A 72,089-nucleotide genomic window follows, 5' to 3' on the forward strand; every position below is an offset into this window, starting at 1 on the left:
CATTATTATTCTTGTTTGTCATGTTTTTTCTGTATTCTCTTTGTGTACGTTATTTATTTTAGCCGTAAGTCTCGCTATAATAATTTGTGTATTATATAAGATTTTGCTTTTCTTTTTGGAAATACATTACTCTTCCCAAGGATGGTATAAAAATATCTATACTGTAGTAGTACGGGCATTTATAACATGTGTAGGTTGACTTCAATATTAATGTATTTTTGCGGAGCTTCATACTAAACATGTTACTTACGAACATTCTACAGATTCTAAAGCAAAACGATAAGCCGTACAGAGCTGTTAGATTTTTATATTTTGTGATGTTAAACTCAAGATCATTTGAAATCAACTACATTGACTATTGCTGGACCAGTATATGGATATAAATTTTTTTATTTGGCGAGTTAACGACAATTTGATTTAGTTTTTAAATTTTTCTTTCTACATTAAATTCATTATGTAAATTAACATAATAATCATTTTTATAACAAAACGAGAAAAAATAGAGTTGACCTTGTCAATTCTGTGATACCCGTACGAATTTGTTATCCTATGTGGGAATAAAGATACCATAACTGACTATGAGACAGACTATGACTTTAAGTTGCCGTATTACCATATTAATTTATGCAAAATTTCAGTACTATGTTTTTTCAAAATACTGTGTGTGTCAAACTACTATTGAAGTTGTATGGCAGCTACCAGAAAGAGCCAAGAAATTTTAATGAATTTTATCAAGCACATCGGCCCTACTAATATATTTTATATTTGATATATTTGCTTGTGTGAAATTTCAATACCATAGCCTTAATAGTATCTAAAATGTAGTAAAATAACTCTTGAAGTTGTATGGTAGGTGCCAGAAGGAGCCAAGTAATTTCAACGAAAAGAAAATTTCCTTTTTTTCGGAATAAAATATTTTTTTTTTTTTTTTTTGCTAATATATTTCCTGCCCTACATACGCACTTTATCAAAGCTGATTTTCTTCTAATTAAGACAACAAACAATAAAAATTGAAATCTATTAAAATTAGGAATATTATGCCTGACTTAATATAATTATCTACCTGACTTAATCTAGAATTTGATTATTTATTTATTTTTTTTTTAAACCTTAAAGCTGTTCAAATAATTAATTTAAAGAGCCAAGTAGCCGCGTTACCTTCATCCGTGTTCAGTAGGCAGTCCTTGTTTTATTTGTATATCTGCATGGTTTCATGAACTTCTCTCCTGTGTTTTCCTTTTACCTCTTTCAATACCTTCCGCGATTGTGTGATCCGTTTCATAAATGTGTTTTGCAACCATAGAATCGAAAATCCGGTTAAATCTTACTCTCCTTGCATTTTTATTTCACTTAAATATCCCTTAAGTCTTGTTGTAACGGGTCTCTTCGCTTGTCCTATGTAAACTTTATCGCAATTATTACAATTGATTTTGTACACACCGCATCTTTCATGTATCTTCAATTTATCCTTAGCCGAATTTAACAAACTCCTAAGTTGATATTTACTATTGGTTTCCGATGTCCGAATATTGTGTTTCCTTAGTTGTTTATTTATCAAGTTTGTACAGTGATGATCTTAACTCAAAGATGCCGATGTTGTTCTTTGTTCTTCCAATATACTGTTCTGTTTAAACAATGTGATCATATTCTCCTGTTCAATTTTTCGTTTTTTCTTCCTAATGAGTTTGTTAATACGTTCAGTAGAATAACCGTTCTTCACAGCCGTGTCCAAAATGAAGTTTACTTCTGATCTATAGTCGTGTCTGTCCATCGGTGTGGTTAGCATTCTATGGATCATAGAGTTTAACGCCGCCATTTTATGTTTCGTTGAATGGTACGAATCTTTTGGAATGCATCTTTGTGTTGTTGTTTTCTTCCTTATATATCTTGAATCCAATTTTTTCAGATTTTCTTTTCACCAGTATGTCCAAATAAGGTAACACTCCATTTTCCTCAATTGGATCAATTACTTTTGAAGTTGTATGGCAGGTACCAGAAGAAGAATTAATTTCAACGATTTTTATCAGACACATTAACCCTACTAATATATTCGCTTGTGTGAAATTTCAGTACCTTAGCTTTTATAGTTTCTGAGATATAGCCAAATAAATTTTGAAGTTGTATGGCAGCTACCCGAACTGGTACCTCGATCATATCCAATTTAAATAGCGTTCTGGCACTTATTACAATAAATCATTTGTGAAAATTTTGTGAACTTAGCTCAATTAGTTTTTGAGTTATCGTTGGGCCGGACGGACAGACCCGTACGAACATACGTATAAAAAAATATGATGTGAACACAAATTTATATTTTTTGAACTCTTGCAAAATCGTAGAACTTGTGCACCTCATATATTACAGGAAAAAACATATATATCTACATCAATCGCGCACATGTTTAATAAACAATTCGTACGCATAATACAGAGGCTACATAACAAAACTATAAGGCAACATATATGGATATGACTTTTTATATTTTGGGAGTCAAAGACTTATTGCTTAAAGAAATTCAAAATTTGCCCTCCTTTATTGATGTATTTATTTATGTAGGTCTCATGTAAATTAAGTCTTAATTTGTTTAAATTAGGGTCACTAGTAATTATCTTATCTATTACAGAATTTTTCGAAGTGAGAGGTGGATAATACGAAATTAATTTTTAATATTAATTTCTAAAATAAGATTTCACTTTTCATTAAAACTGGATGTAGGAAACGTGTCTATACTAAAAACGTACCGTAATGTTTGAAATTATATTAACAACATTATGTGAACTTGCTTAAACCTTACATTACCATTTACCTAATTTTGTTACACGAACTTTCATCATTTTTTTGGAAATCTTCAAAATCCGTATAGAGATCCGCAAAACCTGGGGCATGAGTTATTTGAAGATAAAAGCTCAAAATTAGTTTTAAATCGAGTTGCTGTCTATGGTTTCTAAATATATTTGAATGTAGAAGTCGGACCCCAAAACATCGGGTTCATCCGAATTATGAATCAAAATTTAAAAATGCTTTAAATGAAATAAGTTAAATTTTACCATCTATTTAATATAGAAAAACTTAAACTAATTTATTTAATATTAAAAATTAATTTATCAAAATTCGTTGACTTAGCTATCGTTATACTGCACTACATAAAATTATTTTTTCATAAATTTTAAACCATAAACGACATTTAAAATATAGTTATTGATATAACTTTCATTTAAATAAATAAAATATTTAATTCAATAACTTTAATTAAGATACTTTTGCTTCATATGCACAAACTCAATGTTTCTCTTATTTCAGAATCCCGTAGCTCATTGTTGGTCAGAGCCATCACATTGCAAGAGGAAATTTTGTACTGTATGCCGGAAACGTTTAGATGAAAGCCCAGTAGTTCATTGTCTAAGTATATTTTAAATTTATTTGTTTGTTGATAATTAACTTATATTTATATATGTATGTGATTCAGAAAGGTTTGCAACCATATATACGATGCTAAAAATATTTTTCCATCAGTCAACGCACTTGTTTAATAAAATATTTCTTTTCAATATGTGTCATCAAGAAAGGTGCACCAAATCATTATATTAAATGATTTGTTAGACACTATTATTTACTTGTTTCCATTTCAGTATTCATTATTATATTACATATGTACGTTATAAATACGATTTAGTGTATATTTACGTATATCACACATTATATCACAAATTAATTTATTATTAGCTTAAGAAATTTGTGGTTTTTATATGTTTAAAATCTGGTCGAAGATTTTATAGGCACCTTATTAACTCAATTTTGACAAAGGAAAGGAACAAAATTGTACAGAATTTCATAATTAGCTAAATAACAAATGCTGACTATTCCGAAAACAAAAGGAGACTAGATTTGTTCATTCTTGAAGCCCTCAATAAGATCTTCGAAAAAAAAAATGTTGCTGAAGCCCCTTTTTTCTTAGATTCTAAACCATAAGTAAAATAATAAGAGCAAGTAAAAACTTAAAGTAGTTATATTTCAAAAATAATTGAGAATTGGCCTTTTTTCCGGAATAGAGGTTTTACACATTTTAGATCTTCTAAAGAATGATATATATAGTTGCATACCGTTTTTGAATCACCGAGCAGTTTGAAAGGGCAATGTTAAAGATGAGTGATTGTTCAGGCTGATAAGATAAAACGTTTTTGCGAGTAATGAAATCTTCCATTTCACACTTTATAACAATTAACAAAATATTATTATGATTGATTAGTTAACGATATTTAATGCAGTGAAATAAGCTGCCTTTTTTGTAATATATCTATAACAAAATGAAAATCAGTATATGTGTAAAAATAAATATATTGAGTTTCATAAAAATAAGCAATTATAATAAATAAAAATACATTTGATAATAAATAAGTGTGGCATTACGTTGAAATGTTTGCTAAATCATCTTTTAATATATTTATTCAACCTAACACATTTATATGCTTAGACTAAACTAATTTTTCTTGGTTATATTAGTAAACACGACTATCAGCATAACAGTGTAATTAACGTTGCGTCATATTTTGTCACGTGGCAGTAAATATGGCGGACAGTACAGAATAGGTATTAATGCAATAACATTTTGCTTCATTCTTATGATGCGTGAATATCTTATATGGTATAATCATAGACATATTTATAGAAAAAAATCTGATGTGGTCAGCACATAACCGACCGCATTGTGTATCGTCTAGTTAAATGAAAGTGTTACAGAATATTATAAAAATGTCTGTTAAATACTTTTTTCCAATTTTTAGGACAATAATAAGCTTATAGTTAACATACTTAGAAAAATGTAAATTTGGCTCTTAGTAGAGTTTCGCTTTCTGCTACCCGAATTCCCTGAAATGCTCGCCAGTTAGTTTCGGTAACAACCAGAACTCAAATATCAAATTTCAAGAAATTCCATCAATTTGTTCTGTAGATATGGTGAAAAATGTAAAGTCGGCCCGCAAATCAGTTCTCAAACCCTGATCTTTCCAAAAAAGTTATATGTTCATTGCTTTAATATGAGGAATTCATATATTAAATTTCAATGAAATCGGTTGATTATTTCTCTTTATATACACAAAAGTGTATGTTTGGTCCGTAGTAAACGTCTAATAGCCGATGCCTGATCTTTCCAAAAAATTTACATGTTCATTGTTTTAATACGGGGAATTCATATATTAAATTTCAATGAAATCGGTTGATTATTTCTCTTTATATACACAAAAATGTATATTTGGCCCGTAGTAAACGTCTAATTGCCGATGCCTGATTTCTTCCAAAACATACGAATTTTTGCGGACGGTCGAGCTGAGCTTATATATAAAATTTCAAGTAAATCGGTTGAATATTTTCTTCAAAATGTTCAAAAATATAAAACAGGCCCGCTAAAAAGTGCAGTTCCCGAGGCCTGATATATACCAAAATTTGATCGATCCGTGCCATGGTGGAAACAAACTTACATATAAAATTTCATCAAAATCGGTTCAGCCGAACTTGAGATACACGCGTGCACACACAGACCGACAGATCGACAGACGGACAGACCGACAGACCGACAGGTTGCTAAAAATAGTTTATTTACACTTCCCTACTATGGAGAAGCACGTTCCCACCGAAAATTCGATATGCAAAATTTGTTGCCATCACATAACCTACCTATTGTTTACACAATACGGTCGGTAAAAAATGTACTCTCAACATAAACAACCATAATGTTGGTACATCATAATATAGCCATCTTAATATTTATGCATTTGTTTATGTAGGAAGTTTTTACCAAAGTATATCTATTTCATAAGTAATTCGCTCTCCGCTTACATCACACTAATGCAATCACTCACCAACATTTGCATTGAAAAAATTTCCTTAGCTGAAGGAGTTAAGCAGTAAGTTTTTTTTTCATTTTTATACACACAGAAGTTTTTGGGAGAAAGAGTGCGCAAAAGATGTCTTATAATGTATTTTTTATAATCTTTATATAATGCATTTTTAAAGGCGTACGAAAGCATTTTTCTCGTATATAAAGTAAAGGAAAATATATTAAGCATTCTAAAGGCGCACAAAACCATTTGTGTAATTTATTCCAGTACAAGTTGACAAAACTGATATATGCATTTTCTAAAAGCGAAGAGATTAAAAAAAACCTGAAGTGGTCAGCACATAGCCGACCGCAATGTGTATTGTCTAGTTAAGTGAAAGTGTTACAGAATATTGTAAAAATATCTGTTAAATACTTCTTTCCAATTTTTTGGAAATTAGTAAGCTTATAGTTGACATACCTAGAAAAATGTAAATTTGGCTATAAGTAAAGTTTCGATTTGCACTACCCGAATTCCATAAAATTCTCGTCAGTTAGTTTCGGTAACAACCAGAACTCAAATATAGAATAACAAGAAATTGAATTAATTCGTTCCGTAAATGTGGTGAAAAATATAAAATCGGCCCGCAGATCAGTTTTCTAGCCCTGATATGTTCATTGATTTAATACGAGGAATTAAAATATTAAATTTCAATAAAATCGGTTGATTATTTCTCTTTATATACGCAAAAATGTATATTTGGCCCGCAGTAAACGTCCAGTTGCTGATGCCTGATTTCTTCCAAAAGTTAGGAGGTTTCGCGGACGATCGAGCGAAACTTATAAATGAAGTTTTAAGTAAATCGGTTGAATATTTTTTTCAAAATGGTCAAAAATGTAAAACAGGCTCGCTAACAAGTGCAGTTCTCGACAGACCGATTAGTTCCTAAAAATAGTTTATTTACACTTCCCTACCATGGACATATATATATATATATTCTTGCTCAGCGTAAAATTCTGCGTCGATTTAGACATGTCCTTCCGTTCCTCCCTCCGTCCGTCCCTCCCTCCGTCCGTCCCTCCGTCCGATAGCACGATAACTCAAAAACGAATAATGCAATTGTCACCAAACTTGCACAAGTTTTTTCTTTTGTGCCAAGGAAAAACCCTATTGTAATTGGTCGATTTAGACATGTCCTTCCGTCCGTCCCTCCGTCCGTCCCTCCGTCCGATAGCACGATAACTCAAAAACGAATAATGCAATTGTTACCAAACTTGCACAAGTTTTTTCTTTTGTGCCAAGGAAAAACCCTATTGTAATTGGACTAATTCCGACAACAGCTTCGTGTAGCTGCCATACAACTCAGAGGGTTTATTTTACATACTTCAAAAACTCTTAAAGCTATGAATATAAAATTTTGTATACGTGAGTCCAATTGTATTCTACACATGCTCCAAAAATTTCAATGGGATAACTGCACCGGTTCGGGTGGCTGCCATACAACTCCAAAAGCAAATTCTTTATATTCGGAAAAATAATAAAATCAGATTCATGAAACTTGGTAGTTGTGTGTCGAGTTATAGGTCAGATATATTTTTGAAGTTTTGGTTGAATTGCTTGACAGGTTCGTGTAGCTCCCATACAAGTCTAAAAGCTTTATATAAGGTATAAACCGAAAAATCGGTTTATACCGACTGAAATGTTTTTACTTGTTTTTAGCAACCTGTTGGTCTGTGGGTCTGTCTGTCTGTGTGTGCACGCGTGTATCTCAAGTTCGGCTGAACCGATTTTGATGAAATTTTATATGCGAATTTATTTCAGGTATGGCAGGAATTCATTTCCCCTATTTTTGGGATAGCGGGCCTATTTTACAGTTTTGATCATTATAAAGAAAACATTCAACAGATTTACTTGAAATTTCATATATGAGACTCGTTCGACTGTCCGCGGATCCACTTAACTTTTGGACGAAATCAGGCGTCAACAACTGGACACTTACTACGGGCCAAATATACATTTTTGCGTATATAAAGAAAAATAAACAACCGATTTGATTAAAATTTGATATTTAAATTCTTCGTATTAAAACAATGAACATATAAATTTTTTGGAAAGATCAGGGCTGGAAAACTGATCTGCTGGCCGATTTTACGTTTCTCACCATATCTGTGGAACTAACTGGATGAATTTTTTGAAATTTGATGTTTAAGTTTTGGTTATTACCCAAACTAACTGGCGAGCATTTCAGAGAATTCGGGTAGCACAAAGCGAAACTCTACTAAGAGTCAAATTTACATATATAAGCTTACTAATGTCCTAAAAACTGGAAAGAAGCATTTAACAGACGTTTTTATAATATTCTGTAACACTTTCGCTTAACTAGACAATAGACATTGCGTCGGTTATGTGCTGATCACATCAGATTTTTTTATGTATGTATTCACTATATTTGTTTTACCTTAAAAATTTTTTGTTGGCTGTAATTTATTATTCTAATTTGCAAGAACATCAAACTTCATTTTGTTATTATTCAAACGATATAAAATAATTTCTATATATATTATATTTAATTGTTTTTAATTTTTCGAAAATTTCAAATCTCTGATAAGGATTTCTATGTTTCTCTGTACAGAATCTACAGTAATAATTATACAGAACGTAATAATTATGTTCTATACATTATATTCGTAAAATCGTATCGTATAAAGTGTATGCCGGTTTTGGTCACAAATTTACGTTTTTGTAAAAGCCTTACGGTGGTCGGTTAGTAAGCGACAGGGTAGGTGCTGACCGTTTGTTCCTACGGAACATTCCAGCATTGCAACTGTGACAGCTACTATCAAGTACTCATTATACCTCCAAGTGGTGACCACCGGGCAACTGATAAGATTTCAGGCTAAATAATGAGTGCGAAAGTAGCGTCTGTCCTACAATACGCGGCTACGAACAGCGTCTGTTCCATAAAATGGCGGCTGAAATACAAAGTAGGAAAACTACCGAAAACCCTTCAGAAGGCAACGTGAAACCACTGAAGTATAATCATCCCTAGAAAAATCACTATGCAAGCACACGAAAATACACGGCCCTCAGTCTCCGGCAAAAAGAGGGTGCTAAGAATCGCCGGAGGTAAAACAAAACAACATCTCAAAATAGGTACTTGGAATGTTCGTAGTCTTTTCGAACCTGGAAAATTTGCCAACACAATCCACGAAATGAAACGACTACAGGTGGACATATTCGGTATTAGTGAAACTTTCTGGCCGAACTCTGGTCAATGTAGAACTGATGGAGCGACAATGTTTTATTCAGGTAATGACACTACACAACATAGAAAGGGCGTTGGAATAATTGTGTCGGAATGGTTTGTCGATTCAGTGTCAGACTTCATACCTTACTCTGACAGGATAATGCTTTTAAAATTTAACACGACCCCAATAAATTTAAATGTTATCCAAGTTTACGCCCCTATAGCCGATGCCGGTGACGAAGAAATCGAAAGTTTTTATTAAGAAATAACAAATCTACTTAAAAATACAAAACCACACGAGCTGAATGTTATAATGGGTGATTTCAACTCTAAAGTTGGCAAAGGAAAAACTGATGAAGTTGTAGGTTCATATGGTCTTGGAACTCGAAATGAAACAGGTAATCGACTGGTACAATTTTGCCAAGAAGAAAAGTACATAATTACCAATACTTGGTTCTGCCTACCACCTAGAAGACTATATACCTGGATTTCTCCGAAAGACACCAAGGAACACATTGTCAGGAATCAAATTGATTTTATACTTTTAAATAAAAGATTCAGCACATCAGTAAAGAAAGTCAGTACTTACCCAGCCGCTGACGTCCCATCAGATCATAATCTGCTTATTGCTAAAATAAAAATCAAACTGGCGGCAATTCGTAGAACACAAATACCACAAAGAATTGATCTGGATAAACTGAAAAATAATGATATATATGTTAACACCAGAATAGAAATAAACAACCAACTTCATTCTCTTAACCTTCATGAAAATAGCATAACATCTTTATGGCAAAAAACAACAGATGTTCTAAAAACTGTGGCAAAAAATAAATTAGGAACAAAAAAATATAAAGCAAAACAAAAATGGATGACAGATGAAATATTGGATCTTATGAATGAACGAAGAAAATATCGCAACATTAATCGGGTTGAGTACAACCGTCTTCAAAAATTAATTCGATCCAAAATTAGACAAGCAAAAATTAATTGGCTCGATCAAGAATGTTCCGAGATTGAAGGTCTGCAGCATCGCCACGATGATTTTAATGTACATAAAAAAATCAAGGAAGCTTCCGGTGTTTACCGGAAAACATGTCCATCTGTTTTGGTAAACAGGCAGAATGAAATTGTTACAGCCCAGGAAGAAAAACAAGAGATCTGGAAAGAGTACATAAGCCAGCTTTTCTCGGATACTACAAGATCCGACTTCATTCAGGAATCATCAAGACAATTAACAGGTCCTGCCATCACAAAGGATGAAATCATAAAGTCTATTGAATCATTAAAAAACAAGAAAGCGATTGGGCCGGATGAATTAGCAATTGAAATAATTAAGTTAATTGATGATAATAACATAAATATTCTGGAGAAAGTATTTAATAATATTTATGACAGTGGAGTTTATCCTGAAAGCTGGTTAGTATCAACTTTTATTGCTCTTCCAAAAAAGAACAACGCTAAGAGATGCAATGAGTACAGACTCATAAGCTTAATGAGTCACGCTTTAAAGATTTTTTTAAAAATTTTGCATAATCGATTGCACGAAAAATGCGAATCAGCAATGGGAGGCACACAATTCGGGTTCAAAGAAGGAATGGGAACACTTGAAGCTCTTTTTAGTATACAAGCTTTGGTGCAAAATTGCAAAGATGTGGAAAAAGATGTATTTATGTGCTTCATAGATTATGAAAAAGCGTTCGATCGAGTAAAACACGACATATTGATAAATATTTTAAGAAATATGTGCCTCGACGATAAGGACATACAGTGCATCAGAAATCTATACTGGAATCAAACTGCAGAGATTAAAATAGGACACCTCAAAACATCTAACCTGCAAATCAACAGAGGTGTTCGGCAGGGTTGTATTTTGTCACCATTATTATTCAACCTGTACTCTGAAAACATTTTCCAACAAGCAATTGGTTCAATAGATAAAGGGATTAAAGTAAATGGGATCTACATCAACAACATACGATATGCGGATGACACAACTCTGATAGCTGATAATTTGGGTGATTTGCAATATTTAGTTGACAGAGTCAATGATTACAGCAGTCGTTTCGGTCTTAATATGAATGTCAAAAAGACAAAGTTCATGATAGTCAGCAGGCGTAACAACCCAAGCATCAATTGTGATATAACAATAAATGATGTACCTATCGAGCGAGTTAACAATTATAAGTATTTGGGCTGTCACCTTGATGAAACTTGGACTTCAGATAAAGAAGTAAGATGTAGAATTGAAATGGCAAGAAGTTCCTTTATGAAGTATAAAAATGTGCTCTGTAACCGAGAAATAAACATTAAGCTAAGACTACGGTATCTAAAATGTTATGTATGGTCTATACTTTTATATGGAGTAGAATCATGGACGCTGAAGGTGATGGCTTTAAATAAGTTAAAAGCGTTTGAGATGTGGTGCTATCGAAAAATTTTGAAAATTTCTTATACGGATAGGGTCACAAATCTCGAAGTTCTGAGAAGATTAAATACGGATAGGCAAATGCTTCTAACAATTAAACGGAGAAAAATAAGTTATTTTGGTCACATAATAAGAGGTCCTTAATATGAGCTACTCCAATTAATTATTGAAGGAAAAATTGAAGGCAAAAGAAACATTGGAAGGAAACAAATGTCATGGCTCAGAAATATTCGAAACTGGACAGGTATAAGAACAATAGGAGAATTAGTCCACTGTGCCAGATGCAGAGAGGAGTATGCCAACATTATTGCAAGTCTAAGATAACGTGTGAAAGAAGAAAGAAAAAAAAAAAAAAAAGTGATCGCTTAACATCCAGTAGTGGATTAGCAGCACAAGAAGAAGAAAAGCCTTACATAATAATCATGGATCTAGTAATACATGAATATCTGACCATTGATGCAGTGTTTATGGCACCGGTCCTTTAACCGAAGGGTCTTGGGTTCAAAAACCCCGGTCAGGTCACTATAAAAATTATATTCAATATCATTATAACTTAATATACAATACTAATAAATATTATACAAGTAATTTTCAAATATTCGTAATATTCGATATTAAAAAACTAAGAAAAATAAACAGTAAATATTAATAACCTCAACTAATTAATATAAATAAAACTACGACAGGCTAGTCACCTACCTGGTTAAACTCTATGATGCTATGAAACTAGTGCATGAGGAATCATGCACTAGCCCTATGCTCCTTCTAGGAGTGAATAAGGAAAAAAAAAAAGAAAAAGTAATACATGAATAGCTAGCAATTAATAATTTTTGAAGCCAATATTAAGTTTTTGGTTTTTATTTTTTACAACATAAAAAATGTTGCTAAAAACGATTTGAAAATATGATTAGGAAATATGGATATAGTTAGAAAAATTTATGTGAGTTATTTTTTTAATAAAAAATTTATAATTTTTTAAAAAATATATACTGAATACTTTTATTTTAGATATAAATAATTCAAATAAAAATATTTATGTCTTTAATAATAAAGCAAATTATGTTTACTTAATGTTTCTGTATATTATTGCTAATTATATATTACGTGTACTACATTTAATTATTATAAAAACCAAAAGAGTTTTTGTGAGATGTTGGCGAGTATTTCCTTTTTATACCCGTACGACCGTATGTCCGAAGAGTACACTAAATTTGCCTCTCCGTTTGTAACGCTAAGAAATAATGGCATGAGATATAGACTCAAGTATATGTTTTTGTTAAGCATCGGATTCAGAGTCGATTTAGCTTTGTCTGTCCGTCGGTCCATCCGTTCGTCCGTCCGCCCTTCCGTTCGTCCCAACGATAATCTAAGTTCACCAAATTTTCACAAATTATTTATTACAGAAAATGCCAGAACCGTACTAATTTTAATAATATTAATAATATAAACTAATTTAATAATATTAAGTTTAGTTTTATCACTTGATTTTCTTAAGTTCTTTAATAGTTTATTTAACAGTTGTCACAGCGGCAGTTCACAATGTAATAATATTCTATGATATTTTGAAAACGAGGACAAATGCGCCTGCTAGTAATGGGAGAAAGGAACAAAGTCAATGTTATTATATGATAAAAGTTCCGCCAAAAAATACTATAATTTTTATATACAAGCTGATGTAATAAAACCATAAACCCCCATAATGTACAAGCCATGTTAATATTTTTGTATTTGTGTTTATAGGATAAGGTTTTACAAAAAATGAGACTATAGCATTTTTTTAGCCCATACATAATTTTCGTACGGGAACGCTGTGTCGCTGAGCGGTTAAATAATTTATTTGCTGTATAAAATTTAAATAATTTAAATTCAGTGAATACTTATATTAATTTTTGGTGTTAGTAAATAAAATGAATATTTATTAATGAATAATATTATTAATTCCACAAAGGTGGAATTTCAAAAAAAAATAACATTATTTTAAAAAAAAAAAAATTACTTAAAAAATCAGTAAGATTTGGTGCATTTTTTAAAGTTTTTATTGTAATCATATTTAAATAAAAAATATAATAGTATATATTTTATTAACTTCATATAAACATAAATGCCCCGAAAGTGAAATGCAGATATAATTCATAATCAATTACCTACTAATGTTAAGATATTAACAATTTATTTAAGTAATTTAATCTCAAATAAAAGAAAATTAAATAATTTCGTGTAATATACATAAGTCATAAAATTTTAAAGGTTTTCTTTTTTTTTAATTTTTTGCTTCGATTGTTTTTGATTTAAAAATTTCTACTTTTAACTGAGAAACATATGCAACGTATGTATTGAAAAAATTTTGGATACACAATTTGAAAAATATTTCAGTATAAACAACGTCGCAGACACAACATCAAATAAATTCTGAACATACTCGTAACTCATCGTCAAATTTTTTTGTTGATATTTCAGAAGATGATACAAATGTCCGATGCGCCGTAGAAGATACCCTATTTAAATGAAATAAAATTAATTCTGTATATAATCGTTTTTATTTTTCTAACATCCTAAAACACAATTAAAAATTCTAATTTATTCGAAAATATATAATATAAAAATATATTTTTTAGCAAAAAGTAAAATGATAAATTTTCAATACACCGTATATGCATGTATTAGTAAATTGTATATTTCGAAGGCTTATATAAAGATGCATGTGAATAAAACATACTCATTATACCCTGCACTTCTATATTAACTTTGGTATAGAGTTTCTAACTACTTGAAGGAGTTATCTGGGGTATGGACATAAACATATATATATTCTTGCTCAGCGTAAAATTCTGCGTCGATTTAGACATGTCCGTCCGTCCGTCCGATCGCACGATAACTCAAAAACGAATAATGCAATCGACACCAAACTTTCACAAGTTTTTCTTCTGTTCCAAGCACGAACCCTATTGTAATTGGACTAATTGGGACAACGGGTTCGGGTAGCTGCCATACAACTCAGAGGGTTTATTTTAAATATTTCAAAAACTGTTAAAGCTATAAATATAAAATTTTGTATACATGTGTCCAATTATATTCTACATATGCTCTAGAAATTTTAATGGGATAGCTGCACCGATTCGGGTGGCTGCCATACAACTCTAAAAGCAAGTTTTTTATATTCAGAAAAATAATGAAGTCAGATCAGAACTACTTCGCAGTTGTGTGTCCAATTATAGATCAGATATATTTGTGAAGTTTTAGTGGAATTGCTTGACCGGTTCGGGTACTTCCCATACAACTTCAAAAGCTAATTTTAAATATTTGGAAAAATTATAAAGTCAGATTCATGAAACTTGGCAGTTGTGCGTCCAGTTATAGGTCAGACATATCCGTGAAGTTTCTATAGAATAGTTTCACAAGGTTGAGTAATTGCTATACAACAACGAAAGACTGAAACGTTTTTACTTGTTTTTGTGTTATATTGTTTTGTGTTATATTGTGTTATGAGTTGAATAAGTCTGTTACGCTTCAAAAGTGATAACATTCATTTATGTATAATTTACTCTTAATGTTATTGTCTTGTTACACTTTTTTTTGCAAAATGAATAAAATTAGCAAAGAAATATAATGTGTCGTGCATTTTTGGTTTTACTCCTAAATTAAGTAGCCGAAATAGTTTTGCTTTAATTACATACATTAACATTAATAATTTTGCTTAAATTACATGCATTAGTAATAAGTTATAATAGAAAAAATAACATTTATATATGTATATGTAAATGTGTTCATATGCAGATATATAACAATCAATTCATTTACAGCCGAGATGATTGACACATCTGACATAATGCCAATATTTATATTATTTTTAGTAAATAAATATATTTATTTACTTTAATAATATTTATTTACTTTAGTAAATAAAACAAAACAATAGAAAACAACATTTACACTTTGCTAACAGATAAAGGACGCAGAAAGGTTACAAAGCTCTAGAACTTCACATACAGAGCCTTTACATTCCATAGAATTAGAGCCCTTACATTGCCCTGAATACATTCCTATATTGGTGGGACCTAGAACCTGGGTGGCAAGATTAGTGAGACCCGCGTGCCAAAGTTTTAAAGATTATATATTTTGTTATGCAAACGTGCCGAGAAGTTTTTATAAGGCAATTAAGCTGAAAAATAACTTTGTATAACAATTTCAAAAAATTAGCTATATAATCTACATTCTTGTATAAAAATTGAAATTTCAAGGATATACTACAAAAATATGGAGGGATTTCCTTGCAATTTCATATATAAGCTTCGTCTGATAGTGCTAAAAAGTGATGAGGAATCAGGTGTCGACAACAGACCTTTAATACGAGTCAAGTTCGCATTTTTGCGTATGTTAAGAGGAATAATTACCAAATTTCCATGAAATTAACTGTTTGTATTCAGGATATTATCGTTATGAACTTTTTGGAAATAAATTTTTTGAGAATTTCAGGGCTCGGAAACCGACCCAGAGGATGAAATTTGATTTGTTATATGTATGGAACTAATTGCTAGCAAAACTAAATGACTAACTTTTCAGACAAAAAAAAAAATTGGGTCATTGGTTTGCATTGTAGCACTTTTCCCTTCAACAAGTGAAAATATTGCTTTCGAAAACAGTCTATGTATACTTAACATACTATTAAAATTATTTTCATTTAAATGCGGAACTATTTATAGGATTGGATGAACGGCTTATGCAGTTTTTGAAATAAAGCAAAAATTAATTTAGCGAGGGCTTAACATATTGCTCGATTTTAAGGGTTAATTACGTGAGTTAAGAAAAATAATTATATTTTTTAATAGCATAGAATTTACCGTCATCTTTCTGCGTGTATAGAAATTTGAAAAAGTTTGTCGTTTTGCTAATCTAAGGTACTACATATTCACATTTTTCAAATTTCAAGAGGCGATAACTTGAGAGGAGGTGAAGATGGAAAAAAATTTTCTTCTGTTTATTGTTTCTCTCAATTAATGTCTGAAAGCTGTTAAAATTTCAAACTTTTACAACCTGGGGTAGAGGAGAAAAACCACATAAAAAATTTGTAAAAAACGGATTTTATATAATCGTAAATTTTAACGGCCATTTTGTTTTTTAAAGTGATAGAAGAAGCAACCAACTCTACTACAATAAAGTTGAAAAATGGCATTTTTAGATAGATGATTATTTCTCTTTATATACACAAAAATGTATATTTGGCCCGTAGTAAACGCCCAGTTGCTGATGCCTGATTTCTTCCAAAAGTTAGGAATTTTTGCGTATGATCGAGCAAAGCTTATATATGAAATTTCAAGTTAAACGGTTGAATACTTTCTTCAAAATGGTGAAAAATGTAAAATCGGCCCGCAAATCCGTTTTCGAGCCCTGATCTTTCCAAAAAAGTTATATGTTCATTATTTTAATACGAGGAGTTCATATATTAAATTTCAATGAAATCGGTTGATTATTTCTCTTTATACACACAAAAATGTATATTTGGCCCGTAGTAAATGTCTAGTTGCCGATGCCTGATTTCTTCCAAAACATACGAATTTTTGCGGACGGTCGAGCTGAGCTTATATATAAAATTTCAAGTAAATCGGTTGAATATTTTCTTCAAAATGTTCAAAAATGTAAAACAGGCCCGCTAAAAAGTGCAGTTCCCGACGCCTGATATATACCAAAAGTTGATCGATCCGTGCCATGGTGGAAACAAACTTACATATAAAATTTCATCAAAATCGGTTCAGCCGAATTGAGATACACGCGTGCACACACAGACCGACAGACCGACAGACCGACAGACCGACAGACGGACAGACCGACAGGTTGCTAAAAATAGTTTATTTACACTTCCCTACTATGGAGAAGTACGTTTGCACCGAAAACTCGATATGCAAAATTTGTTGCCATCACATAACCTACCTATTGTTTACACAATACGGTCGGTAAAAATCTGATGTGCTCAGCACATAATCAACCGCAATGTTTACTGCATAGTTAAGTGAAGTTTAGTGTTACAGAATATTATGAATTTATATTTTGAATACCTTCTTTTAATTTTAAGGAATTTAACAAGCTTCTAGTAAGCATACCAAGAAAAATGTAAATTTGACTTTTAGTAGACCTCCGCTTTTTTGCTACACGAGTTCCCTAAAAAGTTCACCAGTTATTTTCGGTAACCATCAAACTCAAATATGAAATTTCAGAAAATTCCATCAATCCGTTCCGCAAATATGGCAAAAAATATAAAATCGACTCTGAATCGCTTTCCGAATCCTGTTTTAACATCTCCATTTTTAGCACTTTTCCAAGAAATTTCTGAAAAAAGGACTTATTAGTTTCGCTCTGTTTACAAAACTTAAAAACCCTTGAAGATAGAAACTTGAAATTTTATATGAACATAGATCTTTACTAGAAACTAATTTTCGCAGAACATGATTTTGACCTATCTAAAAATGCCATTTTTCAATTTTATTGTAGTAGAATTGGTTGCTTCTTCTATCACGGCATCCTATACTTGAACTTTAAAAAACAAAATGGCCGTTAAAATTTACGATTATATAAAATCCGTTTGTTACATTAATTTTTTATGTGGTTTTTCTTCTCAACCCCAGGTTGTAAAAGTTTGAAATTTTAACAGCTTTCAGACATTAATTGAGAGAAACAATAAACAGAAGAAAATCTTCACCTCCTCTCAAGTTATCGCCACTCGAAATTTGAAAAATGTGAATATTTGGTACCTTATATTAACAAAACTACAAACTTTTTCAAATTTCTATGCACACACAAAGGTGACGGTAAATTCTATGAAAATTTACCTGAATTTCTAATTAAAATCGAGCATTATGTTAACCCCTCGTTAAATTAATTTTTGCTTTATTTCAAAAACTGCATAAACCGTTCATCCAATCCTATAAATAGTTCCGCATTTAAATGAAAATAATTTTAATAGTATGTTAAGTATACATAGACTGTTTTCGAAAGCAATATTTTCACTTGTTGAAGGGAAAAGTGCTACAATGCAAACCATTGACCCAACTTTTTTTTTGTTTGAAAAGTTCGTCATTTAGTTTTGCTAGCAAATATTAAATTTTTAATTTTAAGAAATCCCATCAATTAGTTCCATGCATATAACAAATCAAATTTCGTCCTCTGGTTCGGTTTCCGAGCCCTGAAATTCTCAAAAAATTTATTTCCAAAAAGTTCATAACGCTATTATCCTGAATATAAACAGTTAATTTCATGGAAATTTGGTAATTATTCCTCTTCACTTACGCAAAAATGTGAACTTGGCTCGTATTAAAGGTCTGTTGCCGGCACCTGATTCCTCAACACTTTCTGGCACTATCAGACGAAGCTTATATATGATATTGCAAGGAAATCCCTCCATATTTTTATAGTATATCCTTGAAATTTCAATTTTTATACAAGTATGTAGATTATATAGCTAATTTTCTGAAATTGTTATACAAAGTTATTTTTCAGCTTAATTGCCTTATAAAAACTTCTCGGCACGTTTGCATAACAAAATATATAATCTTTAAAACTTTGGCACGCAGGTCTCACTAATCTTGCCACCCAGGTTCTAGGTCCCACCAATATAGGAATGTATTCAGTGCAATGTAAGGGCTCTAATTCTATGGAATGTAAAGGCTCTGTATGTGAAGTTCTAGAGCTTCATAACCTTTCTGCGTCCTTTATCTGTTAGCAAAGTGTAAATGTTGTTTTTTATTGTTTTGTTTTATTTACTAAAGTAAATAAATATTATTAAAGTAAATAAATATATTTATTTACTAAAAATAATATAAATATTGGCATTATGTCAGATGTGTCAATCATCTCGGCTGTAAATGAATTGATTGTTATATATCTGCATATGAACACATTTACATATACATATATAAATGTTATTTTTTCTATTATAACTTATTACTAATGCATGTAATTTAAGCAAAATTATTAATGTTAATGCATGTAATTAAAGCAAAACTATTTCGGCTACTTAGTTTAGGAGTAAAACCAAATATGCACGACACATTATATTTCTTTGCTAATTTTATTCATTTTGCAAAAAAAAGTGTAACAAAACAATAACATTAAGAGTAAATTATACATAAATGAATGTTATCACTTTTGAAGCGTAACAGACTTATTCAACTCATAACACAATATAACACAAAAACAAGTAAAAACGTTTCAGTCTTTCGTTGTCGTTTAGCAATTACTCAACCTTGTGAAACTATTCTATAGAAACTTCACGGATATGTCTGACCTATAACTGGACGCACAACTGTCAAGTTTCATGAATATGACTTTATTATTTTTCCAAATATTTAAAACTGGCTTTTGGAGTTGTATGGTAGGTACCTGAATCTGTCAAGCAATTCCACTAAAATTTCATAAATATATCTGATCTATAATTGGACACACAATCGCCAAGTTGCTTGAATTATATATATTTAAAATAAGCTTTTGGACTTGTATGGGAGCTACTCGAACCTGTCAAGCAATTCCACCAAAACTTCAGAAATATATCTGATAACTGGACACACAACTTCCAAGTTTTATGAATCTGACTTTGTTATTTTTCCAAATATTTAAAATTAGCCTTTGGAGTTGTATGGCCGGTACCCGAACCTGTCAAGCAATTCAACTAAAACTTCGCAAATATATCTGATCTATAATTTCACACACAACTGCCAAGTTTCATGAATCTGACTTTATTATTTTTCCAAATATTTTAAAAAAGCTTTTAGACTTGTATAGGAGCTATTCGAACTTGTCAAGCAATTCAACCAAAACTTCAGAAATATATCTGACCTATAACTGGACACACAACTTCCAAGTTTCATGAATCTGACTTTGTTATTTTTCCAAATATTTAAAATTAGCCTTTGGAGTTGTATGGCCGGTACCCGAACCTGTCAAGCAATTCAACTAAAACTTTGCAAATATATCTGATCTATAATTTCACACACAACTGCCAAGTTTCATGAATCTGACATTATTACTTTTCCAAATTTTTAAAATAAGGTTTTAGACTTGTATAGGAGCTACTCGAACCTATCAAGCAATTCAACCAAAACTTCGGATATATATTTGACCTATAACTGGACACACAACTGCCAAGTTTCATGAATCTGACTTTATTATTTTTCCAAATATTTAAAATTAGCTTCTGGAGTTGTATGGCAGGTACGCGAACCTGTCAAGCCATTCCACTAAAACTTCAGAAATATATCTGGCCTATAATTGGACACATGACTGACAAGTTTCATGAATCTGACTTTATTATTTTTCCAAATATTTAAAATGAGCTTTTAGACTTGTATAAGAGCTACTTGAACCTGTCAAGCAATTCAACCAAAACTTCGGATATATATCTCACCTATAACTGGACACACAACTGCCAAGTAGTTTTGATCTGACTTTATTATTTTTCCGAATATAAAAAATTTGCTTTTGAAGTTGTATGGCAGCCACCCGAACCGGTGCATCTATCCCACTCAAATTTTTAGAACGTATGTAGAATATAATTGGACACTCGTATACAAAATTTTATATTGATACCTTTATCAGTTTTTGAAATATTTAAAATAAACTCTTTGAGTTGTATGGCAGCTACCCGAACCCGAATTAGTCCAATTACAAAAGGTTCGTCCTTGGCACAAAGGAAACAGCTTGTGAAAATTTGGTTCTGACTACATTATTCGTTTTTGAGTTATCGTGCCATCGGACGGACAGACATGGCTAAATCAAAGCAAAATTTTACGCTGAGCAAGAATATATTATATACGTGTTCATACCGAAGACGACTCATTCAAGTGGTTACAAACTCCATTCCAAAGTTAATATATCGTTCACGAAGGCGCAAGATATATTAACTTTGGTTCAAAAGGCTTCCACTATAATATGTATTTGAAAATTGAACTTTTAACTAAAGTGTCAGCTTTTAATGCAAAAAGTGATTGAAAATATACCGTACATCTGCCCATGGTAGGAAATTAAGTAGAGTATTTATATTTTTTTTTTAACATGATGCAGGTTTGCCAAACAAAACTTTTACCTCAGTTTCAACAAATTTTGGTATTCCAATAATGCCTTCTTTGTTTTTAAATACACATATTTTGAAAATTGGTTAATTTAAATATATTATATTTTTCATTTGAAAAGATTTAATTTTTATCGTGTTTCAGCTAACATCTCCCATAATAGTAATTCCTCTCCATGCGATGTTGTGATTTTCCCAACAAGTTTTGTTTCTACCAGTTAGTAATTTTTCCTTTTTTGCAACAGCACTCACTTTTTTCTAAAACTTCGTTAGTCGCATGGTGAGGAATTTCTTTTATAAATAGGAATTTCTTTTATTTAAATAGTTTTCAAATAAGAAAAGTAATATATTTACCTGTAACTAAAAAACTTTCATAAAATTTTTTACAATTTTCGAGTTCTTCTTCAACGCTGAAATCTGGATTCTTTTGTATATCGTTCAAATCAATCTCATCTTTAAGAAATGTTTTTTTGTTTAACAAAATGGAGCAATGGCTTTAATATATTCGTATTTATTGAATAATACTAACCATTAGATCTTTCTTCATTCAAAATTCCCTCACGGATTCTGGATAAAAGAATGCGAAACTGAAGTTAAATTGAACTTAGATCACTGTCATGTGTTGATGCCATAGCACAAAACAATTTTAAACACGTACATTGTTATTATTATAAGGTATACAATACTATTTCTATGCACGTACGCCACAATAAAATTTAAGAAATTTAATATTATTATGTTGTTTATCAACGTACGACAAAAAAATAAATGCTTAAATTTAAAACGCTATTTTTATATGAAATTTTTGTTGTACATCCCCAAATTTGGCATATAAAATATAATAATGCAAGTTCAATGTACTCATCTGATCTTTACGATAAAAAAACGCTAAAATATCTCAAGAACCAAAAGAGCTAGGGCCGCGAGAGTGACAGGGATGGATAGAGCTTCAAAAATTATTAAAGAGTGCATTTTTAACTAATTTTTTGTCATTTAGTATAATTGTATGACAGTATAATTGTACGACAGTATAATTATACGACAGTATAATTGCGGGGTGACGAAATTTAAAAATAATAAAACAGTTTTCAAAATACTGTTTTACATTTTTTGCAATTCAAATACTTTTGCTTAAACATCTTTGAAGTTGTCTATTGTTGCACACACATTTAAATTCTACTTTTAAAACTTTACCTAATAAAAGAATAAGTATACAAATATTTTAAGAATATTATTAACAACTACGATTTTATGAAAATGGAAACCTTATAATATGCTAGAATACTATGTACAGATAATTCATAACTGTACAGGTAGCCGTAAAAATAATTTCTAAAGGTAACTACTTCTTTGTTCAGTTTTGCAAAATAGGAAGTAATCGCAAAAACAATTCATTTAAAGCAGGTATGTTTTAAGCGTATTTTGATGTATGGTATTTCCAAGACGACCGTATCCAGATATAACTGTACTCAAAATATCGGTTTGATATGTTTGATTGACATTCTGAATAACCCAGCAATTCGTCTTTCTTTTTTTATGTGTCCATTAATTTGTTCTTTCCAATCTAGATTATCATCTAGTATAATACTTAAATAGTTGTACTTATTTATATTTTCAATTTTATGGCTATTATATTCAATGTTCACTTTCTCATTGTATTTATTTTTAAATAAAATGACATTGGTTTTATTAGTATTAATAGTTAATTTATGATATTCCATCCAATCTTTGATTAGTTCTAAGTTTTGTTGTTTTTTGATTAGTTCTTGATAGTTTGTTGTAGTTTTTGATGGTTATTTTCAGCATAAATTATTGCCAAATAATCAGCATACATAAATTGCTTACCATATATTTTAATATCCAGTAGGCTACTTATATAACAGGTAAACAGCGTAGGACCAAGGGAACTTCCCTGTATTACTCCGTAAGTTGTATTTTCTAGACCACTTCTTGTATTCTCACATTCAGCACACTGTAGTCTGTTTGACAGGTAGCTTTTAAACCAAAATAATTCCATTTTCAAATAAAATTCTTAATATAATGTTTCTATCAATAGAATCGAAGGCCTTACTAACATCAAAAAATACAGCTGCTACTCTTTTTTTCTTGTCGATTCCAGATTGTATTTCTGATACTGCATCAAAAAGCGCTGTTTGTGTGCTAGACTTCTGTTTGAATCCATATTGCCTGCTTAACATAAGGTTCGCGTTGATCAAGTGGTATACAAGTTGATTGTTAATTTATGTTTCAATAATTTTACTCAGAACTGATGAAATAGCTGTTGGCCTAAAATTTTGTATATCGTCTTTGTTTCCTTTATTTTTATATATTGGCACTATTCTGCTTATTTTAAGTATGTTCGGCATTGTACCGGTGAATATAGACAAATTCACTCATTTAGTTAAACTTGCCGCAAGTTCTTCCTTGAAAATTTTAATTACCATTTGGGGAATTTCGTCTGTCCATACAGTTTGTATTAGCTAGACCGTCGATTAACTTTTTACATTCTGTTATATTAATTTTTCTAAATCTAAACTGTTTATTTGTTCTGTTTTTTGGAAAATATAACTTATTAAATTGCTTTGCCATAGATTCTTCTATTGTAGCGTAAAAATGATTGAACTGATTAGGCTTTTGGATTCTCTCACTTTCGTTTAGTTCAGAACTGTCAAAAAATTCATTTTTTCTGTAAGCTCTGTTAGTTATTAATTTATTTACATACATCCACTGTTTTTTTGGATCATTTCCAGCTTTTTGAAATTGGTTATAGTCATATTCAGCTCTTTTTTTCTCTTAGTAGCAGTTGCTTTATTTGTCCAGTATTTATATTTATTTTTTATATGTTCACAGTTTCTATTTTTCAAATATTTTTTGTACCAATAATTTTTCCTTTCAATTAAACTAATGCATTCAATATCTATCCATGGTTCTGAGTACTTTGTTTTACTACATTTTGATTTTGTTACAACGGTCGCAATACTAATTGCATTTTGTATAGTAGATGTTAGTTCAGTCGCTGTATTATTTATGTCAAGTGAACTTACACAACAGCTGTTTAATGTTGTTTTTACTTTAGTATAATCTATTTTTTTTAATTACCGATTTCTATTAATATTTTGTATTTTTGTGAAATCAATTTTTAATTCAATTAAAATACCAATATGGTTAGAGACATCATGGTGAAAGATGGATATATTGATGTCGCCATTCAGATCATTAGTTAGGACATGATCAATACAACTTTGGGAAATTGGTCGAGTTACTTCTTTGTGGCAAAACGCAAAACCATTGGACTCAACAATCATTTTGTAATTCTTTACATTATTATCGTAAGTATTGAATGTATTCAGGTTAAAATCTCCCACAATAATTGATTTAATTGATTTTAGGTTTTCTAGATGAGATTCTAGTTTCGTAAGAAACATATTAACTTGGTTCGCTACAAGAATTGGTGGCCTATACACTGCTGTAATGTTTATATTTTGTTTATTATGACTCAATGTAATACTTAATAAACTATTGATTTCGTCACAATAATTAACAAATGGTGTCATATTAAATTGAATGTGCTCATGTATAAATATTGCTACTCCACTCCCTCTTCTAGACGTTCTGCTTGAGAAAAAACCGTAGTAATTTTTTATTTTTATGGGATCATCCTTTGGTTTTTTCGTATCATTTTCTTTGCTGTCAATAAACCAAGTTTCAGACACAAATAATATATGGACAGTCGATTTTAGTACATCTAACATATATTTTAAATCATCTAGTTTATTATTTAAACTTCTCGCATTTAAATACATGATTTTTAGGGAATTCAAGTCATCAAAATGTACATCACGTATGCTATATATATTTGTTTTAACATGGGTTTCTGTTGGCAATCCATAACTATAAGTATTATTGAACATTTAAACTAGTCTCGGAAAGAACCTTTATAATCGGACTATTATCTGTTACCTTAACAAACATATTGCCACTTCCCACCGATGTATATTGAATAATTTTTCTTTTTTTTAAGTCTCTAGCTTGTTTATATAGTGTATTAAAATATTTCGTAAGTCTTTCATTAATATAGATAAGATTATTCCTATTATCTATTTGTTTATCAAATATTTCCATTGTTAGTTTAGCTTTTTTTGCAGACTTTAATATGTTAAGCTTAGTTTCAACTTTGTTAAATTTAACCATAATTTTTTCCGGCTCACCTGGTTTTGTAGACGAATCTCATTCTGTAAATCTCCTTGATGTCATTATTTTCTAATTCAACTCCAATGTTCTGTGATATGGTTTTTATAATAGCTTTTGGATTCTCATCATTGGTTTTACCAATGATGAGAATTTCAATACGCCGCATATTTCAATACATTTTCTGTATCTCTTCTGTTTAAGTTGCTCAATATCTTCTTTCAGAAGTGCGTTTTCATTTTTAAGACGTAAGGTTATCATCAGTAAGATCACTGATAAGATTTTTGAGTTCCATAAGTTCCTTTTGCAGTTGGTTTAAATCTTCGACTTGGGAATTTTGATTTTTTATTATCAACTCCAGTTTACTATTTATGTTTTTTGATACCGGAGTTTCATCCACTTTGTTCCTAGGTGTTTACTTAGAAGATGAATCAATCTGTTGTGCGCCCATCGATTTTCTTGTCTTACGTTTTGACTTACATGAAGTGCAATGCCAAAATTTTTCCTCATCGGTAGCGAGTTCCCGGGCCACTTCATTAGCTACTCCTGCACATTGAATACAGAACAGTTTCTTACTTTGTCCATCACAAATTAGTCCTATATTATGCCTAGGATTAATTTTTTTGTGGCACTGATTGCAAGATACGATGTGAGTATTTGTTGACATTTTGACATTTTCTATACCTCTATGATTGTTTTTTGTGTGATAGTCTAATATTATTCTATCCTGTTCATCATTTTCTTTAATTTCTGTTAAAATTTCAGTACAGCGAATTAATTAAAATGTTTTACTGTGTGAAAAGTGTTGAGAATAAACTGATTGGACTATATTAAATGTTTCATCGTCTGTAAATATTGCGGATAGTTTATTAGGTGCTAAGAGTTCTTTGAAAATTTTTGTTATGTTATCTATTGTTGAGTCCAAAATTCTGAATGTTTTACGTAATTTATTTTGAAAGGGAATTTCTAGGGATCTGAATGGTTTTTTATCAGTTTTGTCTAATATGATTTGGAGGTTAAATTCGTTGAAAGGTCTTTTCGAAATAGGAATACCATCATTATAGTTTTCCTGAGCAGAGTGAATAGTAGAAACGTTTTCTGGCTCCGAAGAGGACGTGGTAGTAGTTTCAGAGTTGTTGACTTAAACTTTCTCTTTAGGTTGCTCTTCAATTTTAGTTTTACTAAGTGCATCGGCGTAAGCATTTTGTCCTGTGGGCCAACTTTAGCCCTGCTCTGTCCTCGCCAGAAAGAAGTCGGTAAGTCACTAGCCGAGCTTCCTTCAATATATGGAGGTGCAGTAGCGGCAACCCGATCATCACCTCCAATGCAGCGGTAGGAGCCATCCGAATTGCCCCGGTCAATCCCAGGCAGGCCAGCTTCTGTAGCTTTTCCAGCTCGGCCCGCACACCCGCTTGTTGAGCCTTACGGCACCATACAATCGAAGCGCAGGTGACGATGGGCCGAGCAAGGGCCGTATATAGCCACAGTGCTATTCTGGGAATGATGCCCCAGGTACTCCCGATAAAGCTCCTACACGTCGACAAGGCCGTCGTAGCCCTCTCGATAACTCTATCTATATGGGTATTCCAGGAGTGACGATCATCCAGGGTTACCCCCAGATACTTCTCCTCCCTAGAATAACCAATACGTTCACGAAACAGAATTGGGCTTGTTAATCTATTCCTGCTTCTGCGTCTGGTGAAGGCGAAGAAAGTGCTCTTGCTTAGATTTATATTTAACCCAACGCCTTCGCACCACCTTTCCACAACACGTAAATTTTGCTGTAGAAGATCAGAAATAGTGCTCTCAAATTTTCCCCGTACGACGAAAGCCACATCCCGTGCCCCGGAGCCCCTGAGAGCTGCGGTTAGATCATCCACTACAATGGACCACAGGAGAAGCGAAAGAACACCGCCCTGCGGACACCCTTTTGCAGCGGAGATGAAAAGTGTATCGTCAGCTATGGTGGACTTAATAATCCTATCCTGTAGCATCCGATTAACCCCTCTGCTCGTGTGCAACGATTTTTGTGACTTTGTGCAACGATTCACAGATGACATGATATGGGGTGTTGTCAGAAGCTCCCTCTATATCAAGGAAGCGGCCAACTGCCACCTCCCACATCTCCAGTGAGTTTTCAAGGACCCCTACCAGACTCTGCAGAGGGAGAACAGTAGACCTTCCCGACTGATAGGCGTACTGAGACTCAGGTAAGGGATTGCTTCCCAGTGCATCGTCCCGTATAAATCTATCAATCACTTTTCCCATTGCTTTCAATAGAAAAGAAGTAAGGCTGATTGGACGGAAAGACCTTGGGTGGTTGCTTGGTCACTTATCCGCCTTCGGAATATACGTCATTTTAGCTACCCTCCACGCCTGAGGGATGTAACCCCACGCATAGCTGGCACGAAAAATTTCCAACAATTCTCTAGCGATATGTTGGAAACCCCTCTGCAAAAATGCTGGATATATCCCGTCATCACCTGGAGATTTGAAGGGCCTGAAAGAGAAAACAGCCCATCTAATCCTGCCCATCTTGAAGGCCAGACGGGATCGTTGCCAGTCATCCCTCCTGGACCAGGATGCCCTCGGTTCAATGACCGCATTTGAGTGATTCCGAAGAATCTCGGTGTCAGGAAAGTGCGTTGACGCCATAAGCTCTAACGTCTGCTTTCCGTTCTCAATCATGGAGCCATTAGACTGTTCCATTAGGCCCAGCACGCTAGGATATTTTTTAGAAAGCACCCTGTGAAGATGCGCACTGCTGGAGAGTTCATCTGGTCTTCAGTCTAAGCCTTGAAAGCTCTTCATTCCACCACGGGCACTTGCTATTGCTCCTCTTCGGTTTAGCGCGGCAGCTCCCATGGTAGGCACTAGTAATAGCCGTCGCCAGAGCCTCGCTGGTCAGTTCGATGTCCACCACCGTTCTGACAGAAGCAGAAAGATCTATCCTGCTTAGGAATTTGTTCCTGGAAAGACTGACGGTTGTCTCGTCCTTTGGCATTCCCATCTTGACTTCGGATAGCCTTTCCTCTGGATGCAGTCTATGAGTGATGGCCACCTTGACCTGTGCTACTGCATCCCGATAAGAAGGCATTTTCGGGTTTTGTTGAGGAATGTTCGCAGGGACCTTTCCCTCAACATTGCCCTTCATCGATCTCTTTTTTGAGGGCCCTGCATCAGGGGTGTTGCTTTCTGACCTTTCCCTCTCCTGGGTATGGTTGGCCACAACATCCGAACCGCAGGCCCTCAGCTTTTCTAACCTTTCCTTCTCATATCTGCAAGATTCCTCTTGGGACATGCCATCCCTTCTGGGGACATGCCATCTCTGATATACGCTGCTATACGCCGCTTGAATGCACCAGAGGAATATTGTTTTTTTTTTGCTGATGTTCAATTGTTTCAGGTCCGCCTCTTGTCCTTAGTATTGTTGTTGTTGTAATTGTCACTGTTGTTATTGTTGTTGTCGTTGTCGTTGTTGTCGTTGTTCTTGTTTTTTGTTGATGTTGTAATTGTTGTTGTTGTTGTAGTTGTTGTTGTTGTTGTCGTTGTTGTCGTTGTTGCAGTTGTTGCATTTGTCACAGTTGTTGTTTTTGTTGTTGCTGTTGTTGTTGTTGTTATTGTTTTCATTCTCAATTTTGTTCCCACGACTAGCGCGGGAAAGTATAGTCAACCATGGCAGAGCTCGGCATACCATAGGAAGGCTTGTTTCAACTGGAAGGCGCCTGGTATCCAGAGTCCGCATACTAACGACTAAGCTCCCCTTTAGGCATGCAGTCATCGGCATATGCTGTTCCACCTTGACTTGGGACGCCTGTCCTCAGCTGAAGTATGGATATAGGGCTGAAACTCACAAAGCAACAGGTTCGCCGCAAGACATGACCACGACACGAACGTAACTTTGATCGTTTTAATCACCACTTTATCCTCCGCCATTACCGGGGCCCACCACTAGGAGGTGACAGTGCGATTTTGGGCTCTGGATCTGTGCCATAAAAGATAAGTTGCTATATGTCGAGGCCTCCCGTCTTATAGATGAGAGGGTTTCGACAAGAAGACTGAAGCGAATTAGAATTCTCCAATTAGCCTAAATTGCTGCTACAGCATTTCCCTGCCCTCCTTCACGAAATATAGACATAAACATTGATAGAGCAACTAATTAGTCAATTTGACTAGTTTTTAGATTTTATGACCATCCAGATGTGTTTTAGGTGGGGTTAAAGACCCGCACTATTGATAGGTTTGATGACAGTTTGGTTCTGCCTATCTTTTTCTTTTGATTATTTTTAAGATATCTGTATTACAATACAAAAAAATTTTTAAAAAGTAATTAATCACAACAATAGATCTGCAGAATCATAGATTATATCTCGAGTGAGATGAAGTGAGTTCGACTAAGATACGACATTTTTATACCAGTTGATAATTGAAGTAATCCTGTGTTTTTATTTATCCAGGTCTAACATATGTTAAAAAAATAACAACAAAAATTACTAGGTTTTAATTCAGAAAATATTATTAAAAATTTAAGTTCTAACATATAATTGATATGAAAATAATACAGGTATTTTAATATTAATAGAAAATTTGGTACATAGGGCGTTTTCGCCAAACCTTTTTTGGCCAAATTAAAAGACAGAAAAAAAAATAGAGTTTATTTAAAAGAAAATTTAATTAATACAATGTGAAACGTAAATTAGGTTCATAGTTGAGGTTTATTTTCCATGATCCAATTTTCCTGCAAATTTCTAAAATTAATACTGGTAACAAACAGAGTCCAAATATTAAATTTGCAGCAATGTTTTCAATTAGTGCCTGAGCTGAGATATAATAAAAAAAATCGGCCCTCAAAGAAATTATATTTTCGAGCCCTGATAATTTAAAAACATTTACTGGTTCATTGTTTTACGCTGTAGATTTAAAATAAAAAATTTCAACAAAATTGATTCATTATTTTCTCGTTCAATGTGAAAAATTTAAATTCAACCCGTAATAAAAGTTCACTTGCTTATATTTGGTTGTAACAAAAAGCAATATGACTTGTTGTGTTACCAGGTAGAGCTTTTATTTAAAAATATATTAGTTGAAAAGACCTTTCTTAAAAATAGTTAGAAAAGTGAAATCGATCTCTTTTAAAGATACAGTTCCAGAGGCCTGACATATCGAAAAAGTTGATCAAACTATCTCAACTTTTAAATAAAGTCTCCTATAAGTTTTCGTGAAGGTCGGTTCAGCCGAATTTGAGATACTGGTCTGCACAGACAGATTAACAGCAGACAGACCGACAGATATCTCCTTAAAAGCAGTTTATTTACGTTCCCTAGCATGGAAAAACACATTTCCACCGAGAACTCGTCATTTGAAATTTTTCTCTTTTACACAGAAATTTAAGCAATACTTAAATATAAGACATGCGTGTTACTTAAAAACATACAAAATCGTATAGAAATCGTACTGAGTTAATATATAAATTTCATGCATTGTTATATCTTCGGCAGCAAAAATTTTGATTTTTTCTACTGTTATTCTAATAGTATCTCTATTGTTAATATGTTTATATATGTTTCGCCAACAAACTAAAGTAGAATTTTGTCATTTGAAAAAACTTCAAACATGGCTCCTTAAACATAACCCTTTCAATTACTATATATGAAATTTCATTTTTATTTAATTTTCTATAATAATATAAAATTTAATTTCAGTTTGTGAATATTTTGCACACATTGAATGTCAAGACTTTGCAGTGCCGGATTGTAAAGAAAATGCAACGTATGTTCCTGGAAAAGAATTATTAAGCGTTCGACATATCGTTAGTACAATTTTATGTTTCATAATCCAATAATGTATTTAATGTCAATATATAACAATTGCTTAAGAATTATTATAATTATTTTTACTATAATTGTTATTATCATTCTTATTATTATTATTATTTTTATTATTATTATTTTTATTATTATTATTATTCTTATTATTGATATTTTTATTATTATTATTATTATTATTATTATTATTTTTATCATTACTATTATAATTATTATTATTATACCCGCAAGAACGTATACGCGTACGAAGGGTATACTAAATTTGCCTTGCTGTTTGTAACGCTAAGAAATAATGGTTTGAGATATACACCTCCGGTCAAGCTTCGTCTGTCCGTCCGTCCGTTCGTCTCAACGACAACTCAAAAACTAATTGTGCTAAGTTTACCAAATCATCATAAATGATTTATTATAGTAAATGACAGAACCCTATTTAAATTGCCTAGAATCGTTGTACTGGTTCGGACACCTGCCATAAAACTTCCAATTTTTTTGGCTATATCACAGAAACTGTAGCGGCTGTTGTATTAAACTTTCACACAAGCGAATATATCATTAGGGCAAAGGTGTTTGATAGAAGTCGCTAAAATTGCTTGGCTCCTTCTGGTAGCTGCGGCACATCTTCAATAATAGTTCGGTCATATCTTAGAAAATATTGAAAGCACAGTAAATACTGAAATTTTGCATAAATTAATATTGTTATACAGCAACTTAAGGAATCTTATTCCGAGAAAATACGCCATAGTTTGTGCCATAATCAGCTAATAATTTCTACTATGGTGCATTCAAAGAAAGTGTGCTATACTTTATCTTGTACAGCACCGCAACGACAGCATTTTGAATTGGACAATTTTCCCATTTTGTGCAGATTAAAATGGAAATATCCTTGACATGATAAAAATGTCGTGACGTAGAAGTTCACCTCTCCGTGTTTCCGGTTTACCCAGATGTCCGTTTGAGGAATTAACCTTGCCGTTCATCTTCTTGTGTGTTCGGAATCCCATCTCTGTTCAAACAATTTATTCGTTGCCTCTAGTGGCGTTTCCCGGTGGGTAGTTCCCACGTCACTAGTAAAGCGACTTTTCTGCTTCTGCCTAACAGATCAACCGGAATTACTCCTGCTATTACAGCTACTGCTGCCTGCGAGACTGTACCTCCTCTGCGCTGCAATGCCACCACGCGCTTCCTACAATATTGTTTTTGAGAGCATCCGCCCATACTTCGACCTTATGTAATAAAGTTGACTGCATCGCCGTAATAAGCAGACGCCTGGGTTCCGGCGGCCGCCCATATTCGCCATGAGCATGCTTAGACTATTAGTGATAGTTGCTGCCTTGCATGTAGCTTATTCAATCTGCTTCCAAAGCATCAACTTTATGTCTAGCATTATTCTTAATTACTTTACTACGCCGGCCGTTTTATTGTCTATTGTGGTAAGCACTGGGATTCATTTTCCTATAAGGATAACGACCTCCGCTTTTTCAGCAGCTAAGTCAAACCCGTGGTTATCTAGCAATTCGCACACCCTTCGTATAACCTGATTTAATTTAGTCTGTGCTTGGTCTAAGTCTCGTACACTGAAAAGTGCTGCCACGTCGTTTGCATATCCTACTAGTAGTGTGTCCTCAGACTTAACAGTCCCTGTGATATCACGTCATTTTGCCGAGTTAAATGCATTTTTTACATTCAATGTAACAAGAAGAATTGGGGTTTTAATAATTTCTCGAGGAGCTTTCCTGCTACATCAAGCATACACAAGGGTCTGAAAGATGAAGCCGTTGTGGTTCCCGCTTCCCTTTGTTTTGATTGATGAGCACTAATCGTGCCGGAGCATTGCTTCCGGACATTCAGAAACTGCTATTTTTATGACCCCAGCCGGAGCACCATGAGGTGCCTTTTAATTTTTTAGTGCTTTTGCTGCCATATCTATGGAACTTCTTTTCTTCGATCCAAAACCATCCTCTTCTTTTTGGATGAGTTGGGAAAAAAGACTCTACAATATTCTCAACCAATCTTGTATCCGAGCCCCCAGGGATCGTTGTTAACTTCCTCACATAGAGCACTTTATTTAGTTACTTACTTTTTTTTATATCAATTCGAAGTTGTTTCCTAAGTTGTTTATGCTGCACAACGCGCCATCCGATGAAGTAGCAGGCATCGCCTACTCTAATCGTTGTTGTGAGGTTATAGTTACTATTTCGAAACCAGTTGTCAACGTTGACATCAATTTGTTGACATTCAGGTTTGACGTATTCCACCCATCATTTCGATTATTATTATGTTTGTCTCGCATTGTTCGAGGAATATCTTGTGATGGTCGCTGCCAGTATAATCCTTGGTAACTTGCCAGTTGCGAATATAATTTTTGATATATACTGAGGCCATACTAACGTCTGGTATCGTTTCGGTGTATCCAGAGCTTCTGAAAGTTGATATATTACCCGAATTTTGTACCGCTCGGTTTTGTGTAGCCACCATCTCTAATATTTGCCTGCCCCTATAATATGTTTCCTCGCCCCATTCCACCGCTTCAGCATTGAAATCGCCGGCAACTGTTACATTTCCTCCTAAGTCCGCCACTTGTGTAACATCTTATCACTTGTGTTCTTACCTGATTCTGCATTTAACTAATCCAGTTCTTATCTTGGTGGTCTTCAGTAATTTTCTGACATCATTCTCCCCCAATTGCCTAATACCCTGTATCTGTTCACTCCTATTTGGCTTCGTGAGTGTGATTTTGCATTCAGCGCACTTTTGCAGGTCCCTTTCAGGCGCCGCTTTTATTTCTAGTAGTCAAAAAATCAGGTCCCTAATTTCGATGGTTGTTTGGTTCGTCAAATGTTTAACTTTTGCTGTCGTTCCCAAAATCTCTTGTAACTCTTTAGTAAGCTTCCCGTTGTCTTTAGTCTTATTCTCCATTTTCACAACCACTTCTCCATTCTGCGTTTTACGAATCTCTTTGATTCCGATCTCTATGATTTCTTGGTTAACCCGATCTTTTATCTCTTTCAGGATTTGTGCATACATTTTCCCCTCCGCTGGTTGTATAATAATGGCCTGCCCACTTGGTTTGCCGATGTTTAATTTTTTGTGGGTCTGTTAAACCTGTGTTTCCACACTTCCTCTGAGATCTTTAGCTATTCGCCGTTTCTCTCTTCTTAGGGTTATTGCGCCTAATTCTATCTGTTCATCCTTACGTGACCGCTTTCCCTTGAGTACAAAAATCTACTCCGTGTCATCCCCTTCCTTGCCTCCCTTGCGTGGGCTTTCGTCCAGGTCCCTGATTCGTTTGCCGCTGGTTGGTGTTGCAACCATGTCATAAATGTTAATAGAAATAATAGAATTACTTGGATTTATTTGGTATCTAACTGGTTCCCCACCTTTTTTTTATGCGTAGCGATTATAATTCAATGGAGTCCTGCATTTCTATGAGTCCTTTTTTGATATTCTCATTTACGTTCTTCTGCTTTATCGAAGCCTGTGTCGTCATTTCGGACAGCTGCCGTATTTTCAGCAACTCCTTTTTTTCTGTTGCCCTTGCATCAGTAGTCACGACTTAAATTTTTTTGAGAAGAAAAGACATGCCCCCACCCGCCTTCTGCTAAGCCCTACTTATCTGCGATATACCAGGCGTGCCCTTAACATTGTAGCGGTTGTAGGGCTCCGGACCCATGTTCCGTAAAGTGTATAATTCTTTTTTCTTCTATCATCATCGATGATACGTGAGTCCTCGCCAGAAGACCTCACAAGGTTCTATTTCATTATCATTATCATTATCATTATCATTATCATTATCATTATCATTATCATTATCATTATCATTATCATTATCATTATCATTATCATTATCATTATCATTATCATTATCATTATCATTATCATTATCATTATCATTATCATTATCATTATCATTATCATTATCATTATCATTATCATTATCATTATCATTATCATTATCATTATCATTATCATTATCATTATCATTATCATTATCATTATCATTATCATTATCATTATCATTATCATTATCATTATCATTATCATTATCATTATCATTATCATTATCATTATCATTATCATTATCATTATCATTATCATTATCATTATCATTATCATTATCATTATCATTATCATTATCATTATCATTATCATTATCATTATCATTATCATTATCATTATCATTATCATTATCATTATCATTATCATTATCATTATCATTATCATTATCATTATCATTATCATTATCATTATCATTATCATTATCATTATCATTATCATTATCATTATCATTATCATTATCATTATCATTATCATTATCATTATCATTATCATTATCATTATCATTATCATTATCATTATCATTATCATTATCATTATCATTATCATTATCATTATCATTATCATTATCATTATCATTATCATTATCATTATCATTATCATTATCATTATCATTATCATTATCATTATCATTATCATTATCATTATCATTATCATTATCATTATCATTATCATTATCATTATCATTATCATTATCATTATCATTATCATTATCATTATCATTATCATTATCATTATCATTATCATTATCATTATCATTATCATTATCATTATCATTATCATTATCATTATCATTATCATTATCATTATCATTATCATTATCATTATCATTATCATTATCATTATCATTATCATTATCATTATCATTATCATTATCATTATCATTATCATTATCATTATCATTATCATTATCATTATCATTATCATTATCATTATCATTATCATTATCATTATCATTATCATTATCATTATCATTATCATTATCATTATCATTATCATTATCATTATCATTATCATTATCATTATCATTATCATTATCATTATCATTATCATTATCATTATCATTATCATTATCATTATCATTATCATTATCATTATCATTATCATTATCATTATCATTATCATTATCATTATCATTATCATTATCATTATCATTATCATTATCATTATCATTATCATTATCATTATCATTATCATTATCATTATCATTATCATTATCATTATCATTATCATTATCATTATCATTATCATTATCATTATCATTATCATTATCATTATCATTATCATTATCATTATCATTATCATTATCATTATCATTATCATTATCATTATCATTATCATTATCATTATCATTATCATTATCATTATCATTATCATTATCATTATCATTATCATTATCATTATCATTATCATTATCATTATCATTATCATTATCATTATCATTATCATTATCATTATCATTATCATTATCATTATCATTATCATTATCATTATCATTATCATTATCATTATCATTATCATTATCATTATCATTATCATTATCATTATCATTATCATTATCATTATCATTATCATTATCATTATCATTATCATTATCATTATCATTATCATTATCATTATCATTATCATTATCATTATCATTATCATTATCATTATCATTATCATTATCATTATCATTATCATTATCATTATCATTATCATTATCATTATCATTATCATTATCATTATCATTATCATTATCATTATCATTATCATTATCATTATCATTATCATTATCATTATCATTATCATTATCATTATCATTATCATTATCATTATCATTATCATTATCATTATCATTATCATTATCATTATCATTATCATTATCATTATCATTATCATTATCATTATCATTATCATTATCATTATCATTATCATTATCATTATCATTATCATTATCATTATCATTATCATTATCATTATCATTATCATTATCATTATCATTATCATTATCATTATCATTATCATTATCATTATCATTATCATTATCATTATCATTATCATTATCATTATCATTATCATTATCATTATCATTATCATTATCATTATCATTATCATTATCATTATCATTATCATTATCATTATCATTATCATTATCATTATCATTATCATTATCATTATCATTATCATTATCATTATCATTATCATTATCATTATCATTATCATTATCATTATCATTATCATTATCATTATCATTATCATTATCATTATCATTATCATTATCATTATCATTATCATTATCATTATCATTATCATTATCATTATCATTATCATTATCATTATCATTATCATTATCATTATCATTATCATTATCATTATCATTATCATTATCATTATCATTATCATTATCATTATCATTATCATTATCATTATCATTATCATTATCATTATCATTATCATTATCATTATCATTATCATTATCATTATCATTATCATTATCATTATCATTATCATTATCATTATCATTATCATTATCATTATCATTATCATTATCATTATCATTATCATTATCATTATCATTATCATTATCATTATCATTATCATTATCATTATCATTATCATTATCATTATCATTATCATTATCATTATCATTATCATTATCATTATCATTATCATTATCATTATCATTATCATTATCATTATCATTATCATTATCATTATCATTATCATTATCATTATCATTATCATTATCATTATCATTATCATTATCATTATCATTATCATTATCATTATCATTATCATTATCATTATCATTATCATTATCATTATCATTATCATTATCATTATCATTATCATTATCATTATCATTATCATTATCATTATCATTATCATTATCATTATCATTATCATTATCATTATCATTATCATTATCATTATCATTATCATTATCATTATCATTATCATTATCATTATCATTATCATTATCATTATCATTATCATTATCATTATCATTATCATTATCATTATCATTATCATTATCATTATCATTATCATTATCATTATCATTATCATTATCATTATCATTATCATTATCATTATCATTATCATTATCATTATCATTATCATTATCATTATCATTATCATTATCATTATCATTATCATTATCATTATCATTATCATTATCATTATCATTATCATTATCATTATCATTATCATTATCATTATCATTATCATTATCATTATCATTATCATTATCATTATCATTATCATTATCATTATCATTATCATTATCATTATCATTATCATTATCATTATCATTATCATTATCATTATCATTATCATTATCATTATCATTATCATTATCATTATCATTATCATTATCATTATCATTATCATTATCATTATCATTATCATTATCATTATCATTATCATTATCATTATCATTATCATTATCATTATCATTATCATTATCATTATCATTATCATTATCATTATCATTATCATTATCATTATCATTATCATTATCATTATCATTATCATTATCATTATCATTATCATTATCATTATCATTATCATTATCATTATCATTATCATTATCATTATCATTATCATTATCATTATCATTATCATTATCATTATCATTATCATTATCATTATCATTATCATTATCATTATCATTATCATTATCATTATCATTATCATTATCATTATCATTATCATTATCATTATCATTATCATTATCATTATCATTATCATTATCATTATCATTATCATTATCATTATCATTATCATTATCATTATCATTATCATTATCATTATCATTATCATTATCATTATCATTATCATTATCATTATCATTATCATTATCATTATCATTATCATTATCATTATCATTATCATTATCATTATCATTATCATTATCATTATCATTATCATTATCATTATCATTATCATTATCATTATCATTATCATTATCATTATCATTATCATTATCATTATCATTATCATTATCATTATCATTATCATTATCATTATCATTATCATTATCATTATCATTATCATTATCATTATCATTATCATTATCATTATCATTATCATTATCATTATCATTATCATTATCATTATCATTATCATTATCATTATCATTATCATTATCATTATCATTATCATTATCATTATCATTATCATTATCATTATCATTATCATTATCATTATCATTATCATTATCATTATCATTATCATTATCATTATCATTATCATTATCATTATCATTATCATTATCATTATCATTATCATTATCATTATCATTATCATTATCATTATCATTATCATTATCATTATCATTATCATTATCATTATCATTATCATTATCATTATCATTATCATTATCATTATCATTATCATTATCATTATCATTATCATTATCATTATCATTATCATTATCATTATCATTATCATTATCATTATCATTATCATTATCATTATCATTATCATTATCATTATCATTATCATTATCATTATCATTATCATTATCATTATCATTATCATTATCATTATCATTATCATTATCATTATCATTATCATTATCATTATCATTATCATTATCATTATCATTATCATTATCATTATCATTATCATTATCATTATCATTATCATTATCATTATCATTATCATTATCATTATCATTATCATTATCATTATCATTATCATTATCATTATCATTATCATTATCATTATCATTATCATTATCATTATCATTATCATTATCATTATCATTATCATTATCATTATCATTATCATTATCATTATCATTATCATTATCATTATCATTATCATTATCATTATCATTATCATTATCATTATCATTATCATTATCATTATCATTATCATTATCATTATCATTATCATTATCATTATCATTATCATTATCATTATCATTATCATTATCATTATCATTATCATTATCATTATCATTATCATTATCATTATCATTATCATTATCATTATCATTATCATTATCATTATCATTATCATTATCATTATCATTATCATTATCATTATCATTATCATTATCATTATCATTATCATTATCATTATCATTATCATTATCATTATCATTATCATTATCATTATCATTATCATTATCATTATCATTATCATTATCATTATCATTATCATTATCATTATCATTATCATTATCATTATCATTATCATTATCATTATCATTATCATTATCATTATCATTATCATTATCATTATCATTATCATTATCATTATCATTATCATTATCATTATCATTATCATTATCATTATCATTATCATTATCATTATCATTATCATTATCATTATCATTATCATTATCATTATCATTATCATTATCATTATCATTATCATTATCATTATCATTATCATTATCATTATCATTATCATTATCATTATCATTATCATTATCATTATCATTATCATTATCATTATCATTATCATTATCATTATCATTATCATTATCATTATCATTATCATTATCATTATCATTATCATTATCATTATCATTATCATTATCATTATCATTATCATTATCATTATCATTATCATTATCATTATCATTATCATTATCATTATCATTATCATTATCATTATCATTATCATTATCATTATCATTATCATTATCATTATCATTATCATTATCATTATCATTATCATTATCATTATCATTATCATTATCATTATCATTATCATTATCATTATCATTATCATTATCATTATCATTATCATTATCATTATCATTATCATTATCATTATCATTATCATTATCATTATCATTATCATTATCATTATCATTATCATTATCATTATCATTATCATTATCATTATCATTATCATTATCATTATCATTATCATTATCATTATCATTATCATTATCATTATCATTATCATTATCATTATCATTATCATTATCATTATCATTATCATTATCATTATCATTATCATTATCATTATCATTATCATTATCATTATCATTATCATTATCATTATCATTATCATTATCATTATCATTATCATTATCATTATCATTATCATTATCATTATCATTATCATTATCATTATCATTATCATTATCATTATCATTATCATTATCATTATCATTATCATTATCATTATCATTATCATTATCATTATCATTATCATTATCATTATCATTATCATTATCATTATCATTATCATTATCATTATCATTATCATTATCATTATCATTATCATTATCATTATCATTATCATTATCATTATCATTATCATTATCATTATCATTATCATTATCATTATCATTATCATTATCATTATCATTATCATTATCATTATCATTATCATTATCATTATCATTATCATTATCATTATCATTATCATTATCATTATCATTATCATTATCATTATCATTATCATTATCATTATCATTATCATTATCATTATCATTATCATTATCATTATCATTATCATTATCATTATCATTATCATTATCATTATCATTATCATTATCATTATCATTATCATTATCATTATCATTATCATTATCATTATCATTATCATTATCATTATCATTATCATTATCATTATCATTATCATTATCATTATCATTATCATTATCATTATCATTATCATTATCATTATCATTATCATTATCATTATCATTATCATTATCATTATCATTATCATTATCATTATCATTATCATTATCATTATCATTATCATTATCATTATCATTATCATTATCATTATCATTATCATTATCATTATCATTATCATTATCATTATCATTATCATTATCATTATCATTATCATTATCATTATCATTATCATTATCATTATCATTATCATTATCATTATCATTATCATTATCATTATCATTATCATTATCATTATCATTATCATTATCATTATCATTATCATTATCATTATCATTATCATTATCATTATCATTATCATTATCATTATCATTATCATTATCATTATCATTATCATTATCATTATCATTATCATTATCATTATCATTATCATTATCATTATCATTATCATTATCATTATCATTATCATTATCATTATCATTATCATTATCATTATCATTATCATTATCATTATCATTATCATTATCATTATCATTATCATTATCATTATCATTATCATTATCATTATCATTATCATTATCATTATCATTATCATTATCATTATCATTATCATTATCATTATCATTATCATTATCATTATCATTATCATTATCATTATCATTATCATTATCATTATCATTATCATTATCATTATCATTATCATTATCATTATCATTATCATTATCATTATCATTATCATTATCATTATCATTATCATTATCATTATCATTATCATTATCATTATCATTATCATTATCATTATCATTATCATTATCATTATCATTATCATTATCATTATCATTATCATTATCATTATCATTATCATTATCATTATCATTATCATTATCATTATCATTATCATTATCATTATCATTATCATTATCATTATCATTATCATTATCATTATCATTATCATTATCATTATCATTATCATTATCATTATCATTATCATTATCATTATCATTATCATTATCATTATCATTATCATTATCATTATCATTATCATTATCATTATCATTATCATTATCATTATCATTATCATTATCATTATCATTATCATTATCATTATCATTATCATTATCATTATCATTATCATTATCATTATCATTATCACTATCATTATTGACAGATGACGGATGACGATGATAGTTGAGGGATGACAGATGACGGATTACAGATGACAGATGATAGATGACAGATGACAAATGACAGATGACAGATGACGGGTTACAGATGACATATGACAGATGGCAAATGACAGATGACAGATGACAGATGACAGATGACAGATGACAGACGAAAGATGACAGATGACAGATGACAGATGACACATGACAGATGACAGATGACAGATGACAGATGACAGATGACAGATGACAGATGACAGATGACAGATGACAGATGACAGATGACAGATGACAGATGACAGATGACAGATGACAGATGACAGATGACAGATGACAGATGACAGATGACAGATGACAGATGGCAGATGGCAGATGGCAGATGACAGATGACAGTAGCCAGATGACAGATGACAGATGACAGATGACAGATGACAGATGACAGATGACAGATGACAGATGACAGATGACAGATGACAGATGACGATTACAGATGACAGATGACAGATGACAGATGACAGATGACAGATGACAGATGACAGATGACAGATGACAGATGACAGATGACAGATGACAGATGACAGATGACAGATGACAGATGACAGATGACAGATGACAGATGACAGATGACAGATGGCAGATGGCAGATGACAGATGGCAAATAGCAGATGACAGATGACAGATGACAGATGGCAGATGAAAGATGACAGATGACAGATGACAGATGACAAATAACAGATGACGGATTACAGATGACATATGACAGATGACAAATGACAGATGACAGATGACAGATGACAGATGACAGATGACGGATGACAGTTGACAGATGACAGATGACAGAATACAGTTGATAAATGACAGATGACAGATGACAGATGACAGCTGACAGATGCCAGATGACAGATGACAGATGAAAGATGACAGATGACAGATAACAGATGACAGATGACAGATGACAGATGACAGATGACAGATGACAGATGACAGAATACAGTTGATAAATGACAGATGACAGATGACAGATGACAGCTGATAGATGCCAGATGCCAGATGACAGATGACAGATGACAGATGACAGATAACAGATGACAGATGACAGATGACAGATGACAGATGACAGATGACAGATGACAGATGACAGATGACAGATGACAGATGACAGATGACAGATGACAGATGACAGATGACAGATGACAGATGACAGATGACAGATGACAGATGACAGATGACAGATGAAAGATGACAGATGACAGATGACAGATGACAGATGACAAATAACAGATGACGGATTACAGATGACATATGACAGATGACAAATGACAGATGACAGATGACAGATGACAGATGACAGATGACAGATGACAGATGACAGATGACAGATGACAGATGACAGATGACAGATGACAGATGACAGATGACAGATGACAGATGGCAGATGACAGATGACAGATGACAGATGACAAATAACAGATGACGGATTACAGATGACATATGACAGATGACAAATGACAGATGACAGATGACAGATGACGGATGACAGTTGACAGTTGACAGATGACAGAATACAGTTGATAAATGACAGATGACAGATGACAGATGACAGCTGACAGATGCCAGATGACAGATGACAGATGACAGATGACAGATGACAGATAACAGATGACAGATGACAGATGACAGATGACAGATGACAGATGACAGATGACAGATGACAGATGACAGATGACAGATGACAGATTACAGATGACAGATGACAGATGACAGATGACAGATGACAGATGACAGATGACAGATGACAGATTACAGATGACTGATGACAGATGCCAGATGAAAGATGACAGATGACAGATGACAGATGACACATGACAGATGACAGATGACAGATGACAGATGACAGATGACAGATGACAGATGACAGATGACAGATGACAGATGACAGATGACAGATGACAGATGACAGATGACAGATGACAGATGACAGATGACAGATGACAGAGGACAGATGACAGATGACAGACGACAGATGACAGATGACAGATGACAGATGACAGATGGCAGATGACAGATGGCAGATGACAAATAACAGATAACAAATGACCGATGACAGATGACAGATGGCAGATGACAGATGACAGGTGACAGATGACAGATGACAGATGACAGATGACAGATGACAGATGACAGATGACAGATGACAGATGACAGATGACAGATGACAGATGACAGATGACAGATGACAGATGACAGATGACAGATGACAGATGACAGATGACAGATGACAGATGACAGATGACAGATGACAGATGACAGATGCCAGATGAAAGATGACAGATGACAGATGACAGATGACACATGACAGATGACAGATGACAGATGACAGATGACAGATGACAGATGACAGATGACAGATGACAGTTGACAGATGACAGATGACAGATGACAGATGACAGATGACAGATGACAGATGACAGATGACAGATGACAGATGACAGATGACAGATGACAGATGACAGATGACAGATGACAGATTACAGATGACAGATGACAGATGCCAGATGAAAGATGACAGATGACAGATGGCAGATGAAGATGGCAGATGACAGATGACAAATGACAGATGACGGATTACGGATGGCAGATGACAGATGACATATGACAAATGACAGATGACAGATGACAGATGACAGATCACAGATGAAGGATGACAGATGACATATGGAAGATAACAGATGACAGATGAGAGATGACAGATGACGGATTACAGATGACAGATGACAGATGACAGATGACAGATGGCAGATGACAGATGACACATGACATATGACAGATAACAAATAACAAATGACAGATAACAGATGACAGATGACAGATGACAGATGGCAGATGACAGATAACAGATGCCAGATGACAGATGAGAGATGACAGATGACTGATGACAGATGACAAATGAAAGATGACAGATGAGAGATGACAAATGAAAGATGACAGATGACAGATGACAGATGACAAATGGCAGATGACAGATAACAAATGACAGATGACAGCTGAGAGATGACAGATGACTGATGACAGATGACAAATGACAAATCACAGATGACAGATGACAGATGACAGATGACAGATGACAAATGAAAGATGACAGATGAGAGATGACATTTGACAAATGACAAATCACAGATGACAGATGACAGATGACAGATGGCAGATGGCAGATGACAGATGACAAATGACAGATGACAGATGACAGATGACAGATGGCAGATGGCAGATGACAGATGACAGATGACAGATGACAGATGACAGATGACAGATGACAGATGACAGATGACAGATGACAGATGGCAGATGACAGATGACAGATGAGAGATGACAGATGACTGATGACAGATGACAAATGAAAGTTGACAGATGAGAGATGACATTTGACAAATGACAAATCACAGATGACAGATGACAGTTGGCAAATGACAAATTAAAGATGACAGATGAGAGATGACGTTTGACAAATGACAAATCACAGATGACAGATGACAGATGACAGATGACAGATGGCAGATGACAGATGGCAGATGGCAGATGACAGATGACAAATGACAGATGACAGATGACAGCTGATAGATGCCAGATGCCAGATGACAGATGACAGATGACAGATGACAGATAACAGATGACAGATGACAGATGACAGATGACAGATGACAGATGACAAATAACAGATGACGGATTACAGATGACATATGACAGATGACAAATGACAGATGACAGATGACAGATGACGGATGACAGTTGACAGTTGACAGATGACAGAATACAGTTGATAAATGACAGATGACAGATGACAGATGACAGCTGACAGATGCCAGATGACAGATGACAGATGACAGATGACAGATGACAGATAACAGATGACAGATGACAGATGACAGATGACAGATGACAGATGACAGATGACAGATGACAGATGACAGATGACAGATTACAGATGACAGATGACAGATGACAGATGACAGATGACAGATGACAGATTACAGATGACTGATGACAGATGCCAGATGAAAGATGACAGATGACAGATGACAGATGACACATGACAGATGACAGATGACAGATGACAGATGACAGATGACAGATGACAGATGACAGATGACAGATGACAGATGACAGATGACAGATGACAGATGACAGATGACAGATGACAGATGACAGATGACAGATGACAGATGACAGATGACAGATGACAGAGGACAGATGACAGATGACAGATGACAGATGACAGATGACAGATGACAGATGACAGATGACAGATGGCAGATGACAGATGGCAGATGGCAGATGACAGATAACAGATAACAAATGACCGATGACAGATGACAGATGGCAGATGACAGATGACAGATGACAGGTGACAGATGACAGATGACAGATGACAGATGACAGATGACAGATGACAGATGACAGATGACAGATGACAGATGACAGATGACAGATGACAGATGACAGATGACAGATGACAGATGACAGATGCCAGATGAAAGATGACAGATGACAGATGACAGATGACACATGACAGATGACAGATGACAGATGACAGATGACAGATGACAGATGACAGATGACAGATGACAGATGACAGATGACAGATGACAGATGACAGATGACAGATGACAGATGACAGATGACAGATGACAGATGACAGATGACAGATGACAGATTACAGATGACAGATGCCAGATGAAAGATGACAGATGACAGATGGCAGATGAAGATGGCAGATGACAGATGACAAATGACAGATGACGGATGACAGATGGCAGATGACAGATGACATATGACAAATGACAGATGACAGATGACAGATCACAGATGAAGGATGACAGATGACATATGGCAGATAACAGATGACAGATGAGAGATGACAGATGACGGATTACAGATGACAGATGACAGATGACAGATGACAGATGGCAGATGACAGATGACACATGACATATGACAGATAACAAATAACAAATGACAGATAACAGATGACAGATGACAGATGACAGATGGCAGATGACAGATAACAGATGCCAGATGACAGATGAGAGATGACAGATGACTGATGACAGATGACAAATGAAAGATGACAGATGAGAGATGACAAATGAAAGATGACAGATAACAGATGACAGATGACAAATGGCAGATGACAGATAACAAATGACAGATGACAGATGAGAGATGACAGATGACTGATGACAGATGACAAATGACAAATCACAGATGACAGATGACAGATGACAGATGACAGATGACAAATGAAAGATGACAGATGAGAGATGACATTTGACAAATGACAAATCACAGATGACAGATGACAGATGACAGATGGCAGATGGCAGATGACAGATGACAAATGACAGATGACAGATGACAGATGACAGATGACAGATGGCAGATGGCAGATGACAGATGACAGATGACAGATGACAGATGACAGATGACAGATGACAGATGACAGATGACAGATGACAGATGACAGATGACAGATGGCAGATGACAGATGAGAGATGACAGATGACTGATGACAGATGACAAATGAAAGTTGACAGATGAGAGATGACATTTGACAAATGACAAATCACAGATGACAGATGACAGTTGGCAAATGACAAATGAAAGATGACAGATGAGAGATGACGTTTGACAAATGACAAATCACAGATGACAGATGACAGATGACAGATGACAGATGGCAGATGGCAGATGACAGATGACAGATGACAAATGACATATGACAGATAACAAATAACAAATGACAGATAACAGATGACAGATGACAGATGACAGATGACAGATGACAGATGGCAGATGACAGATGACAGATGACAGATGAGAGATGAGAGATGACAGATGACAGAAGACAGATCACAGATGACAGATGACAGATGACAGATGAGAGGTGACAGATGACAGATGGCAGATGACAGATAACAGATGACAGATGACAGATGAGAGATGACAGATGACTGATGACAAATGACAAATGAAAGATGACAGATGAGAGATGACAAATGAAAGATGACATATGACAGATGACAGATGACAGATGGCAGATGACAGATAACAGATGACAGATGACAGATGAGAGATGACAGATGACTAATGACAGATGACAAATGACAAATCACAGATGACAGATGACAGATGACAGATGACAAATGAAAGATGACAGATGAGAGATGACATTTGACAAATGACAAATCACAGATGACAGATGACAGATGGCAGATGGCAGATGACAGATGACAAATGATAGATGACAGAGGACAGATGACAGATGACAGATGGCAGATGGCAGATGACAGATGACAGATGACAGATGACAGATGACAGATGACAGATGACAGATGACAGATGGCAGATGACAGATGACAAATGAGAGATGACAGATGACTGATGACAGATGACAAATGAAAGTTGACAGATGAGGGATGACATTTGACAAATGACAAATCACACATGACAGATGACAGTTGGCAAATGACAAATGAAAGATGACAGATGAGAGATGACGTTTAACAAATGACAAATCACTGATGACAGATGACAGATGACAGTTGACAGATGGCAGATGGCAGATGACAGATGACAGATGGCAGATGACAAATGACATATGACAGATAACAAATAACAAATGACAGATAACAGATGACAGATGACAGATGACAGATGACAGATGGCAGATGACAGATGACAGATGACAGATGACAGATGAGAGATGACAGATGACAGAAGACAGATCACAGATGACAGATGACAGATGACAGATGAGAGGTGACAGATGACAGATTACAGATGACAGATGACACATGACAGATGACAGATGACAAATAATAGATGACAGATGACAGATGACAGATGACAGATGACAGATAACAAATAACAAATAACAGATAACAGATGACAGATGACAGATGACAGATGGCAGATGACAGATGACAGATGAGAGATGACAGATGACTGATGACAGATGACAAATGAAAGATGACAGATGAGAGATAACACTTGACAAATGACAAATCACAGATGACAGATGACAGATGACAGATGGCAGATGGCAGATGACAGATGACAGATGACAGATGAGAGATGACAGATGACTGATGACAGATGACAAATGAAAGATGACAGATGAGAGATGACATTTGACAAATGACAAATCACGGATGACAGATGACAGTTGACAGATGACAAATGAAAGATGACAGATGGGAGATGTCATTTGACAAATGACAAATCACAGATGACAGATGACAGATGACAGATGACAGATGACAGATGGCAGATGGCAGATGACAGATGACAGATGACAGATGACAGATGACACATGACATATGACAGATAACAAATAACAAATGACAGATAACAGATGACAGATGACAGATGACAGATGGCAGATGACAGATGACAGATGAGAGATGACAGATGACTGACGACAGATGACAAATGAAAGATGACAGATGAGAGATGACATTTGACAAATGACAAATCACAGATGTCAGATGACAGATGGCAGATGGCAGATGACAGATGACAGATGACAGATGAGAGATGACAGATGACTGACGACAGATGACAAATGAAAGATGACAGATGAGAGATGACATTTGACAAATGACAAATCACAGATGACAGATGACAGATGACAGATGACAGATGACAGATGACAGATGGCAGATGACAGATAACAGATGACAGATGACAGATGAGAGATGACAGATGAGTGATGACAGATGACAAATGAAAGATGACAGATGAGAGATGACAAATGAAAGATGACAGATGAGAGATGACATTTGACAAATGACAAATCACAGATGACAGATGACAGATGACAGATGACAAATGAAAGATGACAGATGAGAGATGACATTTGACAAATGACAAATCACAGATGACAGATGACAGATGGCAGATGGCAGATGACAGATGACAGATGACAGATGACAGTTGACAAATGACATATGACAGATAACAAATAACAAATGACAGATAACAGATGGCAGATGACAGATGACAGACGACAGATAACAAATAACAAATGACAGAAAACAGATGACAGATGACAGATGACAGATGACAGATGGCAGATGACAGATGAGAGATGACAGATGACTGATGACAGATGACAAATGAAAGATGACAGATGAGAGATGACATTTGACAAATGACAAATCACAGATGTCAGATGACAGATGACAGATGACAGATGGCAGATGGCAGATGACAGATGACAAATGACAGATGACAGATGACAGATGACAGATGACAGATGGCAGATGGCAGATAACAGATGACAGATGACAGATGACAGATGACAGATGACAGATGACAGATGACAGATGACAGATGGCAGATGACAGATGACAAATGAAAGATGACAGATGAGAGATGACATTTGACAAATGACAAATCACAGATGACAGATGACAGATGGCAGATGGCAGATGACAGATGACAGATGACAGATGACAGATGACAAATGACATATGACAGATAACAAATAACAAATGACAGATAACAGATGGCAGATGACAGATGACAGATGACAGATAACAAATAACAAATGACAGAAAACAGATGACAGATGACAGATGACAGATGACAGATGGCAGATGACAGATGGCAGATGACAGATGACAGATGACAGATGAGAGATGACAGATGACTGATGACAGATGACAAATGAAAGTTGACAGATGAGAGATGACATTTGACAAATGACAAATCACAGATGACAGATGACAGTTGACAAATGACAAATGAAAGATGACAGATGAGAGATGACATTTGACAAATGACAAATCACAGATGACAGATGACAGATGACAGATGGCAGATGGCAGATGACAGATGACAGATGACAGTTGACAAATGACAAATGAAAGATGACAGATGAGAGATGACATTTGACAAATGACAAATCACAGATGTCAGATGACAGATGACAGATGGCAGATGGCAGATGACAGATGACAGATGACAGATGACAAATGACATATGACAGATAACAAATAACAAATGACAGATAACAGATGACAGATGACAGATGACAGATAACAAATAACAAATGACAGAAAACAGATGACAGATGACAGATGACAGATGACAGATGACAGATGACAGATGACAGATGACAGATGACAGATGACAGATGACAGATGGCAGATGACAGATGACAGATGACAGATGAGAGATGACAGATGACTGATGACAGATGACAAATGAAAGTTGACAGATGAGAGATGACATTTGACAAATGACAAATCACAGATGACAGATGACAGTTGACAAATGACAAATGAAAGATGACAGATGAGAGATGACATTTGACAAATGACAAATCACAGATGACAGATGACAGATGGCAGATGGCAGATGACAGATGACAGATGACAGATGACAAATGACATATGACAGATAACAAATAACAAATGACAGATAACAGATGACAGATGACAGATGACAGATGACAGATGACAGATGACAGATGGCAGATGACAGATGACAGATGACAGATGACAGATGAGAGATGACAGATGACAGAAGACAGATCACAGATGACAGATGACAGATGACAGATGAGAGGTGACAGATGACAGATTACAGATGACATATGACACATGACAGATGACAGATGACAAATAATAGATGACAGATGACAGATGACAGATGACAGATGACAGATGACAGATGACAGATGACAGATAACAAATAACAAATGACAGAAAACAGATGACAGATGACAGATGACAGATGGCAGATGACAGATGACAGATGAGAGATGACAGATGACTGATGACAGATGACAAATGAAAGATGACAGATGAGAGATGACATTTGACAAATGACAAATCACAGATGACAGATAACAGATGACAGATGGCAGATGGCAGATGGCAGATGACAGATGACAGATGAGAGATGACAGATGACTGATGACAGATGACAGATGACAGATGACAGATGACAGATGGCAGATGGCAGATGACAGATGACAGATGACAGATGACACATGACATATGACAGATAACAAATAACAAATGACAGATAACAGATGACAGATGACAAATGACAGATGGCAGATGACAGGTGACAGATGAGAGATGACAGATGACTGACAACAGATGACAAATGAAAGATGACAGATGAGAGATGACATTTGACAAATGACAAATCACAGATGACAGATGACAGATGACAGATGGCAGATGGCAGATGACAGATGACAGATGACAGATGACAGATGACAGATGACAGATGACAAATGACAGATGACATATGATAGATGACAGATGAGAGATGACAGATGACAAATGACAGATGACGGATGACAAATGACGGACGACAGATGACAGATGATAGATGGCAGATGACAGATGGCAGATGACAAATGACAGACGACAGATGAGAGATGACATTTGACAAATGACAAATCACAGATGACAGATGACAGATGACAGATGACAGATGACAGATGGCAGATGGCAGATGACAGATGACAGATGACAGATGACAAATGACAGATGACAAATGACAGACGACAGATGACAGATGACAGATGACAGATAACAGATGACATATGAAAGATGGCAAATGACAGGTGACATATGACAAATGACAGATGAGAGATGACAGAGGACAGACGACAGATGACAGAAGACAGATGACAGATGACAGATGACAGATGACAGATGACAGATGACAGATGACAGATGACAGATGACAGATGACAGATGACAGATGACAGATGACAGATGACAGATGACAGATGACAGATGACAGATGACAGATGACAGATGACAGATGACAGATGACAGATGACAGATGACAGATGACAGATGATAGATGACAGATGACAGATGACAGATAACAAATGACAGATGACAGATGACAGATGACAGATGACAGATGGCAGATGGCAGATGACAGATGACAGATGACATATGACAGATGACTGATGACAGATGACATATGATAGATGACAGATGAGAGATGACAGATGACAGATGACAAATGACAGATGACAGATGAAAGATGACAGATGACAGATGACAGATGACAGATGACAGATGACAGATGACAGATGACAGATGACAGATGACAGATGACAGATGACAGATGACAGATGACAGATGACAGATGACAGATGACAGATGGCAGATGACAGATGACAGATGACAAATGACAGATGACAGACGACAGATGACAGATGACAGATGACAAATGACAGATGACAGATGAAAGATGACAGATGACAGACGACAGATGAGAGATGACATTCGACAAATGACAAATCACAGATGACAGATGACAAATGAGAGATGACAGATGACAGATGACAGATGACAGATGGCAGATGACAGATGACAGATGACAGATGACAGATGACAAATGACAGATGACAGACGACAGATGATAGATGATAAATGGCAGATGACTGATGACAGATGACAGATGACAGATGACAGATGACAGATGACAGATGACAGATGACAGATGACAGATGACAGATGACAGATGACAGATGACAGATGACAGATGACAGATGACAGATGACAGATGACAGATGACAGATGACAAATGACAGATGACATATAACAGATGACAAATGACAGATGACAGATGACAGATGACAGACGACAGATGAGAGATGACATTCGACAAATGACAAATCACAGATGACAGATGACAGAAGACAAATGACAGATGACAGATGACAGATGACAGATGACAGATGGCAGATGGCAGATGACAGATGACAGATGACAAATGACAGATGAGAAATGACAGATGACAGACGACAGATGATAGATGATAAATGGCAGATGACTGATGACAGATGACAGATGACGGACGACAGATGACAGCTGACAGATGACAGATAACAGATGACAGATGACAGATGACATATAATAGATGGCAGATGACAGATGGCAGATGAAAGATGACAGATGACAGATGACAGATGACAGATGACAGATGACAGATGACAGATGATAGATGACAAATGACAGATGACAAATGACAGATTACAGATGACAGATGACGGATAACAGATAACAGATGACAGATGGCAGATAACAGATGACAGAAGGCAGATGATACATGACAGATGACAAATAACAGATGACAGTTGAGAGATGACAGACGACGGATTACAGATGACAGATGACAGACGACAGACGACAGATGACAGATTACAGATTACAGATTACAGATGACAGATGACAGATGACAAATGACAGATGCCAGATGACAGATGACAGATAACAGATGACACATGACAGATGACAGATGACAGATGACAGATTACAGATGACAGAAGGCAGATGATACATGACAAATGACAAATAACAGATAACAGATGACAGTTGAAAGATAACAGTTGAGAGATTACAGACGACGGATTACAGATGACAGATGACAAATGACAGATGACAGATGACGGATGACGATGATAGTTGAGAGATGACAGATGACGGATTACAGATGACAGATGATAGATGACAGATGACAGATGACAGATGACAGATGACAGATGACGGATTACAGATGACATATGATATATGACAAATGACAGATGACAGATGACAGATGACAGATGACAGATGACAGATGACAGATGACAGATGACAGATGAAAGATTAGAGATGACAGATGACAGATGACAGATGACAGATGACAGATGACAGATGACGGATGACAGATGACGGCTTACAGATGACAGATGATAGATGACAGATGACAAATGACAGATGACAGATGACAGATGACGGATTACAGATGACATATGATATATGACAAATGACAGATGACGGATGACGATGATAGTTGAGAGATGACAGATGACGGATTACAGATGACAGATGATAGATGACAGATGACAGATGACAGATGACAGATGAGAGATGACAGATGACGGATTACAGATGAGAGATGACACAAGACAAATGACAGATGACAGATGACAGATGAGAGGTGACAAATGACGGATTACAGATCACAGATGACAAATGACAGATGACAGATGACGGATGAAGATGATAGTTGAGAGATGACAGATGACGGATTACAGATGACAGATGATAGATGACAGATGACAGATGACAGATGACAGATGACAGATGACTGATGACAGATGACAAATGACAGATGGCAAATGACAGACGACAGACGACAGATGATAGATGATAAATGGCAGATGACTGATGACAGATGACAGATGACAGATGACAGATGACATATGACAGATGACAGATGACAGATGACAGATGACAGATGACAGATGACAGATGACAGATGACAGATGACAGATGACAGATGACAGATGACAGATGACAGATGACAGATGACATATAACAAATGACAAATGACAGATGACAGATGACAGATGACAGACGACAGATGAGAGATGACATTCGACAAATGACAAATCACAGATGACAGATGACAGATGACAAATGACAGATGACAGATGACAGATGGCAGATGACAGATGACAAATGACAGATGACAAATGACAGACGACAGACGACAGATGATAGATGATAAATGGCAGATGACTGATGACAGATGACAGATGACAGATGACAGATGACAGATGACAGATGACAGATGACAGATGACAGATGACAGATGACAGATGACAGATGACAGATGACAGATGACAGATGACAGATGACAGATGACAGATGACAGATGACAGATGACAGATGACAGATGACAGATGACAGATGACAGATGACAGATGACAGATGACATATAACAGATGACAAATGACAGATGACAAATGACAGATGACAGACGACAGATGATAGATGATAAATGGCAGATGACTGATGACAGATGACAGATGACAGATGACAGATGACAGATGACAGATGACAGATGACAGATGACAGATGACAGATGACAGATGGCAGATGACAGATGACAGATGACAGAAGACAGATGACAAATGACAGATGACAAATGACAGACGACAGACGACAGATGACAGATGACAGATGACAGATGACAGATGACAGATGACAAATGACAGATGACAGATGACAGATGACAGATGACAGATGACAGATGGCAGATGACAGATGACTGATGACAGATGACAAATGACAAATGACAGATGACAAATGACAGACGACAGACGACAGATGATAGATGATAAATGGCAGATGACAGATGACAGATGACAGATGACAGATGACAGATGACAGATGACAGATGACAGATGACAGATGACAGATGACAGATGACAGATGACAGATGACAAATGACAGATGACATTCGACAAATGACAAATCACAGATGACAGATGACAAATGACAGATGACAGATGACAGATGACAGATGACAGATGACAGATGACAGATGGCAGATGGCAGATGACAGATGACAGATGACAAATGACAGATGACAAATGACAGATGACAGACGACAGATGATAGATGATAAATGGCAGATGACTGATGACAGATGACAGACGACAGATGACAGATGACATATGACGGATGACAGATGACAGATGACATATAATAGATGACAAATGACAGATGGCAAATGACAGATGACAGATGACAGATGACAGATGACAGATGACAGATGACAGATGCCAGATGACAGATGACAGATGACAGATGATAGATGACAAATGACAGATGACAGATGACGGATTACAGATGACAGATGACAGATGACGGATAACAGATAACAGATGACAGATGGCAGATAACAGATGACAGAAGGCAGATGATACATGACAGATGACAAATAACAGATGACAGTTGAGAGATGACAGACGACGGATTATAGATGACAGATGACAGATGACAGACGACAGACGACAGACGACAGACGACAGATGACAGATGACAGATTACAGATTACAGATGACAGATGACAGATGACAAATGACAGATGACAGATGACAGATGACAGATAACAGATGACACATGACAGATGACGGATGACAGATGACGGATTACAGATGACAGATGATAGATGACAGATGACAAATGACAGATGACAGATGACAGATGACGGATTACAGATGACATATGATATATGACAAATGACAGATGACGGATGACGATGATAGTTGAGAGATGACAGATGACGGATTACAGATGACAGATGATAGATGACAGATGACAGATGACAGATGACAGATGACAGATGACAGATGACAGATGACGGATTACAGATGACATATGATATATGACAAATGACAGATGACAGATGACAGATGACGGATGACAGATGACAGATGACAGATGACAGATGACACATGACAGATGACAGATGACGGATTACAGATGACATATGATATATGACAAATGACAGATGACGGATGACGATGATAGTTGAGAGATGACAGATGACGGATTACAGATGACAGATGATAGATGACAGATGACAGATGACAGATGACAGATGACAGATGACAGATGACGGATTACAGATGACATATGATATATGACAAATGACAGATGACAGATGACAGATGACGGATGACAGATGACAGATGACAGATGACAGATGACAGATGACAGATGACAGATTACAGATGACAGATGACAGATGACAGATGACAGATGACAGATGACAGATGACAGATGACAGATGACAGATGACGGATGACAGATGACGGATTACAGATGACAGATGATAGATGACAGATGACAAATGACAGATGACAGATGACAGATGACGGATGACGATGATAGTTGAGAGATGACAGATAACGGATTACAGATGACAGATGATAGATGACAGATGACAGATGACAGATGACAGATGACAGATGACGGATTACAGATGACATATGATATATGACAAATGACAGATGACAGATGACAGGTGACGGATGACAGATGACAGATTACAGATGACAGATGACAGATGACAGATGACAGATTACAGATGACAGATGACAGATGACAGATGACAGATGACAGATGACGGATGACAGATGACGGATTACAGATGACAGATGATAGATGACAGATGACAAATGACAGATGACAGATGACAGATGACGGATTACAGATGACATATGATATATGACAAATGACAGATGACGGATGACGATGATAGTTGAGAGATGACAGATGACGGATTACAGATGACAGATGATAGATGACAGATGACAGATGACAGATGACAGATGAGAGATGACAGATGACGGATTACAGATGACAGATGACACAAGACAAATGACAGATGACAGATGACAGATGAGAGGTGACAGATGACGGATTACAGATCACAGATGACAAATGACAGATGACAGATGACGGATGACGATGATAGTTGAGAGATTACAGATGACGGATTACAGATGACAGATGATAGATGACAGATGACAGATGACAGATGACAGATGGCAGATGACTGATGACAGATGACAAATGACAGATGACAAATGACAGACGACAGACGACAGATGATAGATGATAAATGGCAGATGACTGATGACAGATGACAGATGACAGATGACAGATGACAGATGACAGATGACAGATGACAGATGACAGATGACAGATGACAGATGACAGATGACAGATGACAGATGACAGATGACAGATGACAGATGACAGATGACATATAACAGATGACAAATGACAGATGACAGATGACAGATGACAGATGACAGACGACAGATGAGAGATGACATTCGACAAATGACAAATCACAGATGACAGATGACAGATGACAAATGACAGATGACAGATGACAGATGACAGATGACAGATGGCAGATGGCAGATGACAGATGACAGATGACAGATGACAAATGACAGATGACAAATGACAGATGACAGACGACAGATGATAGATGATAAATGGCAGATGACTGATGACAGATGACAGGTGACAGACGACAGATGACAGATGACAGATGACAGATGACATATAATAGATGACAGATGACAGATGGCAGATGACAGATGACAGATGACACATGACAGATGACAGATGACAGATGACAGATGACAGATGATAGATGACAATTGACAGATGACAGATGACAGATTACAGATGACAGACGACGGATAACAGATAACAGATGACAGATGACAGATGGCAGATGACTGATGACAGATGACAAATGACAGATGACAAATGACAGACGACAGACGACAGATGATAGATGATAAATGGCAGATGACTGATGACAGATGACAGATGACAGATGACAGATGACAGATGACAGATGACAGATGACAGATGACAGATGACAGATGACAGATGACAGATGACAGATGACAGATGACAGATGACAGATGACAGATGACATATAACAGATGACAAATGACAGATGACATATAACAGATGACAAATGACAGATGACAGATGACAGATGACAGATGACAGACGACAGATGAGAGATGACATTCGACAAATGACAAATCACAGATGACAGATGACAGATGACATATAACAGATGACAAATGACAGATGACAGATGACAGATGACAGATGACAGACGACAGATGAGAGATGACATTCGACAAATGACAAATCACAGATGACAGATGACAGATGACAAATGACAGATGACAGATGACAGATGACAGATGACAGATGGCAGATGGCAGATGACAGATGACAGATGACAGATGACAAATGACAGATGACAAATGACAGATGACAGATGACAGATGACAGATGACAGATGACAGACGACAGATGAGAGATGACATTCGACAAATGACAAATCACAGATGACAGATGACAGATGACAAATGACAGATGACAGATGACAGATGACAGATGACAGATGATAAATGGCAGATGACTGATGACAGATGACAGGTGACAGACGACAGATGACAGATGACAGATGACAGATGACATATAATAGATGACAGATGACAGATGGCAGATGACAGATGACAGATGACACATGACAGATGACAGATGACAGATGACAGATGACAGATGATAGATGACAATTGACAGATGACAGATGACAGATGACAAATGACAGATGACAAATGACAGATGACAGACGACAGATGATAGATGATAAATGGCAGATGACTGATGACAGATGACAGGTGACAGACGACAGATGACAGATGACAGATGACAGATGACATATAATAGATGACAGATGACAGATGGCAGATGACAGATGACTGATGACAGATGGCAGATGGCAGATGACAGATGACAGATGACAGATGACAAATGACAGATGACAAATGACAGATGACAGACGACAGATGATAGATGATAAATGGCAGATGACTGATGACAGATGACAGGTGACAGACGACAGATGACAGATGACAGATGACAGATGACATATAATAGATGACAGATGACAGATGGCAGATGACAGACGACAGACGACAGATGACAGATTACAGATTACAGATGACAGATGACAGATGACAAATGACAGATGACAGATGACAGATGACAGATGACAGATGACAGATAACAGATGACACATGACAGATGACAGATGACAGATTACAGATGACAGAAGGCAGATGATACATGACAAATGACAAATAACAGATAACAGTTGACAGTTGAGAGATAACAGTTGAGAGATTACAGACGACGGATTACAGATGACAGACGACAAATGACAGATGACAGATGACGGATGACGATGATAGTTGAGAGATGACAGATGACGGATTACAGATGACAGATGATAGATGACAGATGACAGATGACAGATGACAGATGACGGATTACAAATGACATATGATATATGACAAATGACAGATGACAGATGACAGATGACGGATGACAGATGACAGATGACAGATGACAGATGACAGATGACAGATGACAGATGACAGATGACAGATGACAGATGACAGATGACAGATGACAGATGACAGATGACAGATGACAGATGACGGATGACAGATGACGGATTACAGATGACAGAAGATAGATGACAGATGACAAATGACAGATGACAGATGACAGATGACGGATTACAGATGACATATGATATATGACAAATGACAGATGACAGATGACAGATGACAGATGACGGATGACAGATGACAGATGACAGATGACAGATGGCAGATGAGAGATGACAGATGACGGATTACAGATGACAGATGACACAAAAAAAATGACAGATGACAGATGAGAGGTGACAGATGACGGATTACAGATGACAGATGACAAATGACAGATGACAGCTGACGGATGACGATGATAGTTGAGAGATGACAGATGACGGATTACAGATGACAGATGATAGATGACAGATGACAAATGACAGATGACAGATGACAGATGACAGATGACAGATGACAGATGACAGATGACAGATGACAGATGACAGGTGACAGATGACAGATGACAGATGACAGACGACAGATGACAGATGACAGATGACAGATGACAGATAACAGATGACAGATGACAGATGACAGATGACAGATGACAGATGACAGATGACAGATGACAGATGACAGATGACAGATGACAGATGACAGATGACAGATGACAGATGACAGATGACAGATGACAGATGACAGATGACAGATGACAGATGACAGATGACAGATGACAGATGACAGATGACAGATGACAAATGACAGATGACAGATGACGGATGACAGATGACAGATGACAGATGACAGATGACAGATGACAGATGACAGATGATAGATGACAGATGACAGATGACAGATGACAGATGACAGATGACAGATGACAGATGACAGATGACAGATGACAGATGACAGATGACAGATGACAGATGACAGATGACCGATGACAGATGACGGATGATAAAATGACAGATGACAGATGACAGATGACAGATGACAGATGACAGTTAAGATGACAGATGACAGATGACAGATGACAGATGACAGATGACAGATGGCAGATGGCAGATGACAGATGACAGATGTCAGATGACAGATGACAAATTACAGATGACAGATGCCAGATTACGGATGACAGATGACAGATGACAGATGACACATGACAGATGACAGATGACAGATGACAGATGACAGATGACAGATGACAGATGACAGATGACAGATGACAGATGACAGATGACAGATGACAGATGACAGATGACAGATGACAGATGACAGATGACAGATGACAGATGACAGATGACAGATGACAGATGACAGATGACAGATGACAGATGACAGATGACAGATGACAGATGACAGATGGCAGATGTCAGATGACAGATGACAGATGACAAATTACAGATGACAGATGCCAGATTACAGATGACAGATAACAGATGACACATGACAGATGACAGATGACAGATGACAGATGACAGATGACAGATGACAGATGACAGATGACAGATGACAAATGACAGATGACAGATGACAGATAGCAGATGACAGATGGCAGATGACAGATAACAGATAACAAATGACCGACGATAGATGACAGATGACAGATTACAGATGACAGATGACAGATGACAGATGACAGATAACAGATGACAGATGACAGATAACCGATAACAAATGACAGAAGACAGATGATATGTGACGGATGACAACAGATAACAGATGACAGATGAGAGATGACAGATGACGGATTACAGATGACAGATGACAGATGACACATGACAGATGACGCATGACAGATGACAGATGATAGATGGCAGATGACAGATGACAGATGACAGATGACAAATGACAGACGACAGATGAGAGATGACATTTGACAAATGACAAATCACAGATGACAGATGACAGATGACAAATGACAGATGACAGATGACGGATGACAGATGACAGATGACAGATGTCAGACGGCAGATGACAGATGACAGATGACAGATGACAAATGACAGATGACAGATGACAGATGACAGATGACAGATGACAGATGACAGATGACAAATGACAGATGACATATGATAGATGACAGATGAGAGATGACAGATGACAAATGACAGATGACAGATGACAAATGTAAGACGACAGATGATAGATGGCAGATGACAGATGACAGATGACAGATGACAAATGACAGACGACAGATGAGAGATGACATTTGACAAATGACAAATCACAGATGACAGATCACAGATGACAAATGACAGGTGACATATGACAAATGACAGATGAGAGATGACAGAGGACAGATGACAGATGACAGATGACAGATGACAGATGACAGATGACAGATGACAGATAACAGATGATAGATGACAGATGACAAATGACAGATGACACATGACAGATGACAGATGACAAATGAAAGATGATAGATGGCAGATGACAGATGACAGATGACAGATGACAAATGACAGACGACAGATGAGAGATGACATTTGACAAATGACAAATCACAGATGACAGATCACAGATGACAAATGACAGGTTACATATGACAAATGACAGATGAGAGATGACAGATGACAGATGAAAGATGACAGATGACAGATGACAGATCACAGATGGCAGATGACAGATGACAGATGACAAATGAAAGATGACAGATGAGAGATGACATTTCGTCGGCTGAGTGCTATTTTGATCCATACGCCACTTTCACGTTTTTTGACTTAAGACCACTCTCATAGGTTTTCGGGGATGATCTTTCATTTTATGAAATCAGTTTTTCGCTAACTCATGTAGTTTCATAGATACGCAGATGTCATTTTGATCCACCTCCACTTAAAATTCAATTTGGGATGCATTTTGATCCATATCCAAAATCGTTGGCGTATGGGTCAAATTTTCATGTAAATTTTCATGTATGCATGGAACGTAGATCGCAGAAATTTTTTTTATTTCCGTGCTATTTTGGTACACATCCATAAAAAAAGTTGTATGTTGCAATATTCATCATTGATTGAAAATATTAATGAGTGTAAAAATTTGATATAATCATTTATTTAATGTTTTTAAAAATTCACAATATTATGTGCACATCTTCCATGACTTTTATTTCTGTAGGTGTATTAATTTTCACTAATTACAGTTACATACGATATGCTTATTTGCATCTCGTGTTGAATAAATATAATTATGTACATTTTATAACCGTTAAATGTTTTTATACCTGGTTAAAGTGAAACTGAAAAGTATTTAGTTAAATTACATATTATATTATCTTTATGTATGTACATATTTTGACACAAACAAATTAAAAAACTAAAAGTAATGTGCAAAAAATTTAATTATTAATTATACCAATAAAATTTCAAACAGATAAAAATGCCTTTGATTTGTTTCCCTGAATTTTCTCAATTCTTAACGCCTTATGAGCAATAAATAATTAGGTATAAATATCTGACTTTTTCTGTTGAAAAAGAAAGGTAATTTATCCTACAAGCAAACTGACTTTAAACTATTACAAAATAAACTAGCAAGAATATTAAATATAAAAAAACAGGTAGCTATTTAGCTGACTTTTAAAAAAAAAAATTATTCCAAATTCTTATGCACATGCAGAAATCAGGTAGTTTTATATAATCGTTAATATATTTTAACAGGTGCATATTACTAAATTATAAAGCTGCAGATTTCCAAACTAATTTCAAAATTCATTCATTTTTAATAAAAATTAGGTGTGGACGAAAAATTGTCAATCAAGTACAAATCATCAATTTCCGAGATTAATCATAAAATATGTAGTTTATATAAGCCTGCGAAGAGAAAAACCTTAGCAACTCCAAAGAATTTATTAAGGAATCCAGTTATAATACTTTGTGAACATACGATTTCGAAGGAAAAAGAAAAAGATCTTAAAAATCTTATTCCGTTTTTACCACCAGAACACCAAAATTATATGCGAGCTATTTTAAAGATGAACTTATAAGTTCCTGATTATGAATTGATTAGCACAATTTCTTTTTAATTTAATTTATTTGTTAACTAAAACTTACTTTTATACTTTGTAATAAAAAACTTAAAGTATACGTCATTATAGTGGAATCTATTTATCTGACAATATTTATTAAGATTATATAGATATAAATCTCAAAAAATTAAAAAAAAAAAACATTTAAAAAAAGCATAACGTGAATTTTATTTTTCTTAATGTTCACATAGCAGTAAATTTGTATGATAAAGATAACAATGATTCTTTTATTTATTTGTGCTATTTTGATCTATATCCACTAATTTTTTGATCCACGTCATACAAAATGAACATTTAAGGTCAAAAAAGTGGATATGGATCAAAATAGCACTGGACCTTTTTTACTTAACTTGTTATAGCTCTCGATCCGTCTGATGAAATTGAATAAAACTTTATAGTTAAACTCTTAAAACTATAATAAACCTACTGACGAAAATTTAAGAAATCCCATCACGCAGTTTTGAAATAAATAGTTTCTAAACTTCAAACGCGATTTTCTCGATTCAAAAGTTGTGGCATATGGATCAATATAGCACTCAGCCGACGATTTGACAAATGACAAATCACAGATGACAGATGACAGATGACAGATGACAAATGAAAGATGACAGATGAGAGATGACATTTGACAAATGACAAATTACAGATGACAGATGACAAATGACGGATGACAGATGACAGATGACAGATGACAGATGACAGATGACAGATGACAGATGACAGATGGCAGATGGCAGATGACAGATGACAGATGACAAATGACAGATGACAAATGACAGACGACAGACGACAGATGATAGATGATAAATGGCAGATGACTGATGACAGATGACAGATGACAGATGACAGATGACATATAACAGATGACAGATGACAGATGACAGATGACAGATGACAGATGACAGATGACAGATGACAGATGACAGATGACAGATGATAGATGACAAATGACAGATGACAGATGACAGATTACAGATGACAGATGACGGATAACAGATAACAGATGACAGATGGCAGATAACAGATGACAGAAGGCAGATGAAACATGACAGAAGACAAATAACAGATGACAGTTGAGAGATGACAGACGACGGATTACAGATGACAGATGACAGACGACAGACGACAGATGACAGATTACAGATTACAGATGACAGATGACAAATGACAGATGACAGATGACAGATGACAGACTACAGATAACAGATGACAGATGACAAATGACAGATGACAGATGACGGATTACAGATGACATACGATATATGACAAATGACAGATGACAGATGACAGATGACGGATGACAGATGACAGATGACAGATGACAGATGACAGATGACAGATGACAGATGACAGATGACAGATGACAGATGACAGATGACAGATGACAGATGACAGATGACAGATGACAGATGACAGATGACAGATGACAGAAGACAGATGACAGATGACAGATGACAGATGACAGATGACAGATGACAGATGACAGATGACAGATGACAGATGACAAATGAAAGATGACAGATGAGAGATGACAAATCACAGATGACAGATGACAGATGACAGATGACAGATGACAGATGACAGATGACAAATGACAGATGACAGATGACAGATGGCAGATGGCAGATGACAGATGACAGATGACAGATGAGAGATGACAGATGACAGATGACAGATGACAGATGACAGATGACAGAAGACAGATGACAGATGACAGATGACAGATGACAGATGACAGATGACAGATGACAGATGACAAATGAAAGATGACAGATGAGAGATGGCATTTTTCAAATGACAAATCACAGATGACAGATGACAGATGACAGATGACAGATGGCAGATGGCAGATGACAGATGACAGATGACAGATGACAGATGACAGATGACAGATGACAGATGACAGATGACAGATGACAGATGACAGAAGACAGATGACAGATGACAGATGACAGATGACAGATGACAGATGGCAGATGGCAGATGACAGATGACAGATGACAGATGACAGATGACAGATGACAGATGACAGATGGCAGATGGCAGATGACAGATGACAGATGACAGATGACAGATGACAGATGACAGATGACAGATGACAGATGACAGATGACAGATGACAGATGACAGAAGACAGATGACAGATGACAGATGACAGATGACAGATGACAGATGACAGATGACAGATGACAAATGAAAGATGACAGATGAGAGATGACATTTGGCAAATGACAAATCACAGATGACAGATGACAGATGACAGATAACAGATGGCAGATGGCAGATGACAGATGACAGATGACAGATGACAGATGACAGATGACAAATGACAGATGACATATGATAGATGAAAGATGACAGATGACAGATGACAGATCACAGATGGCAGATGACAGATGACAGATGACAGATGACAAATAAAAGATGACAGATGAGAGATGACATTTGACAAATGACAAATCACAGATGACAGATGACAGATGACAGATGACAAATGAAAGATGACAGATGAGAGATGACATTTGGCAAATGACATTTCACAGATGACAGATGACAGATGACAGATGAAAGATGGCAGATGGCAGATGACAGATGACAGATGACAGATGACAGATGACAGATGACAGATGATAGATGGCAGATGGCAGATGACAGATGACAGATGAGAGATGACATTTGACAAATGACAAATCACAGATGACAGATGACAGATGACAGATGACAGATGGCAGATGACAGATGACAGATGACAGATGACAGATGACAGATGACAGATGGCAGATGGCAGATGACAGATGACAGATGACAGATGACAGATGACAGATGACAGATGACAGATGACAGATGACAGATGACAGATGACAGATGACAGATGACAGATGGCAGATGACAGATGAGATATGACAGATGACTGATGACAGATGACAAATGAAAGATGACAGATGAGAGATGACATTTGACAAATGGCAAATCACAGATGACAGATGACAGATGAAAGATGACCAATGACAGGTGACATATGACAAATGACAGATGAGAGATCACAGAGCACAGATGACAGATGACAGATGACAGATGACAGATGACAGATGACAGATGACAGATGACAGATAACAGATGACAGATGAAAGATGACCAATGACAGGTGACATATGACAAATGACAGATCAGAGATGACAGAGGACAGATGACAGATGACAGATGACAGATGACAGATGACAGATGAAAGATGACAGATGACAGATGACAGATGACAGATGACAGATGACAGATGACAGATGACAGATGACAGATGACAGATGACAGATGACAGATGACAAATGAAAGATGACAGATGAGAGATGACATTTGACAAATGACAAATCACAGATGACAGATGACAGATGAAAGATGACCAATGACAGGTGACATATGACAAATGACAGATGAGAGATGACAGAGGACAGATGACAGATGACAGATGACAGATGACAGATGACAGATGACAGATGACAGATGACAGATGACAGATGACAGATGACAGATGACAGATGACAGATGACAGATGACAGATGACAGATGACAGATGACAGATGACAGATGACAGATGACAGATGACAGATGACAGATGACAGATGACAGATGATAGATGACAGATGACAGATGACAGATGACAGATGACAGATAACAGATGACAGATGATAGATGACAGATGACAGATGACACATGACAGATGACAGATGACAAATGACAGATAACAGATGACAGATGACAGATGACAGATGTCAGATGGCAGATGTCAGATGACAGATGACATATGACAGATGACTGATGACAGATGACATATGATAGATGACAGATGACATATGACAGATGACAGATGACAGATGACAGATGACAGATGACAGATGACAGATGACAGATGACAGATGACAGATGACAGATGACAGATGACAGATGACAGATGACAGATGACAGATGACAGATGACGGATGACAGATGACAGATGACAGATGACAGATAACAGATGACAGATGACAGATGACAAATGACAGATGACAGATAACAGATGACAGATGACAGATGACAGATGACAGATGTCAGATGGCAGATGTCAGATGACAGATGACATATGACAGATGACTGATGACAGATGACATATGATAGATGACAGATGAGAGATGACAGATGACAAATGACAGATGACAGATGAAAGATGACAGATGACAGATGACAGATGACAGATGACAGATGACAGATGCCAGATGACAGATGCCAGATGACAGATGACAGATGACAGATGACAGATGACAGATGATAGATGACAGATGACAGATAACAGATAAAAGATGACAGATGACAGATGACAGATGGCAGATGACAGATGACAAATGACAGATGACAGATAACAGATGACAGATGGCAGATGACAGACGACAGATTAGAGATGACATTCGACAAATGACAAATCACAGATGACAGATGACAAATGACAGATGACAGATGACAGATGACAGATGGCAGATGGCAGATGACAGATGATAGATGATAGATGACAGATGACAAATGACAGATGACAAATGACAGACGACAGATGATAGATGATAAATGGCAGATGACTGATGACAGATGACAGATGACAGATGACAGATAACAGATGACAGATGACAGATGACAGATGACAGATTACATATAACAGATGACAAATGACAGATGACAGATGACACATGACGGATGACAGATGACAGAGGACAGATGACAGATGACAGACGACAGATGAGAGATGAGATTCGACAAATGACAAATTACAGATGACAGGTGACAAATGACGGATGACAGATGACAGATGACAGATGACAGATGACAGATGACAGATGGCAGATGGCAGATGACAGATGACAGATGACAGATGACAAATGACAGATGACAAATGACAGACGACAGATGATAGATGATAAATGGCAGATGACTGATGACAGATGACAGATGACAGATGACAGATGACAGATGACATATAACAGATGACAGATGACAGATGACAGATGACAGATGACAGATGACAGATGACAGATGACAGATGACAGATGACAGATGATAGATGACAAATGACAGATGACAGATGACAGATTACAGATGACAGATGACGGATAACAGATAACAGATGACAGATGGCAGATAACATATGACAGAAGGCAGATGAAACATGACAGAAGACAAATAACAGATGACAGTTGAGAGATGACAGACGACGGATTACAGATGACAGATGACAGACGACAGACGACAGATGACAGATTACAGATTACAGATGACAGATGACAAATGACAGATGACAGACTACAGATAACAGATGACAGATGACAAATGACAGATGACAGATGACAGATGACGGATTACAGATGACATACGATATATGACAAATGACAGATGACAGATGACAGATGACGGATGACAGATGACAGATGACAGATGACAGATGACAGATGACAGATGACAGATGACAGATGACAGATGACAGATGACAGATGACAGATGACAGATGACAGATGACAGATGACAGATGACAAATGACAGAAGACAGATGACAGATGACAGATGACAGATGACAGATGACAGATGACAGATGACAGATGACAGATGACAGATGACAGATGACAGATGACAGATGACAGGTGACAGATGACAGATGACAGATGACAGATGACAGATGCCAGATGACAGATGACAGATGACAGATGACAGATGACAGATGACAGATGACATATGACAGATGACAGATGGCAGATGACAGATGACAGATGGCAGATGACAGATAACAGATAACAAATGACCGATGTCAGATGACAGATGACAGATGACAGATGACAGATGACAGATGACAGATGACAGGTGACAGATGACAGATGACAGATAACAGATGACAAATGACAGATGAAGGATTACAGATGACATATGACAGATGACAAATGACAGATGACAGATGACGGATGACAGATGACAGATGACAGATGACAGATGACAGATGACAGATGACAGATGACAGATGACAGATGACAGATGACAGATGACAGAT

General features: G+C 34.1%; 2 long non-coding RNA genes across 2 annotated transcripts; one reads left to right on the top strand and one right to left on the bottom strand.

The window, feature by feature from the left end:
* Positions 1-3,295: 3,295 nt before the first annotated feature.
* On the top strand, positions 3,296-31,629 carry LOC129613322 (uncharacterized). Its single transcript, XR_008697298.1, has 2 exons — positions 3,296-3,400; positions 31,430-31,629. It is a non-coding gene; the product is annotated as an uncharacterized LOC129613322 (long non-coding RNA).
* Positions 13,727-22,482, bottom strand: LOC129613323 (uncharacterized). Its single transcript, XR_008697299.1, has 4 exons — positions 22,069-22,482; positions 21,894-21,992; positions 21,555-21,830; positions 13,727-13,980 (listed from the first exon to the last, which is right to left on the bottom strand). It is a non-coding gene; the product is annotated as an uncharacterized LOC129613323 (long non-coding RNA).
* Positions 31,630-72,089: the final 40,460 nt, after the last annotated feature.

This window comes from Condylostylus longicornis, unplaced genomic scaffold (assembly GCF_029603195.1).
Source record: "Condylostylus longicornis isolate FDR11 unplaced genomic scaffold, ASM2960319v2 ptg000082l, whole genome shotgun sequence".
NCBI classification, from domain to species: domain Eukaryota; kingdom Metazoa; phylum Arthropoda; class Insecta; order Diptera; family Dolichopodidae; genus Condylostylus; species Condylostylus longicornis.